A 72,089-nucleotide genomic window follows, 5' to 3' on the forward strand; every position below is an offset into this window, starting at 1 on the left:
TTCTCTGCAGCCCTGCCCCATGGTCTGAGAAATCCTAGATCTTTATTTTCATAGTACAGGATTAGGAGGAAAATATCAACTCCAAATGTCAATGTAACTGAATCATAGCACTATCCAGAATTCTAATCAAACCAATCCCTCTTAAGTCAGAACTAAGACAGCATCAAGGGTGAAAAATGCAAATTATTTTTGACACTCTTCTTCTTCACTGTAATCTTTCTCCTTGCATTACTTTGCCTCTTCTTGTTTACTTAACAAATATTTATTGTGCATTTATTACGTCCCTGGCATTTTGCTGGGACCATTTGCTAATTTCTGGTAAGAGAGACTAGTGAAAAGTTAAATATTAGTAATATTAGAAAAGAATGATTTATTTAATACATTGATAAAATTCCACAATCATGCTGAAAAAAACCTCACTGGGAATAAAGAATAGAAAAATAAGTTCCTGAACAAAATTAAAAAATAATAATTATAGAGAGATAGATACTGATATTATACCAAAGAGGGAAATTAAGTTTAGAGCTTGTCAATGTAAACACAGAAAGAACAGCATCAAAATGCTATCGGCTATTTTCATTTAGCATCGTTCTTGAAATTTTGGCTAATTTCAAGAAGATATAAAGCAGAAATAAGGGATGTTACTATTAGAAAATACAAGACAAAATTATGATAATTTACACTGAACAGGACCTCACCACATAAGAGAATCAACATAAAAATGTTAGAATTAGTAAAATAAATAAAGTGATCAAATGTAAGATTATTTTTTCAGCTGTTTATTTTGGAAGTTTACACCTACAAAAAGGTCAGAAGGATAGTATAATGACCATCTGCATTTTTAAAACCAAGATTCATCAATTGTTAAAAGTTTTGTCACATTTGCTTTTTTCTCTCATTTTATCCATACATCTGAGTGTTTGTATATTCTTTCTTTTTTTTTTTTTGCTAAAGCATTTAAGAGAAAGCTACAAACATTGCAATACTTGATTCCTAAAACTTCAGCGTGTATACCAAAGTATTTTTAAAAGTCAATATCTTCCCACATATAATTAATAACTAGTTAGAGAATATAATGAAAAAGATATCATTTGCCCTAACAACAAAAAAGTAATGGCCTTATTGAAAAATATGTTGGATCCAAATATCCAAAGGAGAAAAATCATTTTAAAAATTTGTTGAGCTACATAAAAGACAAACTATATTTCTGGATAGAAGACAACATATAATGAAATTCCCATTTTTCTCAAATTAATTCATATGTACATATTACACAAATCCAATCAGAATTATATTGTGATGTTTTTTTAAACCGTAACAAAATCTTTCTAAAGTTAATCAGAAAAAAGATCAGGCGAGAAGCAAAAATAGAGTTTGGAAAAGAAATAAGGAAAGAAGACTAATCCTACATTTAGACTTCCTAGTGAACAAGAGACCATAACTACTGGCATTAGAACAAAATTTGAGCCCCATTTTATCACCACAACTTGCTTGGCCTTAGAGAAGTGATTAGCTTCTAGCGTTCTGAGTATCTCATCTATAAAATAGACATGAAAACATCTGTCACTCAGGGTCATGTGAGGATTCCAAGCAGCCCACCTGAAGAATGCTGTACAATGTCCAGGCAATGACAAAAAAGTCAATATATGTTTTAAAGGTATTTTTCAGCTCTTTTGAGACTGTAATTTGTAATTAACTTGGATCCAAAATAAATTTCAGTTCTATATAAAGGTTGGATATTACAAACATATATATATAATAAAAAATTTAAAGATTAAAAAATAAGGAAAGAGAAGCAAACCATAAAAAAGGAAGTATAAATTAAAATTTATCAAATCTCCAGGGTAGAAGCTTTTTACCTTTAGAAAGATATAACAAATTATAAAATTTATGCTCAGAAAAATATTTTGGGAGAAAACATATCCAAATATTAACAACAGTTGTCTTTGGGTGGTAGGACTATGAATAGTCTTTTCCTTTATTCAACATTTCTGCATTTTCCAAAGGCGATAAAGAAGCATATATTAATTTTATGATAAAAATATTTTTCAAAAAAGGAAAATAAAATAACTGCATTACACTGAGGGCAAGAGTGGGTGTTACAAAATACATTTTTTTTAAAGGCTTCAAGAGCAAAGAAGCACAAAACACTTTCAAGGTGAGCAAAGAGTCCGAAAAAGCTTCACGGGAGAAAGTACATCTAAGCTAATTCAAAGAATGAATAAGAAATGGACAGATGAACGGAAGAGAACCACCATACCACATGGAAGGGTAAAATAAAAGATGGACCAGAAGGGGATAAATACATTTGCTACATTAAGGGAATTTTACTTCCCTCTACAGGCAGAAAGGAGCAATATAGTCATCACTGGGTACTTGGATGGATGGATGGATGGATGGATGGATGGATGGATGGATGAGTGATTTGATTGAAAGTAAGGATTTTTAAGCTGATGAGAAATAGAATAAGAATACAGATTAGCTGTGGGAAGGCTGCACTAGTAGGGCAGATGAGGCAACCATTAAGAGACAATTTTGCAGGTAGTAAATGGTGAAGCCTGCTTTGTGAAAGAGTGAGTACACTAGGAGGTTAAGTCAGCTCATCTGCACATCATTTATTTTCTCTCTTCAGTACTTAGACAATGCTTGGCATAAGGGGAGAAAGAATGAGAAGGAGGATGTATAAAGAGGGAGCTAGAAAGGAAAGGAAAAAAGGCAAGATAGGAAAGAAAAAGTGTGGCAGAGAGAGAGAGAAGAGAGGAGATGAGAGAAGGAAAAAAAATGGGCAAAAAAGGAAATGGGTAGGGAAAATGCACAGGGCAAAAATACCCAGAAATATGGAAAAATGAGAAAATATGAAGAGGTTTTTCAGAGATTTTCAGAAATCCATAACTAAACTAGCACATACTCATGTAAAGTAGAGCATCAGGAATTATTCATTCATGGTTATTTCTATTATTTGTGCTTAATTCCTATTAAGATTACTCCTGATGTTTCAGTTTCTTTTGCTTCTATGGAGTGGACCAGTCAGCACATGGGTTTTCCAAATACAATCAATGTACCAGTGCTATTAGCGGACTCATCTAAGCTCATGGCCATCTCCAGCCCACAGCAACATTAGGCAAGTTTCCAAGCTGTCCTCCCTCCTGGTAGAGCAGTAATCCATTCCCCACTCCAAACAAAATTTTCACCCTGCTATTTGAATTCTTACTTTAAAGAACACAAATTAAAAAATGTATTGAACCACCTGGTCAGTACCAAGAAGCTAACATTGTTATTATTTGCTAAAGGCAATATAATTTGATCTGGTACACTTCCATTTACTTAACTATAGACCCTCATTCACAGTGCCAAGGGAACCGTTTTTGAAAAGTTGATATTTTTATCTATTGAAGCACTAGGGAAAGGAATATAGATCATCTCCTCAAATTAAAAAAAAAAAAAAGCCTTATTTTCATGAGCTAGACTGACCACATCATTTACTAATGTTGGCAAAGGTGCAGAGCCTAATGAGTAAAAATAAAACTGGTGTTGCCCCTCAAGAGGTTATTTTTTTTTTTTTATGTACAGCAGATCTGAGGAGTGTTCTTTACTACAGCAAGGTAAATATTTTTAAAGACTTGTTTTGACGGAAGCTCTGTTTCTTCTAAGAAGAGAGGTTTATGGGGACATTGTAGCAGCCCAGAAGATGCAAATCAGTAGCATTTATGAGCTGGAAAAAAAGATAGGCATGAAGTTGTACATGACATACAATGAAAACGTACAGCTTTTGTCATTAAAATTGCACATGGATATCTAAGAGAAGTCACTATTTCTCCTACAGCATGCCTTTCTCGTGGATCTAAAAGATAGCTCGATATCTCGTGTGCATGAGCGCTCTCGTTCAAAAAGACATTATACAGAGAATCCTAAATTTACAGAAGACATAAATTGGGGGATAATTATGCACAATCCAGAAGGTACTTCTTAACAGAAGTTTTTTTTAAAGAAGTAGCTCACTTAGTGCATTTAAAAAATTATTTGATATCTACAACTGTAACCTACATGCAATCTATCAAAATCACATCTATTAGGTAAAGTGAGGTATATCTGTAAGTAGAATTTAAAGACTATAATCAGAAGGTGTTCCATAAAAGTATGAAAATAAATAAAAATACTTTAAAACTTGCTCATTTTTTTAATTTCAGGAGATACCCTTGTACAGTATTTAAGAAAGGCAGGTATTAACTTAAATTTATACATAGAATTCAAGGGAAATATCAATTTTTTTCCTGCATATTTGAAAGATTATTGGATTGTGAGCCAGATTACTGACCTTGGGCATACTGCACGTCAGCTTCCAAACCTATCTGGAAAGATACTTTATCCTATGAGACTAATATACGGTTCCGGGTGTGAAGCACTTTAAAAAAAAAATGTTTTTAAATATACCAATAGTTCTCAAAGTGTAGTTCCCAGACCAGCAGCATCTGGGAGCTTAGAAATGCAAATCATTAGTCTCCACCTGGACTTAAAGTATCAGAAACTATGGGGTGAGGTCCAGCAATCTGTGGTTTAACAAGCTGTCCAGATGGTTCTGGTACACACTGAAGTTTGAGAACCACTGAAGTGAACTAATAGAGAAAGTCCTAATATATGCCTGCATCTGGTTACTGCTTTATGCAGTTATTTTCAAATTCTCTTCTTTGGAATGCTGGGCATTTGTCCCAGGGCTCTGGTGGGGAGTTGTGAGAAGAGAAGGAATGTGGGGAGAAAATTTGTTTTGGAAATATAGCTGAAGGTATCTGCAGTACTTGCTGGTGGAAATGTGTGATAGGTAGATGCAATTAATAAGTCCTGGAAGGGCACCTGGGGGCTCAGTCGGTTAAGGTTAAGCATTCGACTCTTGATTTTGGCTCAGGTCATGATCTCAGAGCCCCAAGACCAAGGCCCGTGTCTGGCTCCACACTCAGCAGGGAGTCTGCTTGAGATTCTCTCTCTCCCTCTGTCCCTCCCCACCTTCAAATAAGTAAGTACATAAAATCTTCTTTAAAAAAAACGTCCTGGATACAGGAGAGAGAGCAGGACTAACAAGAGAGACACTGGGGAGAAGAAAAAGGAGAGAGAGAAGGAAAAGAGACAGGGAGAAAAGAGGAGGGGGATTACTCAATCACATGTAAAAATATCTGAAAAATATTATACGGTGATCAAAATGAATGAATGCACACTATACTTGTTCACAATGCAACAATACAAATAATTTTTTTTCATTTATATTAAATGAAAAAAGTCCCAGATGACTACGTAAAGCATTATCCTTTCTGAAAGTTAAAAATGACTAAAATAAAATATAGACATATACTTTTTAGAAATATAGTTCGATGGGACAAAATGATATAAAAAGCAAAACAAGGGAACAATGAACACAGGACTTGCAGTAGTGGTTATGTCAGGTAGGAAAAGATGGGGTAAAGGGACACAGGGGGACAGAGCCAGATAGAAGTTACTGCCAAGGTCTCAACTTTTGTGTTAACTGTCTGACTCACTGAATAAAGGTGGGAGGGTGGGAGGGAGGGAGGGAAGGAAGGAAGGAAGGCAGGAAGGAAGGAAGGAAGGAAGGAAGGAAGGAAGGAAGGAAGGAAGTTCGTTATTTGTGGACTAATGATGTGATCTAATTTTATGCACCTGATAGCCATTAAAAAGTTACAAAGATTCTAGCAGTGAAATCATAAAATATGTACTTGAAAACTATCAGAATTAATACAAAACATGAGAGTTCTTTATTGTAATTAGGTTATTAAGACAATAGGGCCTTTCTTTACACAGATTATATTTTAAAGCTTTGTCTGTTAGACAAGATTGATACAAATAAAATGTGTCTTTAAGACTTGCCATGCCACTTTTTTGACACCACCTTGCTCTCCTTTTTTACCCTATTCCTGTATTTCCAGGGCCCTCATCCACCGAGAAGGGGGCAAGAAGTAACTATTCTCAGTAACACTAAATACAATTTGTTGGTTCTAACCACTGCCATCAAACCTGATTCAATCTGTGTCAAATTGCCTGAGGCCCTTCTGCTGCATTACAGTGAGTAGCAATTATTCATATAGACTAATTAATCCTTGCTAACAACCTAGTTATTGGTTAACTCCTCCTAGAGTGATGGCAAAACTAGCTGAGAAAGTATAGCTTCTTGAAAGACCTTTAAGGTGACATGAATATTTGGAATTTGGTCCTCTGTAGAATGACATGGAAGAAGATAGTTCTGATCAGAGAGACTTTTCTTCAAAGCACACCACCCAAATAGCACTCCACTTTACTTTGCAAGATTGGACATGTGTATAATTTTCATTTGTAAAGGTAATTTTTTAAATAGGTACATATATAAGTCCTTGCTGGTGGTTGAGGCTGAGATGATTGATTCTAAGAGGTTGGACCCTATTACTACTAAGTCACTCACATTCTGTTAAATAATCACGTGCCAATGGAATCAAGAACATTATCCTGTTTTTACCTCTTTTTCCCATTGAGACTTAATTGAAGGATTTACAAAGATCCTGTTTCTCAAGTGACATGGAAAAGGTGAGGTTATACCAAATAACTGTCTTATCCAAATAGTAAAATTTAGATGAAACATTATTTTAAAATATAGATTGATTGGACTTATCCAGTATAATGAAACTGGATACTGTGAGATTATAGTTTATATATGTAAATGTATATTATATTTTGTTATTATTGTATATATTGTATATATAATTATTTATTGTGTACATGTATTATTATTTTGTGTGTGTACATATATTATTATATATGTATATAGAGTGTGCACATACATATATATCATACATACTCTTTACCTGATAATACATAAAAAAAACATTTAATTGTGTTTACTTTCAAAGAAATGCCATCTATAAAACAACACAACATTGAACTCTTAACTATCTGGACTCAGATGTCTTTAGGCACTTAAACCATTTTTATCCCTTTCTCCATTACCCATGAGTGAGAATTTCTTCAGGGTAGGTAACAATTTTTTTTCCCACTCATGTAAAGCAAAAACACTAAATAGATTTAATCCAAACTTTGAAAAAGGGACTTTACCTATGCACTAAAATCCCACACACTCCCGAGAAAATTAGGCACAACCTAAGAACATATTTATAATAGAAATTACTTAGTAAATGGAATCAAGATTCAAAGTGGGATGGTCAAGCATTGCCTCTATTAGAGAAAAAAGAAAGTGTGATCATTTATTCACAGGCACAGATTCAAACCAGATATCTATAAAAAGTTAATGGGAAGATTCAGAACCTAATAAAAAGCTATAGAAGAGCATCCTGCCCCACATCAAATCACCATACACATCCATTGTGTGTGTTGTGCCTTATATGTCTGAGAAAGATGGAAATTATGTATATAAAAGGCTATCAATATGTTAAATCACAGATATGCGCTAGTCTGCATATTCACGGTACTTCAGACACCCTAATCTGAGCATTTTTTGTGAGAACACAATCAAATGTACTTTGTTACATTTGATAGAGCTTATTGTTAGTGCTTTCTTGTTAGCTGTCATTTATAGGAGATGCAGATGAAATTGGCCTGGTGTTCAAGGAAATTTAGACTTTCTGTAACACACTCCTCAAAATCTTTTCAGCCTCAACCCATTACCCAGTCACAACAGCACCCCACTTCTCAATACCAAAATCTGTTTTAGTTATGTAGGGCTGTATCACAGTTTATTCCACAACTCAAAACTTAGTGGGTTAGAACAACAAACATTATTATTTCACTGGTTCTGTGGTTAGAAATCCAGCCTTGGCATAGCTGAGCGCTGTGGCTCAAGGTTTCTATATTGTTACAATTAAGGTGTCAGCAGGGGCTGCATCTCAAGGCTGAATGGGGGAAAATCTTTCAAGGTCACTCATGTGGCTGGTGAGAAGGCCTCAGTTCTTTACTAGCTGTTGGCCAGAAACACCACCAGTTCCTTGCTGTGCTGTCTTGTCCAAAGGGCTCCTCCCAACAGAGCAGTTTGCTTCCCTCCGGGCAAGCGAGGGTTTAGAGGGAAGGAGAATGTGAGAGAGCCAGCAAAATAGAAGTCGATCTTTCTGTAACCTAATTTCAGAAGTGACACCTCACTCCCGGTGCTGCATTCTGTTCTTTAGAAGTGAGTCACAATATCCAGCCCACACTCAAGGTGAGTGGGGGCGTGTTCCAGAAGGGTGCGAATTCCACAAGGTGGGGACCCCAGACAGCCATGTTACAGGCTGCCTACCACAGTGACCTTCTGTACTGAAGGAATTCTAATTGCCCGGGGACTATACAAAATTTCTGGATGGATGGCACTTGACTCTCATGTTTTATCTATGTTTAGATTATTAATTAAATCTGAGACATTCTACCCGTAGAGTAAAATAAAAGTCTAAGTCTAGAAGGTAAGGGAAGATGTCCCTGAAGAAATCGTAACTTTTAAACAAAGACCTGAAGGGTAGTGCAGTGAGCTATGCACGTGTGAAGATCCAGATGCAGGAAGAACAGCTCAATGCAGCAAAGAGAAAAGAAGGAACAATATTCAGAACCCAACAGTTTCTCAGCTGCCACTTTGTCTTCCTTGTGTTCATCTTTTGTGCCTTGATCTGTTAACTGGTCCTGACTAGTTTTAGAATACATTTATTCACTTTGATATACTTTAAAGAACCCAAGATTTAATGAGTTTGTAGCCCCAGTGATTTAAAGAAAAATGATGGAGGAGGAGATGAATGGGAGAGAGAAGGGGGGAAAAGAGGAAGACCAGGTGGAGGAGGAGTGGCAACAGGGAGAAAGGAAGTAAGAAAAGGATGCTTCAGTGAGCTCCTCCATCTTTGCTCCTCAGAGATATGATACAGGCATATAAGGGAGTGTTTTCATGGAAAGGCATAGAGTGAAAGTCATTATGGGGTTAATCAAATTATATTGACCGATTCATGGTCAACAATATAAAACCAAACTATTAAATAAGGGAGCTATTAAAAATAGCTCAGAATCAGGGATGCCTGGGTGCCTCAGTCAGTTAAGCGTCTGCCTTTGGCTCGGGTCATGATCCTGGGGTCCTGGGATCGAGTCCTGAGTTGGGCTCCTTGCTTAGAGGGGAGCCTGCTTCTCCCTCTGCGTGCCATTCCCTTTGCTTGTGCTCTTTCTCTCTGACAAATAAATGAATTTTTTTAAAAATCTAAAATAAAAAATCAGAATCAGAACCCCTGATTGAAATTAAAAGCAAACAAAGCAAAATGAACATGAAGACTGGCCAGCATCCAGAATGGGGTGACAAAGAAAGGATAGGTGACAAAGATCCAGGAAAACTTTCATAGAGTGAGGAAAGCCCAGTGCTTCCAGCTCTGTGAAGATGCAGAGAATATCTGAGGGTCTTACACACATCTGTCTGTACCAACTTCTTCTTTTTTTAAAAATATTTTATTTATTCATTTGAGAGAGAGAGAGAATGAGAGAGAGAGAGCACGAGAGGGAAGAGGGTCAGAGGGAGAAGCAGACTCCCTGCTGAGCAGGGAGCCCGATGTGGGACTCGATCCCGGGACTCCAGGATCATGACCTGAGCCGAAGGCAGTCGCTTGACCAGCTGCGCCACCCAGGCGCCCTGTCTATACCAACTTCTTATATTTTAGGTGTTATTGGTGTCCCTGTCTCCATATGAATGTGTTTTACATGTAAAAATCTTTCTTTCTCAGGCCACCTGCTTACTCACAGAGTTCTGAAATAAACAAAAAGATTTCAGTATGGACAGACTACATAGTTAAAAAGGAAATGGGGAAGGGCTCCTGGGTGGCTCAGTCAGTTAAGCCTCGGACTCTCCATTTCGGCTCAGGTCATGATCTCAGGGTCATGGGATTGAGCCCACATTGTGCTCCATGGTCTGCACAGAGTCTGCTTGAGATTCTCTCTCTTCCTCTCCCTCTGCCCCTACTGCCCCTCACACTCTCTCAAAATAAATAAATAAATAAAATCTTTTAAAAGGAAATGGGGAATGCATACTCTTGAAAGTGTTTTCATCCCTACTTAACCCATAGGTCATCTTGAAGCATGAAGGATATGGATCTATTTGCTTTATTGATGTTTTCCATTTTCAAAAATGGAACTGACCAATATATATGTCTATATAGAAAAGACCAACAGGTGAAAAAATGGTCTTTATCCCATTGTAAACTCATCAAGGTTGTCTTTAATTTGTTGTTATACTTACTATGTATAGAATCTTATATTGCCTCTAACTCTCAGAAACAAGATCAGTTGTCAAAAAAAAGCTATACAATTTTTTGACAAACGCACATCAAGCTATTAAGCTGACCTAATTTCATGTGTACCTAGTTATCACAATTTTGTCATATGGTTTAAAACATAATCTTTGGAGGGGCACCTGGATGGCTCAGCCGGTTAAGCGTCTGACTCTTGATTTCAGCTCAGGTCATGACCTCAGGGTCATGAGATCCAGCCCCACATGAGGCTCCTTGCTCAGCAGGGAGTCTGCTTCTCTCTCTCTCTCTCTCCCTCTGCCCCTACCCCCCTTGCACATGCTGCTCTCTCTCTCTCTCCCTCTCTAAAATAAATCTTTAAAAAAATAGTCTCTGAATATTCCGAATACACTTATTTTATCTTTCCTGCTTGTAATTATATTACTCAGATCACCTCATAAATTGAATATTCATTCATCCTCATGGACATTTATTGAGCTCTTGCTTATTGTGAGCTGGGAATGTTAGATTCCAAGACTGCAAAGATAAATTAGGCCCAGACCATGTCCTTCAGCCCAGATCATTTCCTCAAAGTAGAAATAACCAATAATTTATTGTTTGAGATCCATTCTTCATCTACCAACATCAATGAGGTTGTGCCCTTGGCTTAAACAGTTGAAGGTCTCCAATAACCCTGGCACATATTCTCCAGAAACATTGTTCCCACTGTACAGAGGTTCATGGATGGCCATTCGGATTATTTTCATTGCCATCCTTTGATCTATGGAGATTAAAGTTTTCTGTTGGCACATTTTGCAAAAGGCCTCCATGCCCCTTACTATCTTCTTAATATAACTCTGTACACCAGCTGACCAACACCAGTCTTATCATTTATTCCTTAGAAATGGCGACAGAAGCACCACTAATTTAATGATTTCCAATCATGTCATCAAAAGATGTTGGAGAACTTCTCAAGGTCATCACACTTGCTCAGCAGCTTCCAAAGTCCTAGTCTACTCAACATGTAAAATGCTAGTGGTGATGTGCAGACCATGACACTATTTCCTATGTTTTCCCTCAATCTCTGTGCCCTAAAGGTTTCCTCCATCCCACCTTTATGTCCTGTCATAGATACCACATCAAAAAGGACCTCTAGCACTTTCTTACAGTTTGATTCAGAACAATTGGCCTACTCCCATTTCTCACCCTTCATTCTATGTTAGCCTCAAAACTTCTAGCTTTTTCCACATTATTGACTCTCCTCATAAGACCCTGCAGACCTGACAATCAGCACTGATGTACCAGCTATAGCCCTGGGTTCTCTCTAGTTATTCTGCTTCAAGCTGGCTTGATTGGACACACTTCCTAATACTTCCCATCTCCCACTGAGTTGCTCTTGACCCAGATGGTGGAGCCAGAAATTATCAACTACAACATGTAGATCATGAACCACCGTAATGACCATGCTCCATAGAACCCTAGCATGTTCTATGGAACAGAAATTCTGAGTGATGTTAATGTTTTACTGGGGATAAATCACTTCTTTTTTTAAATTTTATTTTATTATATTATGTTAATCACCATACATTACATCATTAGTTTTTGATGTAGTGTTCCATGATTCATTGTTTGTGCATAACAACACCCAGCGCTCCATTCAATACGTGCCCTTTTTAATACCCATCACCAGGCTAACCCATCCCCCCACACCCCTCCCCTCTAGAACCCAGTTTGTTTCTCAGAGTCCGTAGTCTCTCATGGTTTGTCTTCCCCTCCAATTTCCCCCCCCCATGATAAATTACTTTTAAAGTTAAAAATTTTATTTACAGCAGGAGCATTTAGTAAGTCATTGAATATTACGAATCTCAAAGAGGAAATATGGGTGCATTATTTTTCAAAGGTATTGAACATGAGGACACCCTCCCTTTTTGGTAAACTGGTGTTGAAAAGATTCCTCTTTTGGAAATGTTAACTATGCATGACTTTATACTCCATAAGCACATTATGGGTTTGGTTATGTTTGATTGACAATATAGGTCTATAAATTTACTAGGATATTTTGACCAGCAGTGGGAAAGATAGAAATGCTATGATACTTAACCAGCTTTGTTTGACATGCAAAAGGAAGCTTCTTGATCTTGAGAAGTTTTTTCATAATTATGTTGAGGAAGAATTTTTGTGGTCACTTGAGGAACATTTTCTACTCCTTATTTGGCTCTTAGCAATTCTAATATCAGGGTCTCTGATCTCTACAATGTATTTATATAAAATATATGACCATAAACATATACATATTTACGAGGTCTTGAATAATAATTTCAATGGATCTTATACAGTCCCACATATCTTCATTTACATAAAAAAGGAATAATGACTAGTTCTCTACATACTTTACATACTACATGTAATCATTTGATAAACTTTTTTTGGTCTGGAGTGTTTTGATAAAGCTTTTTCTTCCTACGTGACATTATACTGAATAGAGAAAGCATGCTAGCCATTTAATTTCAGAACATAAATAAACTCTATACATGGATGTAACCCTAATTTTTGTCAGAGCAGGGGTGTTGTTACTACAAAGACCATAATAATAAAGTAAGAAATTTCAAATCCATAAAATGTCATAAACCAGAGGAAAAGCAGATTTTTTTCTTAGGATCTTCTCCTTCAGTGCACTTAACATTATTAAAAATCATTCAGTGTTTATTCTATTGAGTATACTGCTTTCTGGAAAACAACCAATTCAGAAGTAGTTCAAAGGTTAGTTATAAGATAAACTAATAGCTATGCTAAGCTATTACTTTGTAGAGCCAATAAAAAAAAAGAAATAAACTATATTATTTCTACAATCTATATGGTCAGCCCCAGCAACAACCAAATCAATAATAAAACATTTTTATTTAAACTTCTCCCTGATTTTCCCTCTCTGCTTCTGAACTTTTATCCCAACAGGGAAATCTCCTTGGTATATACCATAAATATAAAAAAGCAAAAGTGGACAATGTAATAAATGTTTTATTATCGTTTGTTAATAGATGGCGAAGTTCAGCTCACTTGTGGTTTGACCTTACTCTAGAACATGGACAATTTTTCTTAAATACAGCTTTCATAAAACACTAGCCATCTCAAACTTCTACACTCACCCCACAGAAATAGATCTATACATACACACATATGTACGCACACAGAGTAATTGCAATGTAACATTATTTCATAGATTTTTATGCGCCATAATTCAAATCATATGGTCCTAAACATTATCTGCATAAGTACCTGATAAATGCATGATAAAACATAGGTACTCTCTGGACTATCAGGTACATTTTTTTAAGTTTCACCACATACATTAACATTAATGGCAATTAATAATAAGTAATAAATATTGAATCTTTATAACAATGATTTTCATCGAAACTATACATCGAGATCATACTCAGATATTCAGATTTTATAGGTTTGGAGTATGGCCAGGTCACTATATGTTTTTTTTTTTTTTTTAATTTCCAAATGCTGCTGATACAAATTTAAGGTTGAAAACCACTGACTGATAAACACTTCCTGTGTGCTGAGTCCTCTGCTAAGTGATTTACATTCATTATCTCATTTAATCCTCATAACTGCATTGGGCAAGTTTAATTATCTCCATTTTACCGATGAAGATACTGACACATAGAGAAGTTAAATAACTCGTTCGGCACTGGGATTTAAACCTAGATTGCAGATATGTGTATGAAAGTAAAAACATAATTTTATATTTTTATTAAATAATTCCTCAAATAAACAAAAATAAGGCTAAGACAAAACTAAAATGGGTTGGTGAAAATTCTAATTAAAATAACGTATGATCGTCCCAGATAGTCCCCTTCTACTGGGTCTTCCATAAACCACTCTGACCCTCTTCTGATCTATTCTCTACCCTACCACATCATGGTCATTTCAAAAAGCAAGCAGATTGAGCTACCAAAGCCCTGAGCTCTGAATTCCCTGAGATCATGTCTGGTTTTGCTCCCCAGTTTATATCCCTAGCCCTGTCACTGTGCCTAGTGCATGATGAGGGGTCAACAGATATCTATGAAATAAGTAATTTTCACTGCTTTCTCAAGTCCCATCTTCCTGTCTCCTGATTCCTTTAAGGTACTCCCTGGTTCCTAACTCTAGCTCCTCCCTCAACTCCAGCTGTGAGAACCTCCCCTAGTAGGCTCTCGGGCTCCAAGTGAGCACCTGTATCAGGCCTGATTTTCCAATAACAGGTTGGACCAACCATGCTGATTTCCCCCTGGGAGCTCCAGATTGCTCTCTGAGCGGACCCCCAAGTCAGCACATGGCAAGTGGGCAACAGAGGGAAACTGAGGCCCAGCGCCCCTTAGATTACAGTAGAGGACTGCACTTCAGTGCTTCTGCCCCTGTGCATTCTCTGCTGGTACGATTCTTACATTAGGCTATTCTGTCTCTCCTCACTGAGTCAACTCCAGAATTGGGATAACAGAAAGCAAAAGTCATTTATTTACATGGCTCTGAGGGAGGACTAGCCTGGAGAAAATGATGTGATTTAAAAGATCGTTTTCCCAGCCTGATTTAACTACAACCACTCAGACCCCCTAAAATGGTTTCATAGAGATAATACATGTGAACCTGAGTTCAGGGAGCATGGTAAGAATTAATCCTCTGTGACTTGCCTACCTTTCAAGAGAAATAATAGCTTATCCTCAGAACTTGGAGAGAGACACACCTCCACAGAAGTCTCACAGTTAATACATTAGTGCGTAATATTTTAGGCCAAAACAGACACTTAATTCATGCAAGGTATTTAAAAGTTAGGAATTACTCTAGTGAAGAGGGGTTTTGATAACAATGGACAATATTAGTGTGGTCCTTCAACAAAGACTTTTGCTTCTTGCTTCTTGCATACTATTATGATTGCATGGTAATCTTACCCAGCCAGTGTTTTCTTAATGTCCTGGGGAGCCTGATCATTGTAAATTACCTGTGACATCTCATTAATCCTCTTTTTCCTCACAAACGCATAATTAATGGTAACATTGACAATAATACACAAATTAGCTAAGTGACGCTTTATGGTGTTGGTTTTGATTAACGTCAGGAACCCAAAAATGACATTAATGTAATGCAGATCCCAAAAGGCAGTCTGCACTTTGACCCCAGACATACATTTTGTTTGCACCATCACCAAGATTAATCCTCCTCTGGATGAAGACGAGACAAAACTCTGACCACTGGCAGTGTGTGCTGGGCTGTTGGAAAACAAACCGCCTCAATTGCATTTGTTTAAGAAGGAAATCTTAATGCATAGAAAACAACAGCGTAGTGTCATTTCCTATTGTCTCGTTAGGACAAAGATAAATGAGCACCTGTCATGATTGAGATCAAGTGCTTCTCTGCTAACTTCTATTATTTGCTTATTTATGGAGCGGTGTTTAATTAAAAGTATACCTCGATGATATGAACCACATGATAAAATGATTGAAGTTCCTTCTGCTCTCACTGTAAATGGTTTTTGGAAATCAAAACTGATTTTTATATGCATTTCAACCTGCAGGACCTCTAAATGATAAATTCTTGTTAACCACAGAGGGTAAAAAAATCAATGCCTGAGAAAATTTCTTTGTCTCTGACCTGAGTAACAAAGTGAAAGCAGTAGAAGGAATTTGGACAAAGTAAACTTCTTTGCCTCAAAAATGAGGCACCTCTGCTGCGAGGAAGCTGATTCAGAAACACTTTTTCCAAATTACAAAAGAAAGAGATAGACACTGTGTTAGTCACAGGATTGTCTACTGCCGCATCATCAGCTTCTAAATTCAGGGTGAATCATATGACTTTATTATGATCATGAACAGTCCCTTAATCACGATTTTCACAAATCCAAGTTGAATCTTTTCAACACTCTGAAGAGGTATAGTATGCTAATTTCTAAAAGACACAACTTTCTATTTTCTTCATGACAATTATATATAGCTGACAAATCCTAATGGTATATCTCTTTTTTAAAGAATGATAATAGTCCTTTCTTGATTAATTTGACATCTATTTATTATAGGCTATTTTTCAAAATGTTGCCACTAAACCACAGCCCTGGCTAATGATCATATTCCATTTCAATAATGGAATAGGGAGAAAAGCCATATTTTCATGCTTTTTTCTATTATTCACATAAATAACTGCCATTTGGAGACTGCTTTATGGACAAAAATATATAATAAATAAAGTGATGTTGTAAAATGTCATAAAACCAAAATTGGCAAACAAGGATCACCAGAATTATTTTTTTAATTGTGTGTATATTTGCTAAAGAGAAGAGGAACCTGAATACCTTAAAAATTGGCAAACAAGGATCACCAAAATTATTATTTTTTAATTGTGTGTATATTTGCTAAAGAGAAGAGGAACTTGAATACCTTAAAAGAATTCAAGAGGAACTTGAATAGTTGCTGGGGGTATGCATTTTCAATTATACTACCCCTAACCTCCAACACCACCTCCCCACCAAAAAATAAGAAAGCAGACTGCTTTATAACTGCTTGTCATAGCAGTTTAATTTTGAAAAATGCCTCATCTGTCTCTGCTTGTAATATATTTATCATATGACTTGGTTTATCTTTTTTGTTTGTTTGTTTATTTAAAGTTACAAGGAACAAAATCTATTTGAAGAGACTCAGGTCTTTCTTCTTCTTTTGTTTAAACATTATTTTAAAATCAAAAGCAGCTTAGTTTTAAATTGACATATTCAGCGTTAGTTGTGCCAACTTTCACCAGCACACAAACTCATTGTAAAGCAAACTGGAATTTAAGGGGCTACAGGGATTCCTATAGAGGTCATATTTTCACTCTGCCTAACTAAACCATAAATTGAGATTACAACAATAAATTATTTTTTATTATTTTGGCAGGAATAAGTACAGCACTGAATTTTGCAAGATATTTGGGCTTAATTCATATGTTAAATAGGCCAGGATAAACCAGTGCTAGAAGAAATTGAAACCGGTCTTATACAGAAACCTGAATTAGGCACTCACCACTGAACTAATTAGTAATTGATAAATTTATTATAAAAATGCAGTTCCTTTACACTGCAAAGCCTCAGGAACAGGATGATTTAAAGCTTCAAATGTATAAAAACCTCATCTGTGGCAATCTTTTAACCAGAGCCATTGTTTACAACGTGTTTTTCAGGTAGCTGTAGTAACATCTCTAACTAGTTAAAAACACTGATCAAGTTACAAACCTACTTTCTTAGAAGACTCTTTTGTAGCAAGCTGTTTGAAGCCTCCCAAAGTGCCTTAATCTGTATTTTTTCAGCAGTTACAATGAATATTACTGTTAGCCCAAATGTATCATCTTCTCTTTACAATTTGACTTGAGTTCACAGATAGCAATCTATCAAGCCTTAATTTTATAGCAATCTCTTTTTCGGGTTTAAAAGTGGTCCGCTGAATTTTAATAAGCTCCCATAGTTGTGCCAAGTTACTTTTTTGTTGTTGTTGTTATTCTAAGGAATTATTTCATGCAAAGAAAAAAAAAAGAGGCTGCTGTGTGGGAAAGCATGTTTTCTTAAGTATTTAATCGGACGTTTCCATACCACAACACTTTGTAGACATGTTTTTTGCTTTGAAAACATATCTTATCAGGGGTGGTTGGTGTAAAATTCTTGTCTGTTTTCTTACCTTGGAATTTGAGCTCTATTTATAAGGCTCAGCTCAATGATGTCTACAGCTAAGGAATTTCCTTAACTAGGGAGTTTTACATGAACACGACTAATAAGAAAGCACCACGAGGCATGGAGCAGGATGTCCCTTCAGGATTCCTGTCCATTCTAACCTTATCAAAGTGTTCCCCTTTACAAAGAAGAAAAAGATGTGACAAAGTGGCTAAATATGTATCTCATTTTATCTTTCTACTATTTTCCTCTTGATATAATACCTTTTGAGAATGAACAAAAGGAGGTGAATGCTTCATTCCTTATTTGTATATGCAAGTGAAAGGGCTTCTCTTTCACTATGGAAGGCCCTGGCCTTTCTCATATGGAACAAACCGCTAGAAGAAACTCAGTTTAGACGAAAGGCAAATATTTAATCCTCGCATCTATATTTTGAAATATAACATGGTATTTTCCATAAATCTATGTGTGATGACATATTTCATAACATTACATAAGGTTTTCCAAGCATTTTTATTCACGGATGAACGGTTTGCAGAAAATCACAACATTGTACTATACTTCTCCAGCAAGTTAATTTTCACTTTAATGTGAATATACAGTTTATGGAAAAATAATAGTTATTTAGGCATGGCAGCACTTACCTGTTGCTGTATGAAAATTCCTATCCTCAAAGATGTGCTTTTACTTTAATTATTAGTAGGCTATACTGATGCCTAAAGATTTTTATAAACAGAACCTTAAATCTGCATTTTGGCTCAGGGCTTTCCTTTTTAGACAACTGAAAATGAAGCAGCATGACATAAAGTCAAGTCCAAAAGAACATTTTTATACATGCCTCGACTTTGGTTTTTTTGGTAACTGCCCTATGGAGACTGTCCTTTATTAAGATTCTTAATGAGTGTTCTGCCTGTATTTTTCTACCAAGAATGTCAAATAAGGTTCGAAAGCAAATGTAAACTGTAATGCAAGTGACACACACTAAAAATAGCCCTATAAATCTGTTCATTTTGTTTAGATAGTCTCCAGAGTTGTAAAAAGTAGGACTGTTCAGCTTTATTATTTGTTTTGGAAAAACTAATTCTGCAGAGAATAGGCCACTGATAATGCTATATTACATTAGAGAAGATTTATTAAGACTGTCTTTGGATTTAAATTTTTTTTCAAAAGGAATTTTCTCCCATTCTTATTGTCCAAATAATCTACAAGATCATTAACAGCATAGATTCTACGATGGCAAAGAAGTTTGCCCGTTTAGTCATTAGAGCTAAGATGGTGAAAGAGTCACATTTATCTAAAATGAAATTAATTAAAATTTCAAATGTAATTCTCATTCCTATTAACCTGTCAAATATGTTGTTTCCAATGTTTCCAGTAACAGAGCAACAATATTTATTATCCAACATACCATGAGTTTTTTAAAAATAACTCAAGGAGAACATTTTTAGAACATTTACAAGCTGAATAGACAACTAAAAAAAATCAGACATTTCTGTGTGAAAAATAGCTATTGTAATTCACAATGTTTGATGGAGGATGTATTTTTAGAAAACCACTTAATTTGAATTTGAGAAATTGAGCTGCAGGGCAAAATTGAAGGAGGGGGCATGAGTCCTCTCCTGTGTTAAGGAGGTTTTAAACAGTGGTTCACTTTTTCTCTTGAGAAAAAGTTTAGGAGATTTAAACTCTTCCTTTTCCCTATCCACATGATAGTCAATAGGATTTCTTGGATTGGTTGGATAGCTTTGCACTTAAGCCAAGACTGATTATAATCTAATGCTTTGTTTTTGGATATCTTATCGCAACGGAGACATGGATAAACAGACAACATGACTAAAATGGACAGCAATCTGACCTTTTAAAAGAGAGGCAGTTCAAAAACTATAACAACTTTTCTTTTGAAGAAACAAGAATATTGTCATTTGACGGAACCTTGCAGCTTACTTCTTTTTTTGCTTCCACATGGCCAAACTGTACACTTGAATTACTAAAACATGGGAGCTTCCAGGCCTCCTTTTCTCCCCAGAGCCCTTCCCGCCGCCCCCCCCCCCGCAAGTTCAGAAAGAAAAAAGTGTTGCTATTCATGTGATAATTGTCAAAACCATGATAAGTGCCAAACAAGACAGTGCCAAGAAATCATTAGTTCACTATACATCTCGGATTTCTGTAATGTTCAGTTAATGGGCCAGATTTCGTCAGACCTTTTTTCCTTATAAATTTTTCTTAGCTTTTTTTTAGCCGTCTTTTAAAAGAATCGTGTGACCCAGACTTAGAGTAATTCTGCATGACTTAAAATTAAGTTTAAAAAAAACCTGAAATATTGTTTTTGATAAATTCTTACATTCCGTTCTCATTACATACATTTTGAAATGCCTAATTCAGAAAACCAAAAGGCTGTCTTGAAAAATTTACCAGCCCCATATCAGAGCTGAACCTTGTATCTCAAGCACAAAACATAGAAGGAGGATAAAATAACTGATCCATCTCAAAATTTTAGAAATACTTCTGATTCATATAGGAAGAAAGATAACATCCAGAAAAATTCAAGAACATTTTTTTAAATCATCACGGTATATACCGATGCAAAATCTTTTACATAAATGAATTGCATCTAATGCTTCAAATGCATACAGTTTCATGGTATCTTTCTAAATATTTCATAGAAAAAATGTCCTCATGAAAAGAGCAAATATTACAATGATAGTATTTTAACCAACCAGGATTTTGAAAAGCAAAGGAAAGGGAATAGTACATTTTTTTGTTTGTAAACCCATTGACATAAATAGTCTGACCTGTCACAAATTACCTTTTAAGCTACCGTATGTTATGTATAGACCAGTCAAAACTGATAACATTTTGCTTTCATCAGTTTTGTGTTATAATTCTGAAAACCTGAAATGTTTATTGTAGTGAGATAATACAATGTATGCAGATAACAGGCATTCCCTAGACATGTTTACTCGGGTAAGAATTCATAAATGGAAAACTGTTTGGGCTCAAGAACAGGGTTATTGCTTCTAAAAGGCAGCTCATGGGTTGTTTAATAGTATTTTAAATGTCTGCTAATGAGAGTCACAAAAAAGCGCAGAAGAGTAGAGAATTGGTTCCAGAGGCGATCACACAGTAGTCGAGAAGATTAACATGCCACTAGGGGACAGCAGCAAGTCACAGAATGAGGTAGTGCCAGGGAGACCAGAACAAAAGGCTTTTCTTTGTCGAGGGGGAGAGAGAGGGAGAGAGAGAGAGAGAGAAACTAAGATGTATTTCCAAACCAAAATCTTTTACAAGTGAAGTGTTTGTAACTATATTTTTTAAAAGCAGTAAAAAATATTTGCAGGGATCTATTTTTAGATTGTTAGGATCTGTGTACCAGAATGTTATAAAATATACATAGCTATCATCTTGGCAAAATAAATTCAAATACAGACTCTTCTATTTTCTGCATTTGAGAGTGAAGGAAACTTTCAAACATCAGAAAAAAAAAAAAAATGGCCCATTACAAAGCACATTAGACCAAACCTATCAATGACAAAATACAGCTGTGAAATACTGAAACTTGCTCAACAAAGCTAAACATAAGCAGAATCCATTCCATTTTCAAAGAGGTAGAGGGACCATTTGAAGAAATAAAAGTAACTAGAAAACTGATCAAACTAACCAAGTAATCTAGAAATCCAGCTGCTTACCCTGACCCATGATATATGTTTGATTGTTGGTTTGAGTTGCAATGGTAGTTCAAGGGGATTGGAAATTTCAAACTCTGCAATTATTTTAAAAGCTAATGCACACTCTTTAACAACTCAACTTGCTAAAATGGTCATTTATACACCTAAGTGTCATTTTAAGTGCAGTGTACTCTGCGATCCCAGGTAATATACCTCTAATGCAACATTCTTATCAAATGACGACCAATCTTTGACTCTAAATTTCTTCAATTCATGGATCACATTCCTTTGTTTGATCTGTATAAAACCTAGACCACCGTATACTCAGTTAATATCTCTCGTGATAAGGATGTTGATGACTTTGGCAATCATTTCTTTTTTCTGGATTTTAATATTGCTGTTTACATCCTGTGCATTCTTTGGTCTTGTTTTGTGTGTTATATATGTACGACCATTTACTTAGCACACACTCACAGTTTCCCCATGTCATAAGATCAAAAGATGGGGTAAGATTTGAGAGTCTACTTAGTCCATTTCCCCATTATTTTTTGTTTCCTATAAAACTGGACATCAAATACAGCGTATCCGTTTGTTCTATCTTTAAGATTCAAGGATATCGATCTAACAGAATTTTTTAGAAATTACTAGTAGCTGGTATATATTGTACATGTGAATACTTAGAATTTTTTTCCCACCACCAAAAAAAATTTTGGTTAAAATTGTACATTTATCCCAAATACATGCCTTACCCTCCGATTTCCAATGTTTTGTCTTTACCTATTTAATCTCCTTTTTTTCCCCCTCTCTTCTTGTCAAGTATTCTAACTCTTACACGCTTCTAGAATTTGGTACTTCTTTCATCCCGGATGGCCTTTATCCTTAGATCACAACTCTTCATTCTTTGTCTCCTTTCCTCTACAGTTTCCTGTTTTGTAGATTGTATTCTCTCTTTTTATTCTGCAGTCTGGACTAACTCCAAAAAACAATAATAATAATTCCCTCAACACATTCTAAACCCCGAGGATCCTCTTCCTGCACTTGCCCTGATCTTCCTAACATCTTGCCTAAATCCCATCTACTGCATTTAAGACCCCACTGCCTTGTACTACCCTCAGAGGAAACAGAGACCAGCTGTCCACCTCTACCTGCAAAGGACTGTGTTCCTTCATGAACTTGAAGACTGCTATTAATTCCCTCCAAGTCTTTTCTTCTCCAGACTAAACAAGGCCAGTTCTTTTACCCTTGTTTCGTTGGGACTGCTTCCCAACCATTTAGCTATTTTGCTGCTTCCTCTGGACCTACTCCAAGTTCTGCACGTTCGACTTAAGTGGAAGGATCCTAAAAAACACAGGATGATAACAAGGAACTGATTAATAATGCACATAATGTGGATGATTATTTATCTTCCTTAAATTCTTTGCTGACTCTCTATCAGCACTTTGTCTTTGAACAGTGGGGCTCTGTTTTCAACCCATAAAATTAGCTTGTGATCCACTGTGGCCTCCTGTATCATTTTTCTTACTTATGATTGAACAAGGCTTTCTTTTTTTATACTTGATGTTGATTTTATTCTCTTCACCTGTTAATTGCTTTTACTTTTTACCAATAACCCTCACTCTATTTTTTTCTGTTTGATTACTTAACTATTCTTTCTTCCTTTGGTTGTTTTCTGTTGCTTACATTCCGGCCACAATATCTTGGACAGGTATCAAAATCCTAACAATAACTCTGTGTATATTTGATTTCCTTAAGCAGACTTTTAATAAATAAGATTAGTGAGGGGCGCCTGCGTGGCTCAGTCAGTTAAGCGTCTGCCTTCGGCTCAGGTCATGGTCCCAGGGTCCTGGGATCGAGCCCCACATCCCCGCATCGGGCTCCCTGCTCGGCGGGAAGCCTGCTTCTCCCGCTCCCACTCTCCCTGCTTGTGTTCCCTCTCTCGCTGTGTCTCTCTGTCAAATAAATAAATAAAATCTTTAACAAATAAATAAATAAGATTAGTGAGTTTTGAAGAAGGAACAATATCTGGAAAAGATTAGTATTACACTAAAAGCTAGATATTGTTTTCCTTTCAGACAGGAAGACTTGGTTCGCGTGGCATGTGTGAAAGAAAGAGGGAGAAAAGAGAGGGGGTCTGTGTGTGTGTAAGTACGCATAAGTTAACTCTTACAACACTGGAGCATTTGGCCTTCACCCTGTTCTTACCCCAGAAAAGACCTGAGAAGGGCGCCTGGGTGGCTCAGTCGTTAAGCGTCTGCCTTCGGCTCAGATCATGATCCCAGGGTCCTGGGATCGAGCCCTGCATCGGGCTCCCTGCTCCGCGGGAGGCCTGCTTCTCCCTCTCCCGCTCCCCCTGCTTGTGTTCCCTCTCTCGCTGTGTCTCTCTCTGTCAAATAAATAAATAAATCTTCAAAAAAAAAAAGACCTGAGATTGTGATTTTCCTCACAACTGCACACTCTGTCATGTCTAATACTTTGTCTACATAGAGAGATAGAGAAGATAGATATGAATTAAAATTATATCTAATCTCTCCCATCCCTAACACTGGTGAGTTATTGTTCAGCATGTTCACCTTGTAGAGTTGGTTATTACACTTAGAAATTATATTAAGTTTTCAGTCCAAAGAGAAAAAGCTATGGAATAATTCAGCCAATTCTGAGCGCTTCCCTTGGTGGGTCACTGATGACTAAAATGATCAGTGATAACAATGAAAAGAGGAAAGAGAAAAGTAAAAATTACTATGTAATTCTGTTATTGCCCAAATATTGCACTGTGAAAGGAAAGAAAACAATTGCAAAATTATGTAGATTCAATAGAAAATTACGATTTACTAAGGCTGATCTTCAAGAGCAGTCATCTAACATAAAAGAATAACCCTATGTTGTGCAAAACGATCATTATTTCTTTGTGCTTTATCACGAACTTTTAAAAAAGAGAGAGAGAGATCACAAGAGATATGAAACTACTTGTACAATATTATCCATTTATCTCCAAACTAGCTTTTACCCCCCAAAAATGGAGGGCAAGAAATAAATGAAAAAATATAAACCCTCACTTTGGTGTTAGCCTATAAACAGGAGACTCCTCAGCACAGACAGATCCGGACTCTATTGTTTCCAGCACCTGCATGGAGGTTGCTGAAATTACAAAGAAAAGTTAACTCTATTTAACATAGACCGAGTGCACATGAGCCCCTTTATTGCTCTTAAACTTTTTACTTACCTTCATGAAGAAAATGCCACCTTCAAGTAAGAAGACAAAAGTAAAGGTCTACTTCTGTTTATATAAATTCAATTTACAAAAAAGGAAAAGAAAAATGAATAAGACCTTGGGGACAGTACTATAGCTGTCATTTGGCACATGGTGAATTTAGCCAGACTGTTTACTTACATCGGAGTCTTATCTGAAGGTCAGAATGTAATCAAAACCTAACTAAACACAAAAGGAAACCAGTGAAAGATAAAATAATCCAATCTCAACGTGTCCTACTTAACTCATTTGTGGTTTTTGCTTGAGGACTTTTAAAATTATTATTGCCCTGGAAATAATTTGAGCTTAAGAAATAAAACTTTCCGTAAAATCTCCATAATGAACTCTCTAGAATATTTAAAAGTGAAAAGGAAATGTACAAGCGCCCTGTAGAGTCACTGCAATGGACGGGGCACACAGGGCACACAGTTTTCTAACAGGTCCGTTTAGGGACAGCCTGTGCAGAAGACAGGTGAGTTGGAGCCTCTGGCCCACTGTCCCTTGAATGAACAGACACCTTGGCTGGAAAACATCAAGGACTCGGCTGGTTCTGTTTCCCTTTCCCTCTGTCTAGGACTTTCTCTTCTGATCAGCTTCCCGAATATTTTCCCATTTTTCTCTCAACCTCTACAATATCTCTCTCTCCTCTCTCTCTCTCTCTCTCCAGGTTCAGTAAATCGCACTTCTATGTAACAATTTTATATGTATTACGTTAAATTATTTGTATATTTTGCCGTCATGATGCCCCTTCTTTCTTTTCCCCTCCCTAAATCATTTCTACCTTTCTTTCCGTCTCTTTTCTCCTTCAGGCCCTCTCTGTCCCCTCCAGCCTTTTCTCTTATTCTGTCACCTCAGGGTGCGGCTGAGTTTACTGCTCTTTTGCCTGTCACTCTGTGCACTCTTTGGGAGCAGATCTCTTTTTCACTTCTCCTCCCACGTGGCCCATCTGTGCATCCGGGAAGGATGGCTAATGCACTGGGTCAGCGTTAGAGACCCAAGAAAATGCAGAACATCTCAGGAAAAGCAGATTTTTCCAAATATCTTATGTTAATGGAGAGTATCAACAGATGCAAAAATTAAAAAGTAATATCCATAAAATACGATCCCTCTGTGTTTCAGACACACCGCCTTTATGTCCTGCAGGTGTTCTTCGAGACCAAGTTGAAGCACATTCATTTAAAAGATCTCTTGCTATTTTATTTTTGCTTTTCATTTCCCGAAAGGTTTTAAGTGAATTCTTTAGCACAATTCACTAAAAGGAAGATAGATGTGTTTGTCTACTGAATCTGAATACTTTGGTTTGGCTCCAACAAAATGCATTTTAACAAGTCTGTTCTTAGTAGAGACAACGGTTTAAGTAACCTATTGTGCATTTCATTTGTAAATAATTTATTATTGAATACAAATGACCACGCTTTCTAACATGTCAAAATCAACAGGAGGCAGAACTTGCCATAAAGGTTCACCATTAGCCCAACTAAATTTTTGTCAAGATTGTGTGAAAGACATAGTTAATATTTAATTTTGCTTATATCACTGATAGTCTCTGGCATCTACCCCATTGCAATGATATACAAAACTGAATTGAGTCTTCCCATTTGGGTGAAAGGAAAAATGTTTCATTTCCCCACCAGTGAAGCCATCTGAGAGACGGAATAACTTTTAATGTGCTTTTAAGTCCCATTTTTAAAAGACATAATGAGCGTTTCTGTGTGTATTCAGCACTGACTATGATACCACCCCCTACCCCAAAGAAATCTCAGATGGGTTTTCAATCTTTGGATCTCCCCATTACATTCTAGGAGACTAGAGAACAATGGGTGGGTTTCATATAGCACCTGATTGATATTTCCAGGGTGTGAAAGCCTCCACCGGCCGATTGGGCTGATATTGCATATTCAAACACATACAATGATATATTTGTCATTGCTATTGACCTTTATCTCTCCAGTTTCCTGACAACCTTCTACAGTTATTGACATTACAAATACCAGCAACAACGTGCAGGGCAAAGTATAACCTTTCATTTACCTTCATGTCCCTCAAATGACTTGTGTAGGTAGTTTCAACAAAAGCGGCAAACAATGATACTGTTGATTTTTTTTTCCTTAACTTGCTAAAATGTTTTCCATTTTCTTCTTGTTCTCAGAAAATCATGCCAATAACTCTCTACAAAGGAAACGATTTCAAATGAATACAGGTAATTAGAAGTGTCAAGAAATCAGCAAAGTCGGGTGCCTGCCATCATTTCTGTGGAAAGAGTGCCAGATTCCCTTTCAAAAAGGTCTTTGTCATTTTTTAATAGAAGGTAATTAATGTAGACTACAGTGAAATGTACAGGATCCTGGTTGCTTGTCTTTCTTGCCATAGAAATGGGATCATAAAGATGTTTTGATATCTAGAAACAATCTTCTGAGGTTATTTTTAAATGACTTTTAATTACAAAAGTAGTCCTTTTAGTCCTTTCATTTTCAAAGAAAAAAAGATTTAGAAAGGGCATATTTATCAGGAGACAAAAGAAAGAAAGTTTTACAAGGAAAAATTATCTGGGAAGTGAAACAACAGAATTTTATAGAGCTGACAAGAGTTGAGGATGCGATAAATTAGCCTATATCTCACATGTTTCCAACAGTAAGAGAAATAATGCATAACGTCCTACTGAAGGTAATTACACAGTTTCAATAACGCCTTGGACTGAATGAGATCTTTGTTTTCTCTAAGGCCACGCTACACTATCTGGCTCTATTAAAGCCACCCCTCCATGAGATAAATGTCCTGTGGGTATTTACGAAACAGGGGAATTTTTAGGACTGTGCTCATTCTTTTGGGGATGAAGATGAAATCTAGCTCAATTTTGAGATTATCTGAAGGTCGTAATTTCCTATTAAATGTTATAGAAATGGAATAATCCTTCCAAGTTTAAGTCTGACATGCATTTATATATGAAAGTAGGCTCATTTCCTCCCTTGGTTCTCAAGAAACAGAGATATTCCTTTATTTAAGGTTTTTTTATTTGGGAAAAGCAAAAAAAAGTCTCAGTTACAAAAATATATCTTAAAACCTTGAGGTTTGAAATGAAAATGATGAGGGTATTTTAATATTGATGATTTTAACATTGAAGCATTGATTAATTTGGGATTATGATACAAGTGCATTTAAGTACTCATAAATAGGACCATTATTATCTATTATTGCGAATAAGAGGGACTGGAGAAAAAAAATATAGCCAAAATCCTATAATAAATCTTTTTCAATGCAACATGTGGAATAAGATCCTGTTTTTTTCTTTAAACCTCTATCCTGAGATTGTCCTTCATGGAATCCACACCACTCATCAAATAGACAAAGGGAAAACACTAAACTACGATCATATGTTAATCCTATGTTATTCCATTTACCAACATAGGCATCTAGGAATCATAATTTAACATTTTTTTAAATTTTATTTTATTATGTTATGGTAATCACCATACATTACATCATTAGTTTTTGATGTAGTGTTCCATGATTCATTGTTTGCATATAACACCCAGTGCTCCATGCAGTACGTGCCCTCCTTAATACCCATCACCAGGCTAACCCATGCCTCCACACCCCTCCCCTCTAGAACCCTCAGTTTATTTCTTAGAGTCCATAGTCTCTCATGGTTCATCTCCCCCTCTGATTTCCCCCCTTCATTCTTCCCCTCCTGCCATCTTTTTTTTTTTTAACATATAATGTATTATTTGTTTCAGAGGTACAGGTCTGTGATTCAACAGTCCTACACAATTCACAGCGCTCACCATAGCACATTTTTTTGTTTATAAATCAGTCAAATCAAGTTTTCAGAGCAGATGAATCTGGCTATTTTAGAGAAAGCTACATTTTCTACAAGCATAATCTTTAAAGTCTGGCATTAAACTAATGTTTAAAGGGCGGTACAAAAATGTCATAGTATCATTTACAACAGATATTCCCCCAAATGTAGGAGAAGTGGCAATGTAGTCATTAACAATCATTAAGGAGTCTAGGAAAAGTGGCTTGGTTGATAATGGTCAGATTAATCAAGGCCCAGGCAAGGTTCCTAAGTGATGAACCTAAGCTTTAACTATCACTTGGAAGAAATAATCAGAGATGACTTTGACTATTAAAGTGTATTTCAGAAGCTGAAGTGAAGTCACAATATGATATGGGGATCATAATCAAGAACACGGAACACAGGTGCAAAGAGGGCCAGAGAAGGTAGAAAAGAGTGCGGGGTCTCAGAAGCACACCAGCACCAAGAAAGAGAAAGCTGGACTTCTTCCAGTACCTGAGCCCAGCTGATAGCTCTTTCTGGCTTATTTGACTCTTATTCTTTTAGCCCGAGGAGACTAAGTGGTCAGGAAAATAAGCTTTCCATGGCAGGATTATTTTGAGCGGTGCTGCCTCATCCTCTAAATCATATAATCTCAGCTAAGAGCCCTGATTCAGTGCTTTCTCAGAGCCTGGACCATAAAACCCTTCGAGAATCAAAGGCTATTGGCATAGCCCTTCAAAAGACCATATTCTAAGTATAACGGTGCACAACTGGTCTGTATTTTACCTCCTTCCCACCTTTCTTACTTGTAAATACAAAATCCCATTAGGATGTGTCACATTTATTGCCCTCCTGCCAAAGACAGTAAACACCAGTCATTTCTTCCATCACCCATGACACAACTTCTTCTGTATGGCTTAAAAAGCAGATGAACCTATAGGCTAATCACTGCTAAAAAATAATTGCTGAATATTAACCAAACTCAAATCAAAGATCACTGGATTCATTTCTTCCTATTCAAATGCATAATTTCAGGCAGGGCTGGTATTCAGCCAGGAGGTAACTGAACAGGCTACGTTGGCTGTTAAGATAATGAAATACTGCTATTCATAGTCACAAACCGCTAACTGCTCTTACTCCCTGAGGACCAACTGTGCTTCTACTCCCCTGGCTTCTCATTCCCAGAATACCACCCCCTAAGCTAATTCAAGTAATGCCTACCAAGAGGTTCTCCGGCGCACATCTTCAGGAATATGACTGATGTCTTTTACCATACCAGTTCCTAGAAAGTTTTATAATTACCCCATGATTCCAACTCCTCCCTCAATGGGTTAATCCGTGAAATGATTTAATTCATTTTGGGTCATGGGTTAATTCATGAATGGGTTAATTCATGAAACCTCCTGGGTATATATTTTGTGGCCGGTAAACTTATTCTATAAAAGTCACATTTATATCTTTATAGCTAATTTGGTCAATTGATCAAATTTCCACTTAAATTTTCTAGTCAAATTATATCTTTCACACTATTTATATTTGTCCACCTATTTGAGCAGAATCAAAGGTATTTTAGAGATGAGCTTTAGCACAGCTCAGATGCATCTCTGCAGCCCTTCTCTGCATAGAGGTAGGATGACACTATATTTGAATGAGAAGGTTTATCAGGCTCATTAATTTTCATAATAGAAGACCAGGTTTACCACCCGCAAGTCAGATATCTAAAATATACAGCTCTCACTTCAATAATCAGCAATTCAAATATTATTGTGGGTCTCTTATGGGCTAGGCAATTGGCAACATATAATATTCATGCTTAAGGCACATAGAATTCAATTTTTAGATCAGGTCCATCCAACTTCTGCCAAAACCCTGGTCAAGACAATCAATATTTGAGAAAGTCTAAAAAATATATTGACTCTTTCTCTCAGATTATCTCTATTCCAGAATCTATTTCAAACAACAGAAAACAGAGGAGCTGGACTACATTAATCTGGCACTCTATAAAAATGCTTTCATTAAGGGGCACCTGGGTGGCTCCTTTGGTTAAGCGCTCAACTCTTGATTTTGGCTCTGGTCATGATCTCAGGGTTGTGAGATTGATCCCTGAGACGGGCTCCACACTCAGCATGAGTCTGCTTGAAATTCTCTCTCTCCCTCTTCCTTTGCCCCTCCCCCCACTCACACTCACTCTCTCCCTCTCTCAGAATAAATAAATAAAATCTTTTAAAAAATGTTCTCATTAAATTAGCAAGTGTTATTGGAATTCAATACAAGAGACAGTACAATGAAAAGCTTTTTTGCATTTGCATCTTCCTAAAATGTGTATCTCTAATCCAGACCGGTGGGAATCCACTTTTCTAACAACCTCTTTGATACCTCCAATGTCTCAGAAACACCTGCAATTCAGCATGTCTAAGACCCAACTGGTTATTTCCTCTCCAAATGTGGTTGTCCTTCAGTGATTCTCTATCTCAGTATCTTTATCCATCCAGAAGGGGAAAGTTTGAAATTTGGGAATAATCCTTGACCTTTCACTTCTTTTTCCCTCATATTAAAACTAAACCAAAGCCAGTTAATTTAACCCACTGCATATCTTTCAAATCTCTCTACTTCTCACCATCTCTACACTATCGTCTTTTACCCAGACACCGTAATAGAGACCAAAATGGCGCTCTGCTTCCACTCCAAATACCCTCTGCTCTGCACTGCGGGGTGATGTTTTCCAAATACAAATCTCAGTATCCTCTTCCTCTGCTTAGAAATCTTCAAAGATCTCATGTCTCTCAGGCCTACAGAGCTCTGCATAGGTGGCCCCGGCATGCTTAGATCTCCACTACCTTCTCCTGCCAAGCCCCCTTCCTTTTACTACAAAGACTGCAGCCACCTAGCCTGTATTTTAGTTCCTCAATCCTCCTTCCTACCGTTGAGACTTTGAACACGCTTCCTTTGTCCCATTTCCCCTAGATCAGTGCCTCTCAAAATTTAATGTTCAAAAGAAATACCTGTGGATCTTGTTAAAACAGAAGCAGATTGTGAATCAGCAGGTCGAAGCTGGAGCCTGAGATTCTGCATCTCCACAAAGCTCCCAGCTGGTGCCAGTGCTGTTGGTCTATGGGTGGCCCCATGATAGGCAAGGATCTAAATAGCTTCTGCTTATCCTTGAGATTTCAGCGCTAACATCACTTCTTTAGGGAAACGTCTCCTAAATCCCAAGTCGAGGTCATATTCTCTTGTAATGTGCTTTCATAGAACTGTGCTCCTTTCCACATAGCAATGATATTGTTTTATGATTCCAAACTAGGGGTCATTTCCTCCACTACTGTACTCCCCGTCAGGACAGAAAGTTTTTTGCTCACTGCCGAGTCCCCAGTGACAGGCATAATACTGAAGCCATAAAAGGCATTCAATAAATAGTTGTTGAGTGAATAAATAAAGGAGGGAAGAAAGGATTCATGCTATAAATTGTTGGAATTTAGTATCAGAACAAAGTTTGCCCCTACTGAGAAATGTGTAAATATTTTCTTTTATTAAACGAGAGTTATATAACCCATCACATTTTCCTTTTTTTTTTTTTTTTTGCCTTGTCTGTAAAGAGCATTCCTAAATTCCTGTTTATATTGCAGTAGTCGGTTTAGTGCAGGTTTTAGTTTTTAATTATAATAATTTCACCTCCATTTTTCTATGTTTATGACCCCTTGTTTTATCCTAATTTTTAACTGCCTTGTGTGTTGCTGTTTTACGGAAAGCTGCATCAACTCCTTTTTGGAAACAGTTAAGTAAAAAAATCCTTTAAAAATTCTAAGTGAATGGATATACTTGATACATTTGTAACATAGACGGTAGGTAAAGAATCCGGACTCTGGAGTCCAACAGTCGGTATCTGAATCTTGGCTTCATGACTTAAGAGCAGTGTGGCTTGGATAAGTTACTTACAATTAGTTTTTTTATTAGTTATTATTTCTATCACTGTTAAGAGGCACAGCCAGCAGACGGAAAAATGTTCCCACACTGAGTTGCCACTAATTTTCGTTCATAAAATTAGAGTACTGCAAAGACCAAAACTTCAAAAATGTACAGTAGGCATAAACTTGGGGCAGCCATCAGTGAGAATCTATAAAGGTGGTTATGATCCTAAGGAAAGGCTCGAAGTCTCTATAAAGACAAAATAATATTGCCTCGTGTTCAAATAATATTGGACACAGTGTGATTAATTGATTTGAACATAGTCATAAAGCCAGCCAGTGGTGAAAGTACACATCTGTCAACACAGAACCCAGAACTAATTCCTATTCCATAACTTTTGATTCTTCAATGATAGCATGATATCTGGCATTAAATACCTAGGTATCAAGAAGAGCATTTTAAATGTTGAAAGTAAACTTTATAGCATAATAAATAAAGTTGGACAAATCATATTGAATATACTTGTCCACAAACTGAAGACGCCATAAAAGGCTCATATGATATACTGCAATTGAATAGAAATGTTACCCTCAGGGAAGCTTCTATTAAAAAAATTCAGTGTCTGCTGTATTCCCTATGTGTAAAAAGTACTTAAGCTTAACTGCAACCTAAAATTTAATTGATAATCAATATAAAATGTAACATCAAGGGCAAAACTCAGCTTCTAAATGAATATATAGGGAGGTCTTATTATCTTCAAATAGGGGCCAGGCGAGAGCTGCTGAGAATAGAAGTGAGGTTGGGTATAAGGATGGCGTTTCATAACGGCCCCGCACGAGGCTGTCAGTGGATCTGTTTTAAGTAGCCCGTATTAGATCTAAGAGGAGACGTTTGAAAGAAAAGCAGGGAAGTGAGAAAATATCTCTTTCCCATCTATGAACGAATGTGAATTCAGCAGCAGTGCAGTTGGGATTTCGGGTCCGTTTTCACTCCAGCATTACCAGACGAAAAAGCAGCAAGTGCTTCACGGCCAAATCTCAAAGTAGTTGAAAATTCTCCTGGGGTATGAAGGAGTTTGTCTCACCTTATATTTTTCAGTTTTACATCTGTAATTCATGAGCCACCAAATAGTATGCCAAAGAGATGTTTTAGGAGGGAGAGGATGTTGATTTTAGTCTGAGAGGGTATCAAACCCCAAACCTGAAATTTAAATTCAGAATAATTTATGCTCGGAAGCGAAGAGGTAATAAAGCCCCCTCAGAAATGAAACCCACCAAGTTTCACTTACCCCCGATCAACGCAGGACAGCTCGGAAAGGTGTTTAGCTGAGTTCAAATGTTTTCTGGCATTCTCTTTCAGTCTCCAGTTGCGTCTCTTCGGCAAAGATTTGGTGGAATAAGCAGGACTTTCCTTTCATTCAGTGTCTTCGGATTTCGAAGTTGCGTATGTAGAGACCTGTTCTTTTAAAGTTCAGTTCCATTCAAATCAGTGGATGAAACAAGTTCTCTCTTGTGTGATGGAACTTTAAAGACGTGCATATTTCTTTTACAAACACACAGTACTACAAACCAGAAGAATTCCATACAAACGAAAAATTTCCCGTGGAAGGAGGAAAAAAAAAGGGGGGGGGCTAATTTCTGGTTGGAAAAAAAATGACATACCACCTTCAAAAAAAGTGCATAATTGTGGGGAAATAAAACGCAACATCTTAAGGACTGAAGTGTAAGAAAATCCTCTGTCATGAAAACATCCAAATATCTTTTGAACTATTTACACCATATGTGTCCCAATAAGACTCTTTTCTGATTAAATAATGACAAGTAAGTGGAACCAAAGATGGCTTCAAAGACCCTTGAATCTTTACACAGCTTTTTGTAATTTTGCAAGTGTGAAATTTAGCTATCATTAAACAAATGTTCTAAAGCATAATTTTCGTGATCTATGAAAAATGTCTAGGAAGAAGATGCCATGCCCATAGTAGGCACTCGAAAATCACAAACACATAAATTAGTAACAAATGAGTGCGTCGGCGAGCCATTCTTATACAATACACCCATCTTTTCTAAAATTCTGAGCACAGATTTAATGACGAGAAAACAGTAGTGGTGAACCTAAGGTAGACAACCACCTCTTCAACAAAATTAGCTGAGAGCTAACAGAGTACAAGAGGGTAATGGCCAAACACATGCGGAACACACAAAGAGGGGAAATTGTACAGTCATTAAAATTTGGAATAGCTAGTAGGGAGCTGGGAAAATATTTAATAGAATGTGCAGCGTAAGAGAAGCAGGGCACACTACGTGTACTGTAGAATATGAATGTTTTCATACTGACAATGAGACAGAATTAAAATGTGCAAAATCTTTGAAAGTGGATATCTCTAAGTAAAGGGATTATAAATGTTAAGCTTTCATCTTGGATGAAAATGCCCTTTAATGAGCTCGGAAGACTTGTACATTCTGAACAACAGCAACAAAAAAATGTTTTTTGAATGCTCACTGAAAGTGCTATAATGTTATACCTTTTAAGACCGAAAATTCCTTTTCAGAAAATGTGGCTGTGTAAGCAGTGTTCTATAAAACCTAGGGGCCGTTCGTGGATTCAGCTGCGCCACCCCAGACCTCTCAGAGAGCCCAAGCGTACTGGTTAACACCTGGATGAGATCGTGATGCCCCAAACTGTCCAGGCAAAGAGCAGGAAGTACACTGAAAAAAGGGCATGATATGTGGAAATAAATTGGGGAAATAAATCTAAAACTCCAAGGACACTTTAGATACCAAAAACTTTAGGTTTCTACTCCATAGTAGTCTTCGAAAGGCAGCCATCAAGACACTTCACTTTAATATACAAGAATGTAACGGTCCAGCCTTTGGTATCATAGATACTCAGGAATGGATGGGGCCTAAAAGGGCCATCGTGTACGGCAATTGATCTGATGCTTGCCATCCTGGGGTCAGCATCACTGTCAAACAAAGGCCTGGGTCTAGACACTTCTAGGAAACTTGCTACCTCCTATGGCAAATTTGACAGCTAGAATGTATTTTCTCTCTCAGTATTTTTAGGGTAGCAACAACCTTAGCTTGATGGAAAAGAAATATATTAGCCAAGACACTTTTGGTTACAGTGGGGAAAACATTCAAATTGGCTTAACCCAAAAATGAAATAGAGACATATGTTGAGAGGTCCGGAGGTAAAGCTGGTTCATGTGCAACTGAACCCAGGACCTCCAATGTTAAAATCGAGATTCAAGTTCATACTACCACTTGGTTCTGCCTCTTTCTGTTTGGACTTCCTTGTCAGGCAACCCAACTCTTCAGTTGAGGTGATAAGATGGCTTCAGTAGCTCTCAGGCCCAAATTCTCTCCTCTCATCAATCCTCTTAACACATGCACCCATACACACACACACACACACACACACACACACACACACACACACACAGAGCTTTTCCCCCCAACAATTTTTAAAATATAAAAATTCTGAACCTAAATATTATTGTTCTACATTGAGCTTTGTAACGTGCTTGAAGCAATCTCTGTGGTCAAGAGTATGAAATCCATTATTTGATCCCTTTACACCATGTACCCACTCTAAGAATGGAGCCAGTTCCAGGGAAACTATATGAAGTAAGAGACAAGAGGATGGGGTGACTCTAAATAACTGTCAGGGAAGAAGAAGACAGAAGAGATACTAGATGATAAATGATGGATGGATGGATGGATGGATGGATGGATGGATGGATGGATGGATGGATAAACAGATATACAGACAGACAAACATCTATTGCAAAGTAATTTCTTTGCAGATATGCTCTCCAAGGCCTTGATGGGGAAGAAAAGATAGTAGGGATTGTACCAATGAAAACGCAGGAGAGAATTATAGTTCTGTGTCAGCATTGCAGGGCTTTACAGGTTTTTAAACAAGGAGACAGAAAAAATTAGCATAATGGTGAGCCATTTCACAAATATTATGGTGATATTAGCAAACAATGAAACAGAATCAAAGATAAATTTTATGATGACCCATGCCATCTGCTGCCTGGCATGGTCTAATATAAAACTGAAAATCCTGTCACCAAGCACCACACGCCTTCAGCCTTTCAAGAAAAGCAGCATCCAGTTATTCAAGGTGTTGGACACAAAATGACTAGTTGGAAATTTACTTGCTTGAGTGACTATCTCTGACAATCCCACACAGCTTGTTGTAGGAATAAATGTGTTAGACGCAGTTAAATGAATCTAAGAAGTGTGCCATGGGTGAAAGATGAGAGCAATCGTGTCTTGTGAAGACTGACTCAGACAGAACTTCTGTTGGAAGATGTTTCCGAAAACTGTGAAATAATAACTGATGGGAAAGCCTTGGTGAGATCAATAAAATTTAAGGGATGATGCTGAATGAAGACACCAAGGTACACGTGTATCCATGCACCAACTGAAAGAAAGTCTTGAGATCTTGTTTTTGAAATCCTTAATTCCCAGTCAGGAAAAAAAATCTTTAAGATACAGAAGCAGGGAAAAGAAAATATAATAAAGACGATTCCACGGAAGAAAATAAGTAAAAGATATAAACCTTTCGAAGAGAAAAATTACTCTTTTGATCTACAGGATTTAAACAACTGTGACAAAAACCATCCCAGGCAAAACTCTTTCATTCTCTCAGTTGGGTATGCATTGAGCAACTGCTGCATGCCACTCACCCTATGTTCCATCCTTCCTAGAAATCCAATCATGAGCCAAACAGATATGGTGTCTGTCTTCAGAGAACTTCAAAGTAGGAGAGATTGTATTGGCACTAGGGTATCACAAAGACTTCCACCCTGTTATCTAAACAGGGGTGTTGAGTGTTAGTAGGAAATATTAAGGCAAACAGGGAGTTGGAGGCAAAGGGAATCCTCAGTTCTAGAACATCCGGAGGCAAGCGGAAGAATGGAGCTTCTTAAGTATAGGAAAGACATTGTGGGTTGTGTGGAACAAAAAAGGAGCCCCATGCTACAAGACTAGGTTAGAAGTAGGGGTTGTCCCCAGATCACACAGAGCCTTAAAAGTCCTGTTAGGGACATTAGTCTTTGTCCCAAGAACAGAGAAAAACCACCAAATGCTTTTGAGCCGAGTGGAGTCCAGAAGATGTGTGATCCAAAAAGGCCACTCAGGCTACATAGTGAGAAAATAACTATGCAAGATTTGGGAGTGGGAGTGCAGGCTGGCAGAGTTCATACCAGAACTATGGGGGTGGAAGGATAAAGAGGGAAAGAGGTGAGGGACCTGAGAAATATTTAAGAGGTCATTGACAGAACTCAGAGATGAATCGGATCAGAAGGGCAAGAGAACTTGAGATGTGAAGGACCACCTTCATTTTTTATGCCCACTGATTACAGGTTCACTGAAATGAGAAACACAGGAGAAGGAGCAGTCCTAGGAAGAGGGCTGGATTCTGAATTGTCTCACATGCCTTGAATTTGAGGTGCTTTCAATACATCTGCTTAGAAAAGCAGAGTAGACCGTTTGATATATAGATATTGAACCCAGAAAGGAGGTCTGAGCTAGAGATAAAAATATAGGAGACATTTGGTGCCATGGCTGGGGTGGGGGGTAGTGGATAAGATCAGAAAGGAATTTTAAAAATAGGGTAATGTTAAAGTCTGTTTTGAGAAATTGCAAAATCTAATGGCCCCGGAAGAAGAGCATATGCTTGAAATAAAATCCAAGGTGGAAGGTCCTGCATGGTAAGAGGAAAATCAGGAATGTGTGTTATACAAGTCCAGAAAAAAGTTGCAAGGAAGAAGGACGGCTGGCTGTCAAGTAGCCTTCTATTACTGACAAGCTTCTGCACACGTGGGAAGAACCAACTCAAAGGAAGCACCTCCCCCACCCAAATAACAAAACTTACTTCTTCAAGCCGCTAAAATATTTTATTAAACTTCCAACAGTGCTCTAGTCTGATGCGAAAGGCAGGCCCACAGTCTATAAAAGTTTAGTTAGACCCACAAACAGGAGCTCCCTACTTAAGACCATCCCCCGGTTAGCAATGGCTGCCACACAATTATTGGGGGTTGTCTCTTTTACTGCCTCTCCCATACAGATGGGAGGAGGTGGGAGAAAAATCCACCCCCCTGAATATCAGGAAAATCAAGGTGGGGGCAAATGCCCACCCTCCCCACCCCCAACCAGAGCCACAAAGGGAACTGCTTATTCTCTAGAGGCTGGAGGGAAGGGAGGTGGGTTCCTCCGTCCCTGCTGCCCCCCATTGGTGGTAAGAAACTCAGCACAGAAACATTATAGGAAAGAATCGTTAAACTGAACTATAGGTCAAATAAGTTTTCTCTGCATCAGCTGGAACTGAAACCAAATGAAAATCCTTCTCCTCCTAGGGAAATATGTTCTAAATTTGCCTTCATTTAAGGCAATGAAACCTGTAAGCCTCTGATCCTGTCTCCAGTTAGCATCTTTGGGCCCCTGGCAGCCCACTTGCTCCAGAGAACACAAAAGGAGGAAAAGAGAAAGCAGTGTTTGTCGATGTTTATGTTGCTGGGATCTCTAGTCATGATCCAGGAAGATATTGGGGCAAAGAAAACACAGTAATCATTTCTCACAGAACTCATGGGCATCTGAATGCCATTTAAGCTCAAGTCCATGGAAATGATACGGCCTTGATTTCAAACAGGTCATAAGCATTCCTGACTTCATGAAAATGCAGTCTTCTTCCTCTTCGATCAGGAACTTACTTAACTGACCTGGGCACTTAAACAACTAAATGGTTTGTGTGAGGGTGGACCTACCAGGAGAAGACCACAGATAAATGGAAAGTCCTTATTTCCTGTCTTCCAAGGATTACAAAGACCACAGGAGCTCTCCCTGGTGCTACTAATACCGTGACCTGCCTTGTTTGCTTAATCCTATCTTTGCTCTCACTTCTCCGTGCAAATCTCCTACCAGAAATCCAACCTGAAGGGACTCTGATTTGTTGTTTCTGCCTCTGGCCAGCACCACTGGGCTACCCTCCTGTCTACCACCACCCCCATCTCCACCCAGTTTGTCTTCACTCCACCTGACACAGGACTGTCCTGGGATGCAACTTTTATGATGCTCCTGCCTAGTACTGCCTCCGAACTCTCAAATCTCACTGTAAATTCCTAAGAGTCTTAAATCAAAAAATTACAGAACTTGAAGAGTGCTTAAAGATTATTTAATGAATACTAATTCTTCTTGTCCAGAGCATATTACTTAATCACATTTTAGAAATCTTTTGTCACTAAAACACCAGTATTGCAAATAATCTGTTAAATGTTTATATTTTCTCAGTTACTTAATGGTTAATGAGGTTAACATGTGTACTCAACACTTACTGGTGTGTGGTTTCAAATGATGCTAGTGCACATTAATACTCCTAATTACAAGACCCCTGAGCCCATTTCCCACACACTTTACATCAAGAGGTCCATAGGGTGACTAAATCTAGACAGTTTATGCCTGATGCCAAAACCTACCCAGACCCAGCCAACTGGTGCCATGACCTTGCCTTAGGACAAGGGCTGAATAGGTAGAAATGGAAGGAGGTGTTCCAGTTAAGACCTGTAATATGGAGTCCACCACAAGAACTTCTGGCTTCTGGATCTGAATTCCTCACAAAGGTTTTCTCTGAGAGAGTGCATTTTCGTCCTGGAATACAGTCTTGATCTGAGCGTCCACAGTTCATTAAATGCATTCTTAATAATCTTAAAGCTTAGTTGGGGATTGAGAACAAAAGATCCAAGATCCTTTTTCATTCAAAGGACTGTTCCTACTCTATATAAACTTATAAATGCAGGTATGTAGACATGTAGGAAAAGGGATATTGCTTGGTGCAGGGACCACTCCTAACCATTAATATCCATTTTATTTTTCTTCAGGCCATAGACAACAGTTCACAGCCCCTCTTGAAGTTAGAATCTGGTCCCATGATGAAATTCTCACCAGCAGAATTTGAGTAGAAGTGATATGTGTCACACTGAGGCTTGGCCTATAACAACCTCCCCTCCAATGTGATCCCTCATTCTATTTCCCTTTCTGCCAGTCAGTTTCAGATGGTAATAAGGACCTTGGAGACGACAGAGCCACAAGATAAAAGGAACCTTGGTCCCCGAATGATCATGTGGAGAAGAGCTACCCTGAACACCTACCCAAGGCTGATAAACTTCCACAGATTCATGCTTATCTCTGCTTATCATGACAGAGAGCTTACCCTTGTTAACAGAGTGCTCAGTTCAAGGTCTTGATGCAATAGGCATGTTGAGGGAGAAGTAGTCTACCTCCAGCATGTATAGCATCTCAATCTTAGGCTCTGAGTCCAGCTAAGGAGCTCTGTACAAAAACTGGCTTAGAGTCAGTTCATATCATTCCTTTGTGAAGGATAAGAACATATAAATAGATTGCCTAAGATCACATATCTTACAGGCAACAAAGCTAATATTTGAACCCCAGTCTTGGACACAGTGCAGAGTACTTTCCACCATACATCGGCCAGCAGGGTGCTTGAAGAGTTTCCACTCAAGAATCATTAACAAAGACTGCTACTTTTCCGTTGAAACTTGACCTCTAGAAATGTATTTCCTTTCTCGTATGCATGTTTCTAAATTCTTTTGAAGTAATTTTTTATCCATTTTGTAGATAGGAACATTAAGGTGCATAAAGTTTGAGTTGTAGAGAACACCAGTTATAAAAGTTAGAACTCAAAACAAAATTTTATGTGGATTTCAGGGCAATTATTTTCTATATTTCTTTTTAAAATGTGATCTCTTTTGCCAACCAAACCTACATGTTTATAATGCATGAACTCTTACAGGCCTATCTCTTTTTCTCAGTGTCTTAACAGGAATTTTATAGTACAGATACTTCGGTAGCTTTAATTGTATCAAATTTCTGTCTCTATACCAAGAGTCTTAGCGTAGATGCAACCCAGATTTTTTAAAATAACTTTTTCCTTCTAAGTGTCTATGTGTAAGCCTTTGGGTTTAATTTTAGAAGCATCTCATAGGTTGTAAAGATATAACAATCTGTGAATAATATTTAAGTCGATAATAGACACAAAGCTGTATAAATTGTAAAGTTGAATGTTGTAATATGTTCAAAAAGATACTGAATTCTCTGAGGGAATTCAGATCCAGCAACTTTGCAGCATCAATCATGATTTCAATGAAGACTTGACATAGCAATTAATGGTGTATCTGGCAAGTATAGGTGCCTCTAATCATGTCTTGGACCGCATACCAAAATAATACCAGGTAAAGACTTTCAGTAAATTACTTTCATTTACTCTGCACAACTGAATAGAAATTCTTCTCTCTGAGCACTCTGGACAAATTACTTCTGCCACACATGTATTTTTGACTTGGACAAGAGAGTACATAGAAACAGTGCTGATCACTCAGGCAACACATTGACTGAATCACATGATGATCAGTTACGATGCCCAGCTCAGGAGTTACCCATTTACATCCTTTTTAGAAAAAGATTTCTGACAGGGTTGGAAAGACCACCTTTGGATCTGTTAAATCAAATGGTCCTCAAGTGACTATAACATTTGTGGGAAAAAAAGTTAACTACATAGAAAATATTTTCCTCCACCTCATCCTAATACCCAATCATTCTGGAACCATACACATGACATTAACATTAAACTGTTTTTGTGTTTCTTCTCATTCCAAGTGATTTGTATAATATTAAAACTTTACAAGGTCCTACATCACTTTAACTCTAGCTACGCGGCCGGCCATGCCAGTTTTTGCATTAACACAATCCTTTCTAGGCACTAAATTAAATATGACTCATTTTAATACTGTATCAATAAGCCTGACCTCATAATAGATACTGCTGTCCTAGGTCTTTAACTGTTGAAAAGGGGTGTGAGGTCAACAGCATATTAATAGGAATCAGCTATGCTCATGAATTGTTAATTATTTTTGTTGTTTAAATGTTTCTGAAAAAAGAACATAAAATGAGATACTTTCACACACGCATGCACACACACACACGCACGCACACACACACACGCACACGCACACACATACACCACAGTGCCTGTATAGATTTAAGAGAGACAGAGGGAGAGAGAGAGAAGGAAAGAGACTAAGTTTCTGTGCTTTGGGAAGTTTTATTCAAATCTGTATATTTACTAAAGTAAAATAAATCTTTATTTACTGAGGGTAAAACTCACTAAAGTGTATTTTTTAATTGAGCTCAGAAGGATGCACTATATAATTTTTGAAAAATGGAGAGAAATTGGTATCAAAATAAAACAGTTGTGTGCAGAAGAAAAGACCATACAAAGTTCAACCGAAAACGTATTGTGAAACATAGTTCTTTGATTAATGAATATTCTTCTCTTACTTTAGAGGTCATATATCTCTTTCTGTGTGCATAGTTCTTCCTCACAAATATTTAAATATAGCTTTGTGTGTAATCACTGAGTTACAAAGATAATGTAGCTTTATGTCCTGCCCTCAAAATCATTTGGCTATGTTATAGGTAACTTTGAGAGCAACTTCCTCTCCATCCGAAGAGAAAGAACACAACAGCCTAAGCCAAGTTCTCATAAATGTCAGATACACTTGTGCAAGCCAAGATTAGCATGTCTGTTAGGTCATGAGGGCATGTTCATTTCGCTTCAAAACTCCCCCAATTCACTTACCTTTTATTTGTCATCTGTTATGACATTTGAAGCTCAATTTGTGTGCTTTTCTTAGAATGTCTTATCTAATTGTTTCTGTAATTCAGAGTTGCAGTCTACATCTTATGATGAAAAAAGAAAGCATTTGCATTCGCTATCCATGTTCCCAAGCGCTTATTTCCAAATGATATTTTCATAAGTGGAGTTTGAAGGTTCTCTATAATGCAATTCCAAAGTGCCTCTCCCCAAAGGGATAGGTTCCTAAAGCAATGAATCAATATATATTAGATATGAAAGGAGATAAAAGAAGCCAAACTTCTTCCGCTGGTATCATGCAAGGACAAATGTCTACCTAACTAACCCAGCCACAATATATTTGCTTTTCTTTTCTTTTTTTTTTCCCATCTTGACAGGGATTCACAGATGTCTTTTTAACAACCATAAAATGGAAATACTCAATATGAAAACAAAAGAATATGTATATTGCCAGTAATAATTCGGGTAATCTACAACTCCTTCCATTAGCACTGCTGCTTTTATCCGTTTCCACATGCAAACTTCTTTCTGCTTATAAATCAGGAGACTAAAGGGGAATAAATACATACGTATCATAGTGATCTAACACCCATCCCAAGCAAGGCTCATCCTGTGTCACTGCCTAAGTCATGCAAATTACACCAGAGCTGCCAGTTGACTAAGATTAATGACACTGCGCCAGCTTCTTTGTTTCTCTCTGCGGCCGTTTAGTGTGAAATACTATCCAAAAACATTATCTATCCTCGATTAATCCCACAAATTTGTTCACACGATGCACATTGTTTAGGGCAATTTACAACAGGAACATACTGAGCACAATTGCATTTAATTACTTGGGTTCTAATTACATTCATTAAAGGCTAATAAAATAAATGAAACAGCTTTAAAAGCTTCTGCAAAACACATGGGTCTTGTCTCCCTAGTGAAACATACAGTAGATGTTTGATGTGAAACACAGATTTGACCATATATGTGTGTTTATATATGTATATATATATATATATATATATATACATATTCCATATGTTATGTAAGGTTGATTTTAAATCATAAGCAATAAAACATCAAGTGTTCTGCATTTACTTAATGAGTGGTTGAGAGGTTTTAGGAACCTAGAACTACTTTTTATGTGGCAAATAAAGAGAAAAGCAAATCAGTTTTCAAAATCCATTTTGAATCTTAATTGTTTCCACCTGCATGGCCCAGATGCCCAACCCTCTTTCCCATGCCCGTATCATAATGGCCACTGACCAACAGAACAGGGAGGCATTCCACTCAAGCTGGGTTCTGGAGAATATTTCCATCGGGTTAATCCCAAAACTCAGTCAGGCCTTTTGGCTTACTTCGGCCCAACACTGGAGGCAGCTGTTTAAAGACCCGATAACCAATTGTATGGAAATTCACGCTTTAAGGCGCACTGGGCAGTCTGTATAATTTACTCTGTGAGCGTTAAAAAAAAATGAACTTTGTAAATATCTGATTTTCCTCATATTTACATGCCTATTTTAATGTACTGTGTGTGGACCATTTGAGAAAGAGAAAATGTAAAATATCATTGTTGACAACTATGCCAGAGAGAAACAAATATTGGACATTCAAATAAGGGCTTCATTTCAAGCTTTTCTGTCACTTGACTAGAGCTCAGAAAAATCTATACTACCAAAGACAAAAGTCTTATATGGCTTTGAAGTCCACACCCCACTTTGTCAAGTCCATGGGGATTTTACCTGGTAAAGGTACACTGTGCCTTGTAAAGCCCTCTTCAGTGCTCAGCACTGACAAATACAGTGGCAACATATAAATCTAAATACATGGGATTGGCATATCTCATCACAAACAGTATTATTTTGCTTCTAGGGGATTATGTGAAATAAACCAAGAACTTTGGGATGATTTTGATAGGCATCTGGAGTTAGGATTTCAACTGGATTCAGATCTTTGCCAAAGAATGAAGTTTTGTTTTTTTTTTTAATCTTACTAAACACATTGGAAATATCCTATTGCTGTCTTCTTTGTTATGAGTACTCTTTGACCCAGCAAGTCTACCTCTAGATCTCTTCCTTGAGTAAATACTCTCACACATGCACAAAAACAGAGTTAGTAAGATGGTTATTAAAGCATTGTTTATAATAGTGAAAGAAATGGAAACATCCTAAATGCTCATCAATAAAGGAATGGTTAATAACTATAGGAATCCATATTCTGTAGTCCTATGTAGCAATTAAAAAGAACAAAGTAAATTCATATATACTATATGGAATGTTTTCAAAAAGCAAGCTGTGGGATGCCATATACTATAGATGGCATACAAGATAAAAGAGTTTGTAGATGTGTGTGTGCATGTGCATGCGCCTGTGTGTGTCAGCACATAGAAAAAGATCTGGAAGAATCCAAAAACCAATAGCAATGGTGACCTCTGAGGAGAGTAGACAAGGGAGTAGCAAGAGACTATCAGGGCGGGAAAGAGAACCACTATTCGTTAGTCAATACACTATGCAATTGAATTTTTATAAGAATGTACTTATGTATTATATGTAACTTTTTGAAATTAATATATGTACAAGTAGAATATTTAGAACTGTAACGTGTCATTAAATACTCCCTCCCCTGCCACATATACACACAATAATTTCCCAAACATCTTCATCTGATAGTTCTTCAGAACATGATCTGGAAGAGGTTTTCTCAGAAAGTTATCACACAGAGTGGGACTGATGTTTTCTCTCTTTGACATCTGCTCTCTGCTTCTACCTTACTATTTTTATTTCCTCCTGTTATGTGTCAGGGCCAGCAATTTGGGGGAGTTCTATTCTCACAACACAACTGTAGGAGGCACTTAGGGTCCTCACAGAATCCCACTCACAGGAATGCTGACTTGCTTGCAGCCCCTACCCTAGAGAATCCTAAGAGTTTCAGACTCGTGCCCAACATGGTTGAAGATTACCTCTCAGTAGTAATGCAATGACGCAGGCTTTGGAGCAAAGCAAGCGCAAGTGTTTGCTTTGGGAAGAGTTTTAAAAGAATGATGTTCTGCTATCATTCACTCATTAACACAAATGCTTTAATAGGATTCTGACACTATTTTATAAAACTCAGAATCATAATAGCATGGAAAAGGACTTGGCACGAAGAAAAGATGGGTAAACCAAAAGCAGAGCAGGTATGAAGCCTTGGATCATATTTTCTGATGCAAGCCTACTTTTCTCTTTGTCATTTCTCAAACACCCCAAGATCTCCAGAGCTTGAGGGATTCAAGACGTCCAAGAGCGGAGACTCACCATTTCATCACATTATCTCTGATAATGCCTAGAGGGTGCAGTCCACATCTTTAGGCCTTGCACTCAGGGCTCGTCATCTGTGGAGTTTTACATCTCACGACGTGGTTTCCTACACCATAGGCACTGCTCAGACGTGGTGATGTCTTTTTGATAGTCTCTCTTCCTAGAATCTCTTCGTCATTCCCTGATGCTCTCTACCTGTTAGGATCCCTCAAGGTCTATCTAAAAGGTCATTTCTTCTGGTGATTTCCCCGGGTATCCCACAAGGTACCTTTCCTGCTGAAAGTCATCCTAGTGATCACTGTATCTCCATTACAGTTTATTTGCTACATGTGCTCTTGTATTATGGATCTCCGTGTCTGTCTCAGAACCCCCTCATAACATGTAAGCTCCTTCAAGTTTGGGACTGATACCAATGTGCCCATGAAACCAAGTAGAGTGCTTATCACATGGCAAGGAGGGATTAGAAAAAAAAAAAACCTAATAATTAAACAGATGAAAAGAGTGCCTCAGTTGTTTGAATAATTACTCAACAATGTGTACCAATATGTAGCTGTCAGTAGAGAGAGCACCTCCAATGTCTAACAGGGTACCTGGCATATAGTAGGGGCTCAATAAATATTGGTTGAATGCATATGAATAAATAAATGAAGAAACAAACAGAGGAACAAATAAGTGAAGGGTTTTTTTCTTTCTGTCTTTCTCCCATTTGTCTACCCTAGGAGGCAAAATGTTTATTATAGTGTCTCATGAATAATGTCAAAAATCCCTTCATGGCATTTCATCAAAAACAGCAGTCTTTAGTATTATAATCTGAAATTATAATAACAGCTTCATACAAAGTCTGTAATTCAACATGTAGTTTCCATTAAGAGTTTTAGGACTGACTCTAACATGCTTATACTTTAAATCTGTTCTATTTTACAATAAAAGCTGTAGAATAATTACAAATAGGTTTAGTAAGTCTGGATTAGTAAATCAATATCTTTAGAATTCTGTCTTTATACATACTTGCAGAGATTTAAAGGTAGGGTGTTTTTTAATGACATGAACATCCTCAGAGGTGATAGGCAGAAGAAATGCCTTTAAGGAGAACAGGAGACTCAGTGATTTTTTTGTCAGTAAGGAAATTCCTCTTGTACTTCAAACCTTCTGAGCAAGAGACCATGGCTTCTTCTGGATGGCCAAGTGACAGCATTCCTTGTATACACTCAGACGGGATGCATTCCTTTATATGACTTACAAGAGCTTCTCCTTCCTTTTACTAACAAAGATGCACAGTGCAGCAGGAAAAGACCCACACAAACAATATCAATGCATTGTAACGGGATTCAGTGATTTCTTTCCTTTTCTCCTTTCATTTTTTTTTTTTTTTTAGCCACCTCCAGGAAACTAAGAAGAGCTGTTCTACGTAAGCACCAGAGAAATATATAACTACAAACTGAAAGCTCATGACCTCAATCCTCAGCCACCCCTTGCCCCTCATTACTGCAGCAGTTGGTGTAGGGAAGGATTAAAGAGGGCTAGAAATCATTGGGTGAGCATACAAGGGCTCAGAAATTTGACCTTCGTTACTTAAAGCACACAGTCTCCACTAAAAGCTGGTATATGAGGAGAATTAAAAACAGAACCAAGAAAGGTCAGGTGGAGTGCAGATGCACTAACAAAGATGAGGTTGAAATGGCAAAAAATAAAATAAAATAAAATAAAATAAAAAATCCTCCAAAATATTCATCTTTTCTTCTACCAGGCATAAGTTGACATCACAAGGAGACATTTTGGCTTTTGCCACTAACCAAAAATGCGAAAGAGCCTCTGTGCCAAAAGCAAGAGCTTAAGACTTACAATCGCCAGAACAAGGGAAGACTTGAGCATGCAGCTCCCAATGCAGGAGGCTTTCTTAGGGCACTTTCTAATGAAGTGAAATCAGATTGTGCCTCCTCTATATCTGATAGCTTTTATTATCTGTATCTATGAATTACCCAAGTTTAATGGGAAATACAAGAAGAGATTACAAAGGCACTGACTAGTAAAATATTTTTACAATTGTGAAATTTGCAGCAAGTCTCTTTCTTCCCCGGGGAAGGCAGAGTAAGGGGCAAGGGGCTAACATCGTAAAGCATATGACCATGGCAACAGCCGCAATGGGGGCGTGAACTCAAAAGCGTTTCAAAAAACATACACTAAGAAGTGAATGATTCCCATCTGTCAGCAACAATGGGGCCACATTATTCATTGTTCTGACAGTCCTGTACCCCATGGGTGCTGAGAATAGGCCCCCCCCTTCAGCGATCTCTGGTTGTAGATGAGGAAACAGAGGCATTTAATTGAACTAAGGCTACGTGACTTGCCCCAAAGAAGTAAGCAGCCTGAGCTCAGTAAGTGTTTGCTGACTTTGGGACAGAAAATCCAATAGCCAGCTATCTTCTTTTTTAAGAAAAATAATGATTATAAAGATCTTCATGGTTTGCACTTTCGAAAACAATTTCATAAATCTTCAATGAAGCAAATAGATGAGTTAAATACTATCATCAAAAGATGGTAAGATGTGTGTGTGGAGATCCTAATCTTGGAGGTTTTTTTCATTTAAACCAACAGTGAATCCTCTGGGACAAGTGCTATCCAATAGAAATGTAATCTAATGCACTCATATAATTTAAAAATTTCCAGTAGTCATAGTAGAAAGAGTAAAATAAAAAGAACAGGTGAAACTTATTTTAATAATATATTTGATTTAACCCAATATATCAAAAATGTTTAAAAATGCAACTAACATAAAAAATTGTTTTTATATATTACATTTTTTATACTTTATTTGAAATATAGTATGTAATTTAAACTTATAGCCCATCTCAGTTAGAACTAGTCACCTTTTGGGGCAGCTGGATGGCTCAGCCAATTAAGCATCTGCCTTTGGCTCGGGTCATGATCTCAGGGTACTGGGATCAAGCCCCGCATCAGACTCCCCGCTCAGTGGAGAGTCTGCTTCTCCCTCTCCTTCTACCCTCTCCCCCGCTCATGCTCTTGCTTTCTCTGTCTCTCTCAAATGTATAAATAAAATATATTTAAAAAAAAAAGAACTAGTCACCTTTCATGTGCTCAATAGCCATGTGCGGTTAATGGAAACTGTTTTTAATAACATAGCCCTGAAGTTCCTTCTTTCCCCTAATTTAGATGTTATGCTGCCCTAGTTTCTCCACTAGCTAATGTAGATTTCAGGAATATAAAAAATTGGTTGACTTGATTTAGTGTCATAATTACCAAGGGCATCTAAAAATCCACTTGGGAGATATTCACATATTCTCTCAAGTCCTAAGAAGGAATATGTGTGTGTGTGTTTGTGACAGTACTATTACATATGTGTGTGACATATATCAACAAGACTTAGTAGTGTCCCTATGCTGTGTAGAGCATGTCACAAGTACCAGATCAGGATTAAATCATCATTTTGGACAAAATATTTATTAAGTCCCTACAATGCATAAGACAGCCTTGTTTCCATCACCAGCAAACCTCAGGGTGATTCTAAAGTTTTTGACAGCCCTAAGTGTAGTGGATGAAGGATTAAACAAGGACAATGGAAGCCTGACTTCAAGTCTGGTCTCTTTATAGGCACTATGATTTTGTGCAAGTCATTTCCCCACCCTGATCTTCCATTTACTCTTTGGTGAAATGACTGGGTGACCTTTACGCTCCTTTCCAGTTCTGACAGGCAATGGCTTGGTAATAAAAGTTTACTTCCTTTTCGCCTCAAGGACCACATTCCTTACACTTCAGCAGTTGTCTATATGTTGTGATTTATAGAGTACTAGTAGGATCGCCAGATTTAGGGGAAAAAATACAAAACATCCAAGTAAAGTTTAGTTCAATTAGAACTTCAAGAAAACAATGAATAGTAAAGTATAAGCATATCCCATGCAATATTTAGCATGTACTGGTACTAAAAATTATTTGTTGTTTTACCTGAAATTCCGATCTAACTGGTGCCCTGCCTTGTATCTGGCAACCCTAGGGACTAAGTCTCGTGGCCCTTTCGCCTCCTCAGGGGCTTGAAGTTCTCATGCTGTAGCTCAGCAGAATGAGATAAGCACAAGCTTTTGTCAGATACCGTGAGCTGGAACCCCGGTTCGGCACATTTTCACTGTGTGTGACTCAGTTTCCTCATCTGTGATCTTAAAAATTGTCCTATAAGGTAAGTATTTATCCCTGTTCTATAAATGAGGAGACAGAAGGTCAGAGAAGCTGGACTAGTCCCTTTACATTCATATTTTAATCATTGATCAATCTCTAGAAGAGGGCAATCATTACATGAAATACTGTATGTGCCAGGTACCTATTAAGCACTCAACAAAAGCCATTTATTTGTGCCATGATTAAGACTAGAAGAGTTGTTGATAGGGTGGTGGGCAGGGGAAATTTTGACTTAGAGGGCTCCTTTGGAAGGGCAGACATGAATGAGACACTATAACAGAGTCTTGAGCAGCTGAGGAAGGAGTGATGAGCAGGAAGGTGGGAAAAAAGGCAAAGAATCCAGATGGTAGGGTACACAACCATTAGCTCTCCATGTGTGATCTGCCTCACTAAGCACTGCGCATCACACTACAGTTCCAGAGTTCCTGTTCTGCACGATTTCCACAACTGTTTCCCAGTACTCTTAGTACTGAGTAAAGCAATCTGAATCAAGGTTTTCCTTCATTAGGGAAAGCACAGATACCATACCCAAGACAAATTCCTTTTACCATTCCCCCAACATTTCTATAAACCATGCACAAAATGCAATTGCAATATACAAGGATAGCCTCGTTGGGAAAAAATAAGCTTCCCTGAGGTAACAAGCCTGGGGGTTTGAGTGGCAGCAGGAAAGGGCCAATCTTTGCCTTTACAGAATTATGAGCTAAATTGAAAGCATCCCTTCTGGGGTTCCTTTTAGTGCCATTAGCAGAGCTACTTCTTTCTCCCACCAATGGCTGCCACTAATATGGCATGTTACTCCCAAAAGCTTGGAGACCAGAAAACTCTTCCCAATTTTTCCATCACCTTGGGAAAGCTCTATCCCCTCAGCTGAGACTGATTAAAAAGTAAGAAATCTTTTCCTCATGATTTCCATCCTAAATTCTCAACTCCAATGATGCTGGCCTGCCTTCAGGTGTTCCAACTTTTGTTATTCTTTTCCTTTTCTCCTACACATCAGTCTCTGCTCCTTTCTTTAATACGCTGAGTTCTGTCTCCTTACATAACACCTTCCCTGGCCAGCCCACACCAGAGTCCTCTCTCTCTTACCTGAGCTCTTCTGGTTGGTTTGATTCATTTGGCATTTATATGGCCTTGTGTAGTATGTGCATGTGTGTGCATGTGCACAAATATGAGTGTCTATCCAATTAGAATATCAACATTTTCAAGACAGAAACAAAGTCTTATAGTTCTCTATCTCCTCATATTTAATGAAATAGTACCTTTTAGATGTTCAATAAATATTATTTTTGAGAGGATAATAATAAAATCATCAGATCTCCTTCTAATAATCCATGATTTTGTCTCATTAAGGCTAACCTAACCTGTTGAAACTAGTGAAAGTTGTCAAATTTTGATAGCTTGGTCTATGGAGCATACTCAGACTTCAGTGGGTGGTGGACAAAAAGCAAGAGTAAGTTGATACTGAAAATGGGAAGTTGACCCAATAGTAGAGCAGGCCACTGAGGGAAGTACCAGCAGTGCAAATAAGCATCTGCATCCATAGGGTTCATCGGGTCAGTGAGGGCAGCAGCTGAAGTGATTCTCAAACTCGGTGGGTGATAGTGCCATGTTTTTGGGTTTCAACCTATTTAAAGATCAGGACCTGTCTAGGAGCTAGAGATACCATAGATAAGGTCTAGTCCCTGGGAAAGGTGGCTGGCAGAGGTAAGCAAGGTATCTCTGACAGTGGTCTGTATCTAAGGCAGAAAGCCAATGCCTAGCAGATCTTGAAATGCTTATCTGAACACCCAAGAAGATATCTGTTTATACTCACTGAATATACACAGAAAGATGAAGGGAAGCCTTCATTTTAGGCGATATATGAGTACCAGAACTAATCTTACAACAGCAGGTCTTAGATATCTTACAGAAGCAGGACTAATTCTAGATCACACTTCCTGATGAGGCATAATCCTTTAATGTTTCTTCCAGTTCTTAAGATTTAAGCCCAAGGATTGAGGAGGACTGAGCTTAAAGATGGAAGTCCTCAGTTCATACACATATACAGGTCTAACAGGACTGGCTAAGGTAAAGGCTGGTAATTTATCTATTGATTAATGGTTAGATAACTTCATGTCATATATGCCCTGAGGTTTCTCAGTAATGGCTAAATACCTTTTTTCAAAAAAAAATTCAAGCTAATTATTGTTTAATATTAATTAAGAAACACATACACACATTAAAAAGAGAACACACTTCTCCAACTTGCAGTTTGAAAAGCAGGTCTGGATGTTCTTCATGAGTTCATAGAGTTCATAGAGAGACAATATTACTTTTTCTCTATGGCATAATGCTCTAATGTAGTCTGCTTTAGAAATACAGTGCAGGCCTTAAGTAGAGCTCACAAAACCTGCCACACTCTTCAGTAATTGACCTTGGATTATCAAGGATGGTAGATGGGGGGAGAGGGAAATGGGAAAATACTGGTCAAAGGGGACAGTGTTTCAATTATGCAAGACTAATACATTCTGGAGATCTGATGTACAGGGTTGTGACTACAGTTAACAATATTATATTGTATACTAGAAATTTGCTAAGGTGGTAGATTTTAAGTGTTCTCACCACAATTCCTATGTGTCAATTATGCCTCAATATAGCTCAAAAAAAGTATGTAGATGAAATGATAAAGGTCTGGAAAATGACCAGAGACAGAAACCTAGAAGCCCCTACATATAAGGATGGCAGAAAGGAATGACAGTTAATAAAGTACACTGAGAAGAAAGGGTCAGGCCAAAAAAAGTAGAAGAGCCAGGGGAAAAGGCCATCATGAAAGCCCAAGAAAGAAGGAGCTTCCAAAAGTCTGCTCTAGTCAGTGGTGGCAAATGTGGAGAGGCCTAGATGTTTCCTACTTGGCTCTAACACCTCCTTTCTAAGCAGATTCACACAACGTTCTAACTTTGGCTTAGTCACCAGTTTCAGCAAAGGCTGGAAAAGGATTAAACACAGTTTGAGCTGGAAATCTGCAGGAGGGCAGAGCAAGGTCTTTTCTTCCGTGTGCATTGTGGAGCAAACATGCTGAAAGGGCAATTGGAGGATGCATAGGGTTGTTACCTTCCAGATTCAAAAATGAGTCAATGATTGTCTTAACAGGACATAAAGTACAGAAGTCAAACCAAGACAATGGAAATAAAAGTAAAAACAAGAGATTCCTGGGTATCATTTGAAGGCATTGAAAAAGATTCCGTTTAAGATTCTTAGGATTTGCACATAAATCTGGTGTTGGCAAATAATTGCCTATTCTACTGCCAAAGTTCTACTTTGGGGGTTCTTAAAAATTCTCCAAACATATGGTGACATAGCCTTTAGAGCTTAGATTTAATTTTTCACCTGTATGTTAGAAAAACATGTTAGTTTCAAGTAATACATTATTTTTCTAAATATTCATTTTAAATATTAAGACTCATAATATTACATGTCTCATGAAAGCATTACAAACCTCAACATTCTTTCACTGTTGTTCTAATAGATTGTTGTAAAAATATCTTACACTGGTAAAAAATACTGAAAACTTGGGGGAGGTGCAAAGATACAAAAAATGCACAGCAAAATATAGCACAAAAAGCAGAGTTCCTTTTTTCCGTGTATTCGATATATCACGATCCTCACCTGTCCATGCGTGCTGTGTGTTAGCATAGAACTTTCCAACATTTTGAATTCTATTAATCTAAAATATAAAGCCCTATACCTGTGATATATTACTAATGCTAATAGATAAGATCACCCAATTATAAACTTCAGTTTACTCTTATTAATGTAGCAAATGAAGGCATGGAAGTGAGTGAGATCTCATTTTGGATAAGGTTCCATTTCTTGTTAAATGTTGTTATTTCAGAGTTGGGCATATATCATCATTGATATAACAATAACAGATGTCTTATTTGTGGATTCATCTCCTATCCGCCTCACAGCAATGATTTTACTACTTGTGAAGGATTACAAAAAATTACTGGAAGATTTACAAGAGGTCTCTGCAGTATTTATCTAGAAGCCAAGTATAATATTGTTTTTCCAAACCCATCAACCAACACAACTTAATCCTGACTCAAAAGAGCTGCACTATTCTTTCCTTAGTCAGCCTGCGTGATTACACCTTCTGTACCCCTTTTGTCAATAAAACTTGGATGAGTCGCGGTAACACATGTTAGGTGGGGGTATGAACATCCCATCCTCCTAGTCTTCTGAAAACATCAATGGTTATGTTTTTCGGGAGATACTAACATCAGGTTTTGTAGTGTGTACTTACTGAGCCAGTTCTTCCCCCCCCCCCCCCCCCCGCCCCGCACTGGGGTGGTCCTTTTTATTTCGACAGTCCTCAAAGGGTTTAGAACTTGCTGGATTTCAGGTTTAGTTGAAGTTTGTGTTGTTTCTTATGAATTGCTTGGGAATAAAGGCAAGCGAAATTTTGGGATTTTCAGGACATTCAAAGCCCTTTCCCTTTTAATTGTCTACTGAAAAGAAACCTGGGGAGATGAGATGCCATAATCTTGGGCACAGTCATCAGGGCTGTGTCTTCAAATACCATCAACAGGTGGCTCAACAGCCTGTGCTATAGATGATAGGAATGTCAGAGTTCCAGTGTGTGATCAAGGTGCTGGAAAAGACTTGGGGGGATTTCTTAATATTTCAGGAATTTTTCACAAGACCTCATTTAACATTCCCAGTGACATAGTAGGGCTATAGTTAACCATTGTCTTCTCACAGGGTGGATAAAGTCAAGGTGATTTTTATTCTATCTAACAAGCTGAGCAATGGGCACCTGTAGCACATCTGATTTTACAGTGCTTTTTAACAGCAGATCAGAGCCCAGTCAGGGAAACACACTAGATCATTTACAGGGAAATGGAAATGTGGTGATGCAAGAGCTAGGAGGATCCAGACAGGGGATAATGAAGCAACCCAGAAATTAGCAACAGCAGGAAGCCTCTGCCATCTCTAAGGATCAAGGGAAGGAGGTGTTATTCCTAGAGCTCAAAAGCCAGAGCTGTCTGGTGGGGGCTAGAATCCCAGCTGAGAATTGCCTGGTGGGAACAGGGACCATGGAGGGAGAGACAATCCCACAGGAGCTTGAGCCACAGAAGGAAGAGAGCCAGTGCCATAAATGGAAGCTCAAGGCAAAGAACAAGGAGGAGAACTGGGTGGCTTCTCTCCCATTGCCCACCAGCCTTCCACCTGTGCCTACCATTGGCCAAAACTAGGCAGAAGCCATTTAGGAAGAGAAGTTGAGAAATGTAGGTCACTGCAACACACATCAGAGAGGGGCAGAGAAGAGAAAGGATTTGAGAGGAAACAAACGAATGGCTGGCAAAAATAGCATCTGCTACTCAAAGAAATTTATGTCAAACCCCCCCCCCAAAAAAATTCAGATTCTCTCAGTATTACATACAGTCTCTATCTTCAAAGAATTCTCTACAGCATTTCACTGAAAAAGTGAGATAATAGGCATTAGATAATTAAACAATGCAAATATATGAATACTGTCTGCTTTGCCGGAATGCCCCTAGTTAGAACGTGATTCAGTTCACATGTAATTGGTCAACAGGGGAATATAATTGATAAGCAGGGGGATGCTCGTGTAACGTGGAAGTCACCTTGTTTCAATACGTACATTTTGGTCGACAAGAGGAACCAAAACATAGCAAAAGGAGAGTGGTAAGTTTCTGCAAGAAAGGAAACATTTCCCAGCATGGCTATTGCATGGTCACAGCAACTCTTTCTAAGGCTGCAGTATATAATTTTAGAAAATTAAAAATGAGGGCTTGCACTCTAGGCTCCCTCCCCAAAGAGGTGCTCCCCCAGCCTGAGGAAACTCTTAGCTTGTTGCAGGTTGCCATGTCTCAGTGCCCACCTTAGCAACCACCCCATTGGCTCAGACTCCATTTACATCTATGTTCATTATCTTAGCAACACCTCCCTAATTAATCAGAATATTATCAGCATCTCCACTCTATTATTACTGTTTGTTATTGATATCTACTGTGGCCATACCCAGCCACACTAAGGAGGACTGCATGCCAGGGAGATCCAACTTAGCTCAGATACCAAATATGGTTTTTATTATGCTCTGATTACAAATTGCATGAGGTCTTGAGCGGTCTGCCCAGTGAGCCCTTTTTATTGTGTGCGTTTGTTTTGTTTTTATGGAAGATCGAATTTTTTTAGGAAAGCATATATCATGTTATAGTGCAAGCACTTATAGTAAAAATATCATTTGGTTTGGTTACAAAGCACTATAGTATGGAGAAAAGATCAATATGGATCATTCATTCGTTCATTCATGCAGCATTTATTAAACATCCTTTCCTTGGCAAATTCAAATAAGAGTCAGGCATAGAAAGAGCCTTCTCTCCAAAGAGTTTACAACCAGACCTGTTAGCAGATCATTAAAATACAAAGCAATAAATGTTGTAATAGGAGTATTATTGGCATGACAAGAAAGTCTAGAACAGGGTAAGAGCAACTTTGCCAGCGTCAGGAAAGACTTCAAGAGGAGATGATATGTGCATAGTCTTAAACAGTACCAGTTTGGCAAGGGGTGAAGGAGAAAAGAAGCATCCTAGGCTATAGGAAAACATGTGCAATGGCATAAATTAATATAATTAGTTAATATATGAGTTTTAGGAATGGAGCCAGAGATGAGACTCCATGCAGAAAATGCCAAGAACTATAACAGGAGAAGTTGATGCTTAATTTCCAAAAGCCTTATAGATCCAGCTAGAGGAGTTTAGCACTCATCCTATGAACAAGTGGACTCCAGCTGAGGTCTTTAAGGAGAGACATAACTTGATGAGAATTGTTTTCAGGAAGATCATTCTGGTGTCTAGGTGAAGAATGGACTCGAGGGAAGGAAGACAGATGCAGGGGAGATCAGATAGGAGGCTAGATGAATACTCCAAACAAAAATGATGAGGGTCTAAGCCAGTGGCCATGAGGATGATAAAAAGGGACTTTAGCCAGAGGACACTTCTGAGGGGGAATTGACAGGTCTGATGATCAACTGGACGTGGAAAATAAGGGACATAAGCCAAGGATGACTTTAAGAGTCCTAACTGAAGCAACAGGGTATATTGAAATGCCATTAGCCAAGGGACAGAACTCCATAAGGAAATGCAGATTTAAGGATGAAGGTAAGGGGTTTAGCACTTCTATTTTCAAACTGTCCAGATTATTTCAGAAGTGGATATGGGGGCCTTAATTTCTGTGAGATAGCTGTACAAATTGGCAAAAATCCATTGTTGAAAGATATTTAACCATCTTTCTTATGGTTTGCATGCGATAGCCAAATCATAGGTGACCTAATTTCCTGATCTGTTAAATGGGTTTTACTTACCAGTGTTTGTAAAGAGATCAAGTTAAAATCTATATGCTCAACATTTAAAAATATTATGAAAAGCAGCAATATTTCCAATCCCAAAAGCATCTGTACAGTTTGGCAAGCATACAATATGTAGATTGGGGAAGAAACACTGGATTTCCGGGCAGGAGCGCTGCATGGTATAACTGAGGACAGATGCAGTTCCATGGAAATGCTTGCAATGTACATAAAGAAGGCATTGCACAGCCCTGAATTAATAGGAATATATATTCTAATTAATTGACAGCAAGAGCTGTTGATAGAATGAAAACCTAGATCTCTAGCTCCCTAAGCAAGCGCCCTGACACAGCCAAATAAATTGCTGAGACTCTGTCTTTATATAATATATGATGCGGTCTTGCAATCCCGTGTTTTCCCGTCCTCCATCTATTATTTTGGATTTGGGGTTCTTTTTTTATGCCCAAATTTAACATGCACAGAAGAGAAAACCTAGAGATGGAAATTAGAACAAAGAACAACAGAAAAATTTCGAAAGAGCACTTTAATTCAGACAAAATGGCCACCACGTTGCACATTTAAGAAGTCTGTGATTTTTGTAAAAATGAAAATTATACCACTGACGCTCCTTCACTGTGGTGTTTTTGCAGCAGAAGTGAAAGTTATACTGGGCCATCCGCATTTCTTGTCATGTCCTTGTGACCAAAAGCACATTGTCATATAAGTGATTAGTATCAGAAATATATAATTTTCTCTGTACTTAGTTAACACACCACTTGCCTTTTAGGTAGTATCTTCTAAAAAAAAAAAAACTATATGAACCTCTTCAGACACGCTATGAAGACACACCATCTTCATACATGTCAAATCCCTAGGAGATGATTAAGGCCAAAAAGGCAAAGGGCAAGGGTTTTAGGAGCTCTGGTCCGATGCTTTCATTTATAGCATCGCCTTATGAAATAAAGGCTTCCTTCAGGCTTTTTGCTTAAAATGCTGCTAAAAATGATGTTGGTGTGTTTATATGGTGCTGATCTTTGCAATACAGAAATACTTTAAACCAGACGATTCATACAACCCTTTATTTTAATATGCAATTGATTAGCTAGCATTGCACATAAAGAGAGAATAATTGTAAATTGCCAACTAGTCTATAAATATTCCCCTTAGGAGTGCCAAAATTGCAAGCCATAATACCACAATCGTAATGGAAACTTGAATAAACTTCTGTAAATTAAAATTTATTTCCTAATGATGTCTCCACTGAACCAATATTATCATTACCATTTATTGAGCAATAACTTGGTTCCAGGCTTGGAGTTAGGGGAGAAAGACATAAAGATAAATAAGACTCAAAGTCTATTCTCTGAAATCAGTGGAGGAAAAGTTAAAAATATTAATAGCCATCTATAACAAAAGTGATCAATGGTGTTATATACACAGGGCACAGATGTGCATGATTGTGTGCGTGTGTGTGTGTGTAGGTACAGTGAGAACACAGTGGAGAACACAATTTTAATGGGAGAACAGTGTCAATTAAGGAACATGGCACTGTAGTGAATGATAAATTGTGGCCCCAGAAAAACGGTGCTTTGAGAGTCAAAGCACTTCTTAAGGACCTGCTTCCAATTTTTAGCTCACTGCCTAACAAAAGAGACCAGATTCCTCAGGATTCAAGACAGGCATTCCCTGCTGGGATGTATTTATTCATCCATTAACTTTATCCAGTTGTAGGTTTCCTAAAATTGCAGAAAGGATCATTGTTTGGTAGAGAACTCTGCACAAAACAGAAAAGCTTTGGGAGACTGGGCCGGAGGAAGAAACAGCTAGGGAATATTCTGCATGTTCTTCTAATGTTTTGCAAAATTTTTGCACTGTGGTGCACATAGAAATGAATTCTGAATGTGAGTCAAACTGTAGGAGGGCACTGTCGACAACTGGATCTGTTGGAAAGCGGCTCGCTTACAAAAAAAACACTACAAGGAAAATTGTGAATTTCCTGCTCGGCATTCACTATAATTCGGCAATACTTTCCTTTAAAAATGTAAAACAGCAAGAAAAGGTACACGAAGTGCATTTTTATTTGTTTATGACTTGAGAGTTTCTGATGCGTAAAGTGGCTAAAAGGCCCAAAGGCAAAGGAATCTTTGTCTCAAAGGGTAAATGCTGTGGAAGAAAATAAATGTTGGGTTAGGTATTCAACAAGATTCAGAGTCACTCTCAGGGGAGATGTCCTTCATTTGGGGAGACTCTTAAACTCATTCAGGCCACCAGGGTACCAGTTAGCACAAGGCAGTTGTAATTCGCTAAATGGAACCCTGGTGGCCTGAAAGAATCAATGCTACCAAAGAGACAAACTTACCTACAGGGAGCAAATTAGGTGCTAGCAGAATGTCTGATTATTTTGCCGTTTATATTTATAGAGTCAGTGAGTCAACAAGTATTTATTGACCCCCTAGAGGTAGCACTGCTCACTAATAAATGTGTGGGTACCTATTAGTGGTTAGACACAATCTCCTGCCCTCAAGGAGATTTACAATCCAATGGAGGTGATAACTATCCTTTAAAATGGATACTTATTAATAAAAACAACAAAAAGGGAAATTAGGAAGTTTGGGCTGGGAATTTTCTTGCTGCGTTGGAAAAATGGGATACTAATAAATCAGGACAAGCCTGAAAGATGGACTTGGGACGGGGTTTTTTGGTTGGTTGGTTTGGACTGGTTTATTTGGGGGGTTTTGTCTTTGTTTTTGTTTTTTTGTTTGTTTTGTTTTTAAAGGCAGAAACAGGACATGACAACAGGAGGAAGGATTTATTTGAAACCTTCAGGGAAGCCTCGGTTAGGAATTTTTTGAGATTGAACAACAGAGAAAAATAATATTAGAACAAAATGAATGCTGTCTTGGTGGGCCAGCTAAAAGATATAACATGGCTTGAGCATAAGAGAGATAATAGACCTTGTGGGTGAAACTGGCTAACAGGGAAGGGTTGTTTTTTTTGTTTGTTTGTTTGTTTGTTTTAAGTTAACATCTAACAAAGAAGTCATTGGAAGTCATTATTAACAGAAATACAAGATCTAAGGAATGAGCAGTACTTTTTAGCCATGTGCAATAGGATTCTGAGTAAGGGGGGCTTGGGGACCAAGAAGTCAACAATAAAGAGCCAATCGTTTTGTATCCTGGTTTGTGTAAAGGCTGTCCGGTGGGGCTAGAGAAGAACAACAGTGAGAAACAAAGTTACCTCTGGGGGGCATCTTTTGAAGGGGCACTTAAAGGAGCTAGGGTACCTAATGAGCCCAGTTTGAGTCCTATTGAGTCTGATAATGACAAAAGGAAATCTAGTGAGAGTTATACTGAGGGCCACTTACCAAATAGTACTAAACCCTCCCTGAAACCCTTCTTGCCACAGGGTGGCCTTCCACGCTAAGCAGGGCCCTTTACTATCTTCAACACCTATCTTATCCATAATGCAGTCCCTCTCTGGACCCCCTGGCTCTGCAAAGTGGTATCAGGGAAACCAGGCCACCTGAGTTCTAGTTCGGCTACCTCTGATCTTGAGTTAGGCTTAAACCTCTTTGACATCCATTTCCTTAACTATAGAATAGAGTCAAATAATAAATCTTACCTCTCGGGGATGTTTGAAAATTAAACAAGATAATATATATCAGGTATCTGGTATATAGTATGTACTCACTAAATGTTAGCTCTAATAGCTCTAATATACCTTTTTAAATTATAAATATACATACAAATGTATCTTGACTATGCCATCAATTTATAACTGTTCATTTCTTTCCACTTTCTACAAATACTTTTTTCCTAAATCTTTGTCCCTCCTTAGAACCTATAATAAATGCCCTATTTTTAAGAATCCACACCCCACTCTGATTAACTCCTTAACAACTATATCCAAAATTATCCCTGCACCTTTTAAAACTACATCAATTTTCAGTCATTTCAATTCAGTGCAATTCCATTTTAAAGGACAAGAGATTTGAAGCCAGAAGATGTAGGTCATAAGCTTTAGCCAAACAACGTAGACAAGTTTCTGAACCTCCACGAATCTAAATTTTCTGTTTTTGTAATTGAAATAACAGCAACAGACATATACACATCGACAGTCTTGCAGGATTATTATTAAAACAACTCAGATAACACGTGTAAAGCTCCAAAGAGTTGCAGCAATCCGAAAATTATTGTTAGAAACCACTCTTAGTGGTCTTATGCTTATCACTGACTAGAGGGTGAATTTGAGAGTAGACACCATTGCATCTAGTACAGAGCATTCATATCACTAGCACTCAAGAAATGTTTTCTGTGTGTTTGCACAGACGGTTGGCAGACACAGAAAGAAGACAGAGTCCGATCAACAGAGCTGAAGTGGATCCCATTGAATGATTCTTTAGAGTAGGGAGCTGGAAAGACAAACTCACAAGTGGTGCCCACTCTCTCCCACATGTTGTGCTATTTTTTATGACAACAATGGTGTTTGGAGTTCTTGACCAAAAGAATTGTGATTTCTTGGTTCAAACTTGCGACCTCATCCCCACTTCTAAAACAAGAGTTGCCAGTTCATTCATGGCTTCTCCTGGTCCTTAATTCCGGCCACCTCACACAGAGGCTCTTGAGCAGTATGGCGGACCGATAATCTCCAGAGCAAGGAATTTCTAAATTAGTACATCATGTTATGCAGAGCTCTCGGAAGGCCTAAACTAGCCTCTTGGTTATCAGTGGTGCAAACGGAGCTCTCAAATCAAATTCACAGAAGCATAAACTGAAACCAAAAAGCAATGTTTAATTGGTTTCTGAGGTCCTAGGAATGACAAACTTCTCCCCCAAATTGGCCTGTTATCTCAAAAGCCTCCGATTCTGGTCCAGTGTTTGTGTGCTCTAAAACCACTCCATGTCCCCCTTCCAGTCCCATCTCATCCAGCTTGGGATGTCTTTTTTTTTTTTTTTTTTTTTAAGATTTTACTCATTTATTTGAGAGAGAGCATGAGAAAGGGAGGAAGCCCAGCACGGGACTCGACCCCGGGACTCCAGGATCATGACCCGAGCCGAAGGCAGACGCCCAACCAACTGAGCCACCCAGGCGCCCGTCTTCATTTTGGTTACATACTCCCCTTACAGGTCATCAATCAATAGAACGGTTATTATCGGTATGTAAGAAAGAAAGGACTTTAAAATGCAAGAAATGCCAACTTCAAGGATAACAAGAGGGACCAGCATAAAGCCAAACCAGCTTGTTCTTACCTTGAAAGAACAATTTAAACAAATATCTATTATCTCAGAACACACCATTCATCATACATCATAACATATTTTGAAATCAGCTTTATTTCTCTCCATATGAACCCTACTCTACTCCTCTCCTCCCTTTCTCCAAACATCGGTGTCCTGTCCCAAAGCGGCTCACATTCCCTTGTTGGTTCTTGTCTTTTTCTCCATTTTTACTCCCCAAACAGTGTATTCTTTTCTCCAACTAATGAAGCTCTATCTCCTTTTCTGTGCGAATTAATGTTTTCTTCCTGTCTTCCCCAGCCCTCCACTTAGCCCATCAATACCACAATAATTACAGACAAATATGGGAAGGGGTAAGAGAGAGGAAAAAGCTGTGAACACTCAGATTTAATAGGTTTGCCTGTCACAAAAATGAACATTTCAAACTTGAAAATTGCCTGAGTTTTAAACACTGTCTGAACTTGATAACACATAAGTAATGAGCAAAAACTTTTGAAACCCGCCTAAATATTTTGTACACCTGGATATGCCCCCCAGGAAATTCCTAGCAGTTAAATTAAACTGCTGCTTTAATTTTCCCCAAGTACGGCAGACAATAGTGAAGAATTCCTATCGGTCCTCTCCCACGAATTCAGTTTCAAAGCTGTTAGCACAGCACTGGTATGTCAACATTCTTTCGGCTTTACCATCTTTATGTTCATTTTAAATTAAGAAGTCTAAAGCAGATCTTATCAAATCCATGATATTGTTAAAAGCACTTCAAGGTCCTTTTAAAAACAAGAATTACTTACATCAACTTACTTTATTGCTTCATTTTCTGACTCTAAAGGACACAAAGTATACTAAAGCAATTTAACATGGCCGTAACCTACAATTTTAACTTACCCTGAGGGGCCATTTCACCTCTTGTTTTACTTTTCCAGACCAAATCAATAGAGGGAAGAATCAAGTCAAGACACATGTCATAACTGTATTAAAGGTCAATGAGGTTTAAACAAATTGGGTTCTGCTCATAAATAATTGACTCACAATTTGTACCAAGGTACAGGGTGAAATGCTATTCACCTGAAACATCTTTAAAGTTTATTTTACCTATTGTTGGCACCTGAGGGAACTATAACTAAACATATGCGTGGGTCTACAAGTCAGCTGTCAACAAAGACTCTCTCTCAAGAATGTAAGGGGTAATAATTCAGTAGGAAACATACACAATCCACCTTGTTCATCACAAAAGAGGTTCAAGTAGACCCTTGGTATTCAGTAACATTTGAGAGCTTGACTAATTGCAAGCAATCCTAAAGATCTGCACCATCTTGCAATTTGTGACTTTAAATTTCAGGTGCTATAGGGTTGGTGTATGGAAATGGGCATGGCTTCTCGGAAGGGATCTTCAACAGCTGCTGTGCAGTACGCATGTTTGCCCTTAGCTTTCTTGTCCTCTACCTACCGTCATGCAGAACCCTCATTAAGGCTCAAAATAAGCTTTGAAATTCTTAAGTCATCAATCACTGCATTTGGGGAAATTTAAAGCCATGGTAGTGTTTCTACGCTTGAAGACCTACAAAGGGCCCCAAGTACTGGGATGGAATATAAAGGAAGTTAATCAGGGAGCTCCTGGGAGGGTTTTCTTGTCTCATAGGGGACAGGCCTGAGTAGACAGCTCAGTTGTGCTGCCCTTCCCCACCTTCTTACTTTGAACAATAACCAAATGCCTGGGTCTGTGATAGCCATCTTGCAACTGATAGGTGATAAACTAAAAGTCTAATACACTAAATACGATAGAAAATAGAAAGAGTTTGGGCCTTTCATGAAATTGTTAAATTGATACACTCTGGTACTATTTACATCTAGACTTGTTTTGCGAGATAATTAAATTTCCATGTTGTAAAAAGCTAAAAAAAAAAAAGACTTGATTGTTACAACAGGATGTAACAGTGTCCCTCCTCTCAAGGAATTTGTTATTGATTTGGGAAAATGATACAAGAACTCAAATGACTTTAATAACTAATAGAAAAGTATATGAGCCATGTGAAAGGTGAAAACAAAGTGCTAGGAAGGTTTACAGTCAGAAGGGACCTCATCCAGCTGGGGTTGATGGTGTGGGAAATCATAGACCAGGTAAGAAAGTGAAGAAAACCAGATGGGGTAGGAAGGGGACATCTCAGACAGATCTGTGTCTTCTGGTTCTGCTATTTATAAACTGTGTATTCTTGAACATGTGACTTGAACTCCTCAGGCCTCCAATTTCTTTGAAAGGTTTCAAAGGTGATTAGCTAATCCTTGGGTAAAGAACTTAGAGCAAAGTAAGGAGCCATGAATTAGTAGCTATTATTTTTGGAGAATAGCATAATAGTCCATCGTCTGTCTTAACCATAGAAATTAGACTATCAATCCTAATCTGCCCTAACCTACTAATATGGTCCAATTGGTAATGAGATTCATAATGAGATTCATAATGCCAGGCCATGAAAACAGGCAACGCCTGCTTGGTGATTGTAGTAAACAAGGAGAAAAGTGGCATCCATAGCTTCCTCACCCTACTCTTTTGCTCTTGGTTCCAGGAACAGATAAACCATGGCATAGAAATCATCCCCTCAACCTCCCAGCCCCAATGAAACAGATGTTACTGCTGCTCCTCCAGGGAAGAAGTTAGGATTCATATCTTTTCCAGGAACTGTGTTAAGAAACTTCCCCTCATTTAATTCTCACCTTAAGGCCTAGAGGTATGTATTATTATCCACTTTTTACAGATGAGAAAACTGAAGTTCCTATAAATTAAATAATGACTTAAATCACACTTTTAATTGAATAGAGAGATGAAATTCATACTTACTTCTCTAATTTAAAAACCTCCCCCCATACCATTATATCACACCGCTTCCAATTAGAATCAAGTCTATTCCCTTCACGTTTCAAACTCTTTTGAGTGTTTAGGCACTTGGCAAGAATATATTCTCTCTCTCATCCCTTCAAATACTACCACCACCAGAGTTAGCTCTCCATAATTACATTTGTGGAACTAGTGTTGGCCAAGAGATCAGAACTGACATTATTGGGCACCTAACATGTGTTATTAACAGTACTGGACACATTATGGAGCACCTGGGTGGCTCAGTCAGTCAAGCGTCTGCCTTTGGCTCAGGTCATGAGCCCTGCATCCTAGGATCGAGCCCCCGCGTCAGGCTCCTTGCTCAGTGGGGAGCCTGCTTCTCCCTCTCCCTCTGCCTGCCTGCCTGTCTGCCTACTTGTGATCACTCTCTCTCTGTCAAATAAATAAATAAAATCTTTAAAAAACAAAAAAAACAGTACTAAACACATTAGAATACATTCTTGCATTTGTCCCTCACATCAATGAAAGAGGTAAATATTAATGTCCCCATTAAATCCAGAGGAAACTGAGAGTCTAAGAGATAAAATACATAAATTTTGCATAAATTGGTAGGTAATAAGTGGTGGGGCCAGAACTCAAACCCAGGTCTATCTATCCCCAAAGTTCATATCTTTCTTCCATTTCAGTGTTTCCCCACTCCCAGCTCCCCAACTCATCTGTAGCCTTAGAAATAATAGCCTGAATTCCCAGTGCTTAAGGGAGCAAAAGAGACCTGATTTTGAATTTGTGAGACATATTCTATTTCAAAATTCTTATATTGTAGTAGGAAATGTTTAAAAGAGTAAAGCTTATGATTATAAAACCAGTTATAATTGAACTTGTGTATCTGAAACTACAAACAATTAACATTGCTGTGGATATTTTGCCACTGTCTGGAGTAAAATATTAGCTAGAAACCAGGAAAAATTATTTACAAATGCTAATATATATATATATATACACACATATATATATATATATATATATATGGAGAGGGAGAGAGAGAGAGAGAGAGTGGGAGGTAGAGTGAGAAGAGGGACCGAGGGAGGGAGAGAGAGGGAAAGAGGGGGAGAGAGGGACAAAGACAGAGAGGGGGAGGGGGAAGGGAGAGAGAGAGAACTTGTCCTTTACACAGTGAAAAAAGATACTACGGCTACTTCTTCATAACATGCAATGGATTCAAAGTGAGGTAATTTGTGACACGCAACATGATTTCTGAGACAGTGAATTTCTTTTAAAGGTAAGTACATTCGAGATACAGAGAAATGAGAACATCAAGGATTTTTTTCCCCTTCTTTGCATGAGCAAACTAATTGCTGTTTAAATTTTCTAAATCTAGTGTCTTCCTGAGTTGAAAATTTCCACCTGGAGGAAGTGTTTATGACCATCTTGTAAATCTCTACTTTTAAAAATTAATTCATGTACATTAAATCAGTAGATATTCTTCATCCACAGGGGGAAAAAAGATCAGGTTTGTAAATGGTCTTTCAAAGGTTCAGGGACTTGAGTGTGTTCTAAAGTGAAAGCTGAGAAATATTTCTCCAAACATCTGAATCCTAAATTAAATAGAGCTGACAAAATTTACTAACATTCCTCAGAAAGACAAACTATAACAGCTCTGAGAAAAGCAGTCACTATTCTCTAGTAGTTTCTACTAAGAATGTCATTAGTTTGTTTGTAAGTTTTAACTAAGCCTAATCATACCCTGACTGATACTTTTGCTCAATGAGGAAAATATTTGTGTAAGGAAAAACAATGTAGTTTTGTGATTAAGTATAAGTTTGGAGTCCAGCTACCTGGTTCTAATCTCACTTAACCAACTGTCTGATGTTGGGTGACTTAATAATTTTCCTCAGCCTCAGTTTCTTCTGTTAAATATTCCTATATAATAAAGTTTTTAGCGTAGCACCTAGCAGACAAAATATCTTCTGTATGTTACCTATATTACTAAATGGGTACATTGAGTCACAGAATAATCTAGTGATATTTTGGTAGGCCATTTTGTAGCAATGTATTTTAAAGAAATGGTTAAGAGTTAATGGATTTAATAATAATTTTAGCATGTAACTGTGTTCCAATTACTAGCTGAAATATTTTTCATATTCTAACTTTTAGTCGTCATGATAATCTCTGAGGTAAGATAATATTATCTCAGTTTTTAATTTGGAGGCAGACACTGGGGTCCAGGGAACTTAAGTAATGTGCCCAAGCACATACAGCTGTTCAGGGGTAGAGCCAGGGTCTGAATGGATGTATGGTTTAAACTGGAAGCAGCATCTCTGCTCTTCATCACTATATTACATTGCCTCTCCTTTGATGCAGTTTAAATACCCTGAAAAAAAGTCTAATTTCTGCCCATACAAAAAAGGAGACAGGTAAAACAAAATAAAATAGTCACCTCAAATCCTCTTTGGGAGCAGTTAAGGAATAATTGTGCTTATATTCTGAATATATGTATATTTTCAGAGAGAAGCCATGTTACAATTCCATCCCCCCCCCCACTGGCAATACAGAAAACAATTTTATAAGATAACTACTACCAAGGACTGACTGAATTGGCCACGTATGAAGATCGATCCCATTGTCATACAGTGTATATGCTACATAAAGACCCAAAATAAAGTGATGTCCACGGGGCTGCAAGCAGAGAGGAGTGCTTTGAGAAGAAGTCCACCAGCTATTGTGGAAAGATTTCGGAGCTGCAGGACCTTCCTTTGGAGTGTGTCTCTGGCCCAGGGACTGGTTGTAGAATCTAGAATGCAATTGCTAACAATTCCCCCAAATTGATAAGGCTCAGAGAAACTTATTCACCTTAATCAAATCAAAAGTTCATAGTCAAAAAAATAAACATGACCAGAATTCTCGTATCAGCTCATTAATTCATTTTCTTCTTTGTAGGCGAGACATGGCAAGTCAAATTAATATCTAAATTTTACTTGCTGAGTAAAAATCAGAATATTCTTAACTACAGCAGTTTTAAACTGTTGCCTTTTCCCTCAAGCTTTTTATCTTTCTTTATGTTCCTCAATTTCAACCAGACTAAACCTCTTGTTTCACAGAAAAAATAAAACCATCTGTTAGGACATCCCTCGACTACGCGACCTTTAAACCAAAGATGTTAGCAAATCTTCAACTTTTCAAAAAAATCATTGCCTCCTATACACAAAATACTGAGGATAAAGTGAAGAATAAGACACATGTCCCATCTTGGAGTATCAGTTTATACAGGAAGACATAAAAAGGTAAACAGACAATTGCAAAGTAATAGTGGCAGTCGTGTGCTAGTGATCTGTAGAGGGGGTTATGAGGCAAGATATAGAGGGCTCACATAACTTTTACATCCTTCATTGACATTTGAGGGAAAGATGCTCTCTTCTATGAAAAGCTCATCCTCTCATCTTTCCTCTTCCATGGACTTGTCCATCCACTCCTTCCTAGATCTTTAACCTCACTTTCCTCTATAGGCTTTAGGCAAGCACTTTTCCTCTTCATCTTTAAAAACCTTTCTACACTATTTCTCCAACACAGTACTACCCTACCTTACTCTTCTCCTCTTTCTCCAAACTCCTGAATAAATAATATACACTTACACTTCCTCTCTCTCAACTCCCATCCCCACCTCCACACATGACAGTCATGCCTCTAGCCCCACCACTGTACCAAAACCACTCTTCATAAAAGTCACATACAGCTTCCTACAGGGCACCTGGGTGGCTCAGTCAGTTAAGTATCAGACTTGTGATTTCAACTCAGGTCATGATCTCATGGGTTGAGCCCTGCATCAGGCTCTGTGCTCAGCAGGGAGTCAGCTTGAGAATCTCTCCCTCTGCCACTTGTGCTCACAAACTCACTATCACTCTCTCTCTATCTCTCTCAAATGAATACATAAATCTTTTTTTTTTTTTTTAAGTCACCTATAGCATCCTAAGTACTAAGAAAGATGCCTAAGGATGCTAAAAGTCTACTTCAGTTCTTAGTCTGGTAGAACTCCCTGTCACATCTGAAACTGTTGACCCCTTCTTGAAACCCTTTCCTTCCCTGGCTCTGTTCTGCTTGCTGTCTCTAGAACTAATTTCTCTGTAAATGTCTTGGTAAGGAATTTAATTTCATTTTTGGTTTCCTACATGTACTCTTCTAACTCTATCTTCTTTCCTTTGGTAATTTTGTCTCCCAGGACCATCTGTACATGTCAGTTAGGGTCCAGCAGGAAACATATGGCACTCTCAAATGGAGTAATTTAGGAAATTTTAGTAAGACTATTCACCATGGTATGGGAAGGCCCAAGGGAAGACAGCAAGGAATGGTTAGTACCCCAGGCTCATTCCCCTGGGCCTTAAAGGGTAAGGGGGCATTGGGGGGAGTCCTTACTGGAATCTATACAGTAGCTGCCTCAAGAGGGTCACTGGGCAAGAGCTGTGTCCTTTGGAAGAGGGATGCAGCTAACGTGAAAGGGCAGAAGTCTTGCAGTAAAAATTCCAGACTCGCTATCTTCCTGCCCTTAAATATTTTGCTAGTGCCTCTAATTGTCTAAACCCAACTGGAAGCCAAAATGCAGTCATGGAATCCAAACAGGTAAGGATTCTAGGACACAGAGAAAGTTAGTGTATCTAGAGGAGTAAACGGAAACTATCCAGCACAACTGCTGCATCTCTAGGCCCTGACTGCTTTTCTGATATCTTGGCCAATATTTCCATTTCATTTCCTATCTATTTGTGTTATACCTATGTGCCTTAAGATTAATTTGCCCAATTATTCTGTTTTCCTGTACAACTTTTTCTGTTAATGGCATAGCTATTTATTTTCACTCAACCAAAGACCATGGAGTATCCTTGACTCTTCTTTATTTCCCCCATTAACGAAATACTGGAGAGTATTTCTCTTCTCAGAAATGATTTTTGAACTCTGGGCTTTCCCAATTTCATTCATTTAACCAATATCCTTATATTCTCTTTTTTGAACTTCTGCAGTGATTTCCCAACTCAACTCCCTATAACTATTCTTTTCACTACTGTTTTATACTCTTTACACTGCTGTCAGTTATCTTTCTAAAACACAGATAATCATGGCATTCCTTTGTGTAAAACCTCTAACAGATCTTTGTTGCCTTGGCATAAAATCTCAACTTCACACATGACTTACAAGACACTAACCTATGCCTTTAGCATCATGAACTTGTTTATTCAACAAATATGTCTTGAACACTAACTATGTGCCTGTCAAGAGATTAGATGCTCAGCAAAGAATACAAACAAGAGATTGTGGACACTTCTAGACTCTAGACTTCACTGGGAGTGATAAATGAATAAAAAGTTAAAAGTAACAATTACTAGGTGATAATAGAGAAAAGTCTACTGGTGGGCATTTGGGTATGAGAGAGGCTTAGGAAAGGGGATAATGTTAAAACTGAAATGTAGAAAATGTTATCAGAGTAGATGTTATCAGAAGGAGTATGGGCATCTCAAAATAGGAAAATGCGTATTCCCTTGTATATTAACATAAAAGAATTAGGCAGATGTGGTGCAAGGAGGATAAAGGGCAAAAACAATGGCCTTCAAAATTGTGCATTTAAAATATGTGTTTTCACTGTATGGAAATAATGGGTCATTTTTTAAATTAAAGGGCAATTTGGGGGTGATGAAAGAAGTCTATGTTTCGATTGGGGTGTATATATTTGTCCAAACCGTAGACTAAAAACCTGTACTGTTTTGATATATATATATATCATATAGCAGTTTTAAAAAATACTTTAATTCCAGTTAATTAACATTCAGTATAATATTAGTCTCAGGTGTACAATATAGTGATTCAACACTTCCATACAACACCCAGTGCTCATCCCTACAAGTGCCCTCCCTAATCCCCAACACCTGTTTCAACCATCCCCTCACCAACCTCCTTCTGGTAACCATTAGTTTGTTCCCTCTACTTAAGAGTCTGATTCTTGGTTTGCTTCTCTCTCTCCCTCTCTCTCTCTCTCTCTTTTTTAACCCCTTGATCATTTATTTTTGTAAAA

This window comes from Zalophus californianus, chromosome 6 (assembly GCF_009762305.2).
Source record: "Zalophus californianus isolate mZalCal1 chromosome 6, mZalCal1.pri.v2, whole genome shotgun sequence".
Classification (NCBI taxonomy): domain Eukaryota; kingdom Metazoa; phylum Chordata; class Mammalia; order Carnivora; family Otariidae; genus Zalophus; species Zalophus californianus.